This window comes from Neodiprion lecontei, chromosome 6, assembly GCF_021901455.1.
Source record: "Neodiprion lecontei isolate iyNeoLeco1 chromosome 6, iyNeoLeco1.1, whole genome shotgun sequence".
NCBI classification, from domain to species: domain Eukaryota; kingdom Metazoa; phylum Arthropoda; class Insecta; order Hymenoptera; family Diprionidae; genus Neodiprion; species Neodiprion lecontei.
In genome coordinates this window covers 14,645,195-14,717,283 of record NC_060265.1, presented here as the reverse complement: position 1 = coordinate 14,717,283, position 72,089 = coordinate 14,645,195, and the positions used below count along the sequence as shown (strand labels likewise).

The window sequence follows — 72,089 nt, the reverse complement described above, 5'->3', positions numbered from 1 at the left end:
AAAAATTAAAACGACGAATTAAGGAATTAATTTTGGAAAGAAAACTCCCAAATAAGTGGGCCGACCAAGTATTTGCGTATCTAGACGATTGGATAGTAGTCAGTCAAAATCTAGACGAACACCTTGCGCTTTTGTCACTATTATTCGAGGTATTACGGGAAGCGAAATTGATAATTAACCGCGAAAAGAGTAGTTTTGCTTGTAAAGAAGTCAAATTCCTCGGTTATATGGTGCACGAACATGGCATGAGGCCCAACCCGGAAAAAATTCAACCAATCCTCGACTTCCCAGTGCCGAAAAACAGGACACAACTACGACAATTTAATGGACTTGTACACTGGTACCATCGAGATTTAAAAAACATCGGTAGGGTGCAAGGACCCCTGAATAAACTAACTAGCCCGAAAGTTCCGTGGAAATGGACAGAGAACAAACAAAATTCTTTCGACGAAATTAAATCTGCGCTGACCAACGCCCCGAGGTTATACACGCCGATACCAGGACAACCATTCACTCTGTATACGGACGCCAGTGATTTTGGCCGAGGTGCGATTCTAGTTCAACAAGACCCCGACGGAGATCAGAAACATCTGTTGGAAGCTCTAAGTCACCCCCTGAGAGGCGCAGAATTACACTATACAACCACTGAGAAAGAATGCCTAGCAGTAATATGGGCTGTCGAAAAATTGCGGTGCTACCTAGAAGGTATGTCCTTCAAGGTCGTTACAGATCACCAAGCTCTCCAATGGCTTTACGGATTAAAAAACCTCTAGGCTGACTTGCGAGATGGGCAATATACTTTTTGCAACATGCAATGACGGTCGAATACCGGCGCGGCACAACGAACGAAGCACCGGATGCGCTATCGCGCATGTACGACATCGATGTTGATCCTCTCGATTGGGAAAAGGTTATCGAACAAACCATTCAAGGACGTATCAAGCTCACAACTATTTGTGACAAAGACTGGTACGATACAAAACGAGAACTCGTGAGTAAATACCCAGACAGATTCTCGGAGCGGAAAATCGACAACGACGAATTGTACTGTCACAGACCAGATTACGCTAAACTGTTGATTGACGACGGAAATCCGTGGAAAAAAGTTGTCAAAGCAGACGAAGTTCCGTCCGTCTTGCGAGAGAACCACGAAACCCCGCAAGCAGGTCACTTAGGCAGGGATAACACGTACGAGCGCATCAGGCAAAATTATTATTGGCCAGGTATGACACGAGATGTGAAAACTTATGTTGAAACTTGCGAAATATGCATGAAAGTCAAATTTGATCGAAACCCCTCAAAAGGACCGTTAATGACGGGACCCCTGCTCAAATCGTGGGCACAACTGTCGATAGATACAATAGGACTCTTTACACGTTCGAAAAAACGCAACGCGTATATAATCGTAGTACAAGATCTGTATACTAAATTTGTCGAATTATTTCCCGTACACCAACAAACCGGGAAAGCAGTAGTTGAAATTCTAGAAATTGTATTTGACAAATAGGGAACGATTCCGGAATCAATCATTTCAGACAACGGTACGGAATACGTAAACAAACAGGTTAAAGCACTATTAACAGCGAGGAAAATAAATCGTATAACTACCGCGTTAGCGCACCCGCAGGCTAACCCAGTAGAGCGCGTGAATAGAACGATAAAACCTATGGACGCGGCTTTCATAACCAAAAATCAAAATGAGTGGGATACAAATTTGACAAAGCTCCAACTCGCGTATAATACCGTGCCGCATTCTGGCAGTAGAGTCACCCCGTTTTATCTGAATAACGCGAGAGAAGCCAATATCGGACCGCGAGGACGTTTTATTGACGACAGTCAAATGATAACAGACGAACTGGTAGCCGATTGGGTGAAGAGAAAGCTAAGTTTGACGAGTTACGATACGAAGTCGAAAGCCGGATAAAATCACAAACTGACAAGCGACTTGCCAAAGCTAATTCAGATGGACCACAGCAATTTAATTTAAAAATCGGAACCGAAGTTTATTACCCCAACAAAAAACTAAGCAACAAAGCCGAAGGTTATTCCGCCAAGTTAGCACCTCGATACCTTGGCCTTGCCATAGTAAAACAAATAATTTTTGAGAAATAAAGTTTTCGTACTCTCGCGTTCTTTCCTTTGATTCGTCGAGCGCCTGAGAGCACTCCCAATGGCGTGGCCAGTAGGGCAGCCAATGAACGCGAAAAAGAACGTTCGAGAGTGGCTTGTGCCGAAAGCGCGGTCAGTTGTTGTCTAACATCCGTGTAACGCAGCTATTATATTTTGTCTAATAAATCATACTCTCTTAATCCTCATTCATCCTCGTGTTCGTGTTTAATTGAAACCCGAAGGAACAAAAATCAAGGTCTTTGTTCCAAGAATAATCGGACCAATGGTTGTCAAACCAGTTGACAAGAATGATAAGGTCATAGGGAAATATTATGTAACCGATCTGAAAATACCACGACGAAGTTTGCGTAACTGTTGAAATTTATTCCTGACAGCCAAATCAACATTCGACAAGAACTTGACAGCCGAGTTCGAGTACTGACTGAAAACTTAGTCAACAATCTCGACGAAATGAGTGATGCAGGAAAGCCAAGCCCGGCATCTACATCCATGGACGACGAATTAGAACTGGAGGAATTGCTGAAGAAAAAGCTAGAGATCGAAGATCGTTTTAATATGCTCCGAGTCAGGATCCAAATTCGACATGACTACATAGAATCAGAAACTGGAACCTCGGTCGAATCAGAAGATTCAAACGATTTCGGAGAAACCGTTGTCAACGTGATCCCTGGGGCATTGGCAATCATTCGTGAAATATGAAGCCGCCCACCACCAAAATTGAAGCAAACTAAACCTACAAGAGTTTCAGCGGCTGAAATACATGCCGAAAACATAAAACGAAACCGCATTCCGACGAAAGATCACCCAACTCACATGTCAATAAGCCTGGGACGAGCTTTAAAGACTACTGATGATCCGAAGGCTGTGATTGCACCATCAGTAATGGTACAGCCACTGCCTCTGAAGAAGCTGTCATCCTTCGACGAGATGTTGAAGGAACTGAACGTCTCGGAACTGGCAAATCCCACAGGTGAAAGACAATCCCTCTATCTGGCTGATTGTTGAATCGTTAGTCAAAAGTTATTAAAAGATCTGATCATCAAACGAGCCCAGAGCCTCGTCGCGCGAGTTGAATCCGCCAAGGTTGACAGAGGCACACAAACATTTGTGACGACCGTCAGGAAACCACACGTTGCTGGATGCGTGAACTGCCGCTCCAGAGAATATCATTACAAAGACTGTCACCTACCTTTCAGGCCAGGTTTTTGCCTAATTTGTGGAGCTGATGGATTCGATACAGTCGACTGTATTTATCCTCATGGGGTCGAACACGAAGACGCGAGATCGGCGCAGACTAGCTGCGTAGAATAAACACACTTTAGTTGTGAATAATCCTTGAGGAGTCTCGGCCGTATTAGGGTCAATCCCGTCAAATTCCATATTATATATAACTGTTGTGTGTAATAGTTACTTCGAGCGTCTGTTGTCGATTTAACCAAGTACGCCAATTAAGAAGGTTAACTTGATCCAGGATATCGTGAAGTAGTAAGTGGATAAATTAATATATCTTTGCCTATACGCTTTTCTATTGTTTTGCAATTACTTTTGGTCCTCCCCGTATCCTCCTTGTGTTGTCTCTTCTATTTTAATAATCGAGCTAGCCGAATTCGTCATTTAATTATTTATTCATTGATGGTGAATTTATAAAAAGGAATTTAGTTATTGGTTCCTCAAACCAACTGGCGGCCAAGGAATTTATAGAATAATCAACTAATTAGCATAGAGCCCTGTCAGCCGACGGATCACGGCCGCCGCAGGTGGTGTTTATTTTTATTCAATATTCGTTAAATTGTCTTTGCAAAACGTACGCTGTCTCAACGCATCCAAAGTTACAGCCGAAAAACGACGAAATTTGCTCGTTATCTCTCTCCTCTTGATCCATCGCTCATTGCGCTGCGTTTTCTGAGTTCCTGGGGGTTCAATCGGTCAGTAAATGGTCATTTAAATCGAATCTGAGACCAAATCTTTTCAGCTTGCGAACTGAAAAAATAGTAAGGCTGACCCCGTCGCATTTTTGCCGAAAATAATAGCGATGTTTACATGTGCTGCAATAGGTTCTTTTATGCACTATTTCAAAGTAATTTTGCGAGCGAAATCGATTGGGCGCAGTTTTAATACGCTGCGATCAACGCATCAAAAGTTACAGCCAAAAAACGAAGAATTTTGCTCGCTGTTTCTCTTCCGTTGATCCAACGCTCTTTTCGCTGCATTTTCTGAGTACCTGGAGGTTCAGTTAGTCAGGAAAGGGTCACCTAAATCAAATCTAAGACCAATATTTTTCGGCGCGAGAACTGATGAAATAGTAAGGTTAACCCCGTCGTATTTTTGGGGAAAATTATGGCGATTCTGACAAGTGCTGGAATAGATTTTTTCATGCACTATTCCGACGTCATTTTACTAGGGAAATCGATTGGGCGCAGTCCTAATACGCTGCGATCACCGCATCGAAATTTACAGCCGAAAAACGACGAATTTTGCTCGCTATTTCTCTCTTGTTGATCCCACGCTCTTTTCGCTGCATTTTCTGAGTTCCTGGGGGTCCAATTAGTCAGGAAAGAGTCATTTAAATCAAATCTAAGACAAAAAATTCTCGGCTTCAAAACTGAAGATATGGTATATAGATATCCTTCACAGGTCTATGAGAGTTGTTTTGAGTGATTGGTGCTAATTTATAATAATGACAATAGGAAAAGGTCGTCGTTTAAAATAAATGGTTCGAAATGACTTAACTGTTAAAAGATAAAGTATATTTTGTAACAATGAATGAGGATAATGACTTAGAACCCGAAAGTGACAATTTATAAAGTGTTTGAGTTTATACGACAATCCACGCCGACGAACGAATATATATATTCAAATGCAGAGAAGCTGCGGAATCACTAAATTTGACCGTTTGCTTGTATGACCAAATCGTGTGTTATTCTGTTCTAAATGATATTATTATTTGATACCAAGAACATTCATCCTGAACGATTCTTATATCTAGCTGGTCGGTGATTATTATATGGTACCTCTTTTTTTAGATTAATTGTAACTTATGTTAACAATCCAATCCTACGATTCGGATCAGTCGATCCGTGGAATTATATGCGTTTCTTGGCTCTAATTTGAGCTCGCAAAAAATTGATTCGGGGGCCGAGCAGTAGACAGGAGAGTATCTCTCTGAATAGCGAAGGTTATTATCTACAGCTAGGCGCCAATTCTATCTTGCTGTATTTTGCTGTGGAACTCTATGAGAAAATTTATATTGATATTCTCAGAAAACAACACTGAATGTTCGACAGTAGCTAGTGAAGCTTGCCACTTGGTTTTGTTTAATACGACGTTATGCAAAATTTTCAATGATGTTGAAGAGCACTACTCAAATTAACTTATCTTCAGATGCGAAGTTCAGCGAGATTGAGAGCCGTCGGTCATGTAGGTCGGTGTTCGTAGAATTCTGGAGCAGAGCCTCACCTCGAGATCGGAAGGGTTGATGAATCCGGACGATGATGAACGTCGGGGACTTAGTCTTTGTGAATTTAGAATGATAGTCTACTATCAAAAGCTATGGTTTGAAAATGTCAATTTGATTCACTGACTGTTTGTATATATATATTAAAAATGATTCTAACGATTATTAATTAAAGATGATAATGTAGCTGGTTATTATTATAAGCACTTAATATTACCTAATTCAGTTTGAATCAGGGCCGAACTTGATTTAATTAAGGAAAATAGAATGGCATAAGAAATGCCTATTCGCGAAATAATGAGAAATAGTAAAGAACAGTAAAGATGTAAACGTAGAAGATAGTGAGTCTTTTGCGGCTAACAGAATAACGGAATGCTCGAATTTGACGAATTAGCGGGAGACCTTAGGCCGGTCACAATCAAGATTTTCCGTCGCTACTCTTGCTCGAGAGGGCTAATCTGGGTAGACGTCCACGCACTTCGCGACTTGACAGACGAAAGACATCGCTGCTTGGGCTTGAGGGTAATAATAACGAAAATGGAATGGTATCTGCAGTTGCAATAAGTTGCAACGGTAATTAGCCAATGAAGTGCGAGGGCGACCTCCCGGTGCTCAAATCTAGGTCAGCGTTGGTTCGCGTATTTTGACGGTGTTTCGACGATTCTCAATCTCGTCACTTACACGTATAAGATGTTGACAAAAGGTATCTTAAGATAATTCTCACGCATTCATCCACACATCTCAAGCGATAATCTATATTAATTTGGTGGTTCCAAAGGTAATGGTTTATCCTAATTAATTATCATAATTTTGACTTAAAATGCAAGATATTCCCGGGCTGAGCGCCGCTGTTACTAGCTCAGCAATTCTATAGCGCAATTCCTGGTGTCGGCAAACAAGATACAATGTCAGCGGATGCCGAGGACTGTACATGACCTTATTATAATATGAGATTGTGATGAGATAATTGAAGAAATTGGAGAAATGAAATGAAATGGAATTTCGAAATGGTACGCCAAGGCGGTACGTCGGGGCGTAACAGTACACTGGAATTCTGCTAAAAGCGTTTTCCATCTAACCAGTCTAGCACATGAATTTTTATTTTTATGAAACCACGAGAGTGCCTTCTGGTCTGAAATTACAGTGAATTCCCTGCCGTTGTAGGGTCTCAAATAGCTTATGCACCAGACTACAGCTAGAAGTTCTTTCTCAAATACCGAATAATTTTTCTCTGCAGATGTCAAAACTCTGGAGATGTAAGCGATGGGAAAATCTTTACCTATTTCTCCTTCGCTCAATACTCCTCCGATCGCGTATCCTGAGGCGTCGGTAGAGACTCAAAATGCTTTTTCGAAATCTGGATATGGTAATATTGGTTTTACGCATAATTTATCGCGTAAGGTTTCAAAAGCTTCTTGGTATTGGTCTTCCGATTTGAATTTCTGATCCTTCTTTAATAGGTTAGTGAGAGGCTTTGCTATTTTGGAGAATCCGGGTATGAAACGTCGATAATACCCTGCTAAGCCGAAAAATTGTTCAACATTTCTCGGATTTTTAGGTACCAGAATTTTTTTCACTGATTCTATCTTCTTGGGGTCTGGTTCGACTCCCCTGTCGCTAATTATATGTCCTCAATATGTTACTTTATGACATAGAAATTCGCACTCATCTGGTTGTATTAATAATTTGGCATTTCGTAATTTGTTCATCAATCGGTTCACTTTTCTCTCATGTTATTCTAAGGTAGAAGCATAAATGACAATGTGGTGCAAATACACGAACAGTTTTACTTCCTGAAGTCCCAAAAGTACCTGATTCATTAGTCTTTGGAATGTTGCTGAGACGTTTTTCACGCCAAAGGGCATGCGCGTAAATTCATAATGCCCGTAAGGTGTTGAAAAAGCTGTTTTACTTGCGTCTTCTTTTGCCATTGGGATTTGATCAGACCCTGACGCAAGATCGAATACTGAAAAATAACTTGCGTGTCCTAGCCGATCTAGAATTTCCGTTTTATTTGGGAGCGGGTACGCATTGCAAATATTTTTTTTATTCAGACCTCATAATCAATAACAAATCGCCATCTTTTGTTACCTTTCGAGCCGGGTTTTTTGGGGACAATCCATGAAGGAGAATTGTCTGGCGATACGGATGGTCTGATCACGTCGTTTTCCTGCATTTCCTGCACTTGTCGAGATATTTCTTTCTTATGTATACGTTGTAACCAATATTTTTAGTTTGTGTGTGCGAGGGTTAAGGGATAAGTGAAATAAGATTGGTTACCCTACGGCGCAGTTACTAACCTGGATAATTAGATATTGAGAGATAATAAAAGAGAAAGATATGATTGTTGGGCGCCAGACGCACATGCGTCAGAAAATAGATAATTGGAGAAAAAAAAAAATGAGCCGTCACGGGACGCCTGGCAGATGTGAAACATCGACATTATTTTGTAAAATTAAAATTAATTATAATTAATAATCAATTTAAAAAAATTAAAATTAATTAAAATTAATATTCAATTAAAAAAAAAAAATGAGCCGTCACGGGACGCCTGGCAGATGTGAAACATCGACATTATTTTGTAAAATTAAAATTAATTATAATTAATAATCAATTTAAAAAAATTAAAATTAATTAAAATTAATAATCAATTAAAATATAAAAATATAATTAACTTACTGATGACTTGATAGTGTGTCATCGGGTGATTTTGCTTTTTTTGCAGGAGGCTGATCACTTTCACTCTCTAAATTATTACTGTCAGACATTTTATTATCAGAATAATTTGTTTTCAAGTAAAACACAGGTTATGTGTACTGTAGTAAACAAAAACAAAAACAAAACACTGTATACACTCCGGGAGTATACAATGCACAGTCGATTGCGCACGGCGACGCGTCGCCACACCGTACTACCATCATATAGCGTGGCGACGCGTCGCCACGGCTTGCGTCGCCACGGCTTGCGTCGCCACGCCAGAAATCGGTTTTACGTGCGGCTATAGATGTTTCACATCAAAAGATATGGATAAGGACAAGATAAGGTTCTACGACGGTTTTGCACAGCTTGGTCAGTATAGACAAGGTAATGGTAGAGGGGAGGGGTTGAATCCAATAGATAAAATAAGAAACAGGTGAAGCAGAAATAATATCGAATATATTGGCTAAGAAGAGATAAATTTTAATAACAAGCAAACAACTGAAGAGGTTGAGATACAATTAAGATAGGTGCGATAATTAATTTACAGCCAGAAAAAAGTTGAGCGAGAGATTTAACAAATGACAGAACGTTTTCATAATAAACAAGAGATATGCGTAGGCTCGCGATACTATCATTCGAGGTAATAATTAACACGGTTTTATAATGAATAGGCAAAACAGAAAAAGATATACGGTACTTAAATCAAGCATTGATCAAGCAAACCATAAAATATGACAAGCGATTGTAAGAAAAATGCGAAATACAAAAATTGTAATAATTATCACATTACCAGAATTATCAGAGATATAACAGAGGCAGGGAATTATGAATTACGAGGTAAATTCAAGGAAACAGGTCAAGTAGAGAATTATTATGAAATATAGATACTCACAGATAATACGTAGTCTCTAGTTTGCGATACGTGCGAGAAGAAAGAAAGATAATATTCGGTACGGTAAAAGATAATTTCAGGATTAAGACAAATAATACTCAAGAGAATTAATACGCAACATACAACAAACTAAAGAGACTACGGACAACTACGATCAGCGGTATTAGCGAAGAAAATAATGAAAAATATGTTATTCGATACGGTGCAATACTCCAAAGTCAGAAAAACGACTAACCGGACCACGCGGTACACTGACTAAGATAAATTGATCAAAGATAATAGGTAAAGAAACAGTTACGAATTAATGAGAGAAAGTATAGCGAAATAGTAATGCTCAATAGCTAAGATAAGAATTGATCAGTTAACAGAACACGCTGCTATACAGCGATATTAGATATTTAGGTATTCTAGAAGAGAGAGATAACAAAATAAAGCAATAGTCACTAACAATGCGTAAGTAAGAGTCAACCAGTTGCGAAGTTACTTGCAATAAGAAATAGAAAGGGACAAGATAAAAAATAGTAGAGAATAAGGTACGAGCCCAGGTCGCTCACGCAGACCAACTGCAAATTAGAAAGAGAGAGAGAGAGAGAGAGAGAGAGAGAGAGGGAGAGGGAGAGGGAGAGGGAGAGGGAGAGGGAGAGGGAGAGGGAGAGGGAGAGGGAGAGGGAGAGGGAGAGGGAGAGGGAGAGGGAGAGGGAGAGGGAGAGGGAGAGGGAGAGGGAGAGGGAGAGGGAGAGGGAGAGGGAGAGGGAGAGGGAGAGGGAGAGGGAGAGGGAGAGGGAGAGGGAGAGGGAGAGGGAGAGGGAGAGGGAGAGGGAGAGGGAGAGGGAGAGGGAGAGGGAGAGGGAGAGGGAGAGGGAGAGGGAGAGGGAGAGGGAGAGGGAGAGGGAGAGGGAGAGGGAGAGGGAGAGGGAGAGGGAGAGGGAGAGGGAGAGGGAGAGGGAGAGGGAGAGGGAGAGGGAGAGGGAGAGGGAGAGAGAGAGAGAGAGGGAGAGAGAGGTAAGAAAGCGATAAACTGAACCTGTTGATAGCGGTAATAATAATAGATACTGCGAGAGCACGTCTTTATTTTTATTTTTCGAGAACTATATTTTATTACTCGAGAACTGAACGTAGAGTGTCGAGATGAGCGATGATCCTGATTTTCCTCGTGCTGCTATCACGTGATTCTTTTTGCCTTATCTAAATCTCTATCTAAATCTAAATCTAAGAAATCTCAAATTTGCGTTATTCTAATTCGACCAGCAGGTCGCGTAGGTCTGGTCTACAGATAGGCGGCGATAATCCCTCGTCGCTTGTTTTTCTTCTTCCTGGCTGACAGGTATCGAGGTATCGGGACGTCGGAAGGTGGTCGGAGATGTTTACCCTCAGCTGTGCTGTATCGTTGGTGAGAGGGGAGGTCGTACCGCTCATGTGTTGCGATATTGAGGTGTGCGATAATATTGCGTCACCGATTTCTTGGACTTGCGACCGATTGTACTTCACTCCTTGCTTTACTAGTTCTTCCCGTTGTACCTATTGCGTTGGCGCTGCATCCCGGTCCTCGCTTATCGGAGCCCTCATGCCGGAACGATCTGGTGGTGATGACCCTCGACCCGGATCCCCATACTATATCCACCAGATCCACGTGGTCAGCATAGTCTAGCCTATTCCACGCCACAGCCCTTCGATAGGACGGTTCATTAAGAGAAAACCGTCCTCTATTTGATAGACAACGACTTAGTAGGTGTCATGGTCGGTTCACCTCCAGGCTCATAAGTATCGTCGACGGGAGGCTTTTTTGTGTTTTTGACGCACAGCCGTGTACGCCATCTGGCGATGCATCCGAGCGGTAGAAGCATTGATTCGTGGTTCAGCTCCTGGCCGATAAGTCTGAAATAGTTCGAGGTACTGTTTGTGCATTACGTACGACCCTGTTCACAACTTAGATAGGCATCCATCGGAAGTGGTTTCAGCGGTATTCGTTCGTCTGTTGTCGGTGGTGGTCGGTGTTGAGCTGGTACGTGACCCCTGTCAGGCAGTGTCCTGGTATCGTGAAGCGGAAGTCTCGTAGATGGTTCTCGTAGAACGTTACAAAATTAGAAAATAGAATAGAATTAGCTTGTTCACAACAACATTGTGAACGCAACTCGTTGGTCGCGCGCCTTCCAACCCACGCGAGGCAACCGGCCTTTCACACTTTCCAATCACGCGACCCAGAAGAAAGTGTGACGTCACGCGCGCCGCTCACGCCACCCACGCAGCCGAGCGCGTTGCGTAATCAACCAACGTGGTCTCCCGCTGCCAAAGACCAACCGAGGCTGCAATAAGAGACGACCGATCAGACCGATCGGCAGGACACTTCGGGTTCACCTCGTCTTGACCAACCCTACTGACGCTGACGCTACAACGCTACGCCTTACCTACGCTTTAACGCTACGCCGACGTTACGCCACTACGACAATTGACTGACGCTACAACGACACGTTCGAAGACAGACCGGACAGCAGACTGATTGCATGACGGATCCTGTTTATCTGGCTGCGGCCAGCCCACATACAAACAAAGCAGCTTTGAACCCTCCAGCTCCTTGGGTACTGCACTCTATCGATATCCCGTCACGGCCTCTCACCAGACCTCCAGCTGTCCTACTTTCCTTGTGGGATGTACGGAGAGCTCGACTAACATCACCTAGCTACTACAGACGCATCCCGGCTCCAGTTTCCCCGTTTCCCGAGCCGCAGCGCTCGTTCGTGTTGACTGCCACCCAGACAACCGACAGTGAGTGGGAGTCTCCAGTAAAGACGACTGAGAACCGCCATCCCCCGACACCACTAAGCTCTCCAGAGAGCCGGTACACGCCACCACCAAGGACTGAGACTGACCCCCCTCGACGCCCGACATCCTCGCTGCAGCCTCCACCACAATTCAAAAGGACAAAAACCTCTCCTATTATCACGTGGCAACCATTATTCTAACTTGTACATATGTAAATAAAATAAATAAGATGTAAAATAAACTCAAAAACAAAAAACTCATCTTTGACTTCAGCGACTCACACCTTCCACGCGGTTCGGTCGAACTACTAGCTATCAAATAGCGAACAAGCTAAATAAAGAGAGTTTCACTTAAAGATGACTAGTCGTTGGTTTTGGAGTATTGGCCTCAGACGTGCTTTCGTTATTCTTAGCGATATTCCGTACGTAGGGAAGTGCGATAATTAAGTCATGTGACGGGGTACGAAATACCACGTCACAACGTGGAAACTTACATTGTTCAGTCTGAACTAGCCTGTCATCTGTGGTAACTATTTTGTGCTCTATGGCGCTTGTCATGCTCAGGGGTTCCTCGGGAATATGAAATATATCCGAGTTTTGTTCTACTATGCTCGCGACACTTTCCTTCTCTTCTGGATTTAGATAATCTAATCCTCAAAGTTTGTTTATTGTTTCATATCTGTTTTCAAAGCTACATGTTGATATCAATATTTCATCGTCTGATTCCAAGGGTGTCGCGTCACGTGCATCCCATAATTCGAATGTATGTATTATGACTTCCTTGTCCTCGTCAGTGGTACCAATTAAAAAAAAAATCTGATTTTGATTGTTTCGTAAAAATTGTGCAATATGAAAGTGAATTACAGCATCCAATTCGAATTTATAATTGTTATTATTGTTAAAAACGAAGTTAAATATGACGAAATTTGTGGCGGGAAGGAACGCGCTGTGATTGGGCGGCCTGTCACGTGACGTCATAATTGAGTAGATTGGAACGAGCCCGATAAGAAATATATTAGCTTGTTATATCTTGTGCTCCACACGTGGTATTGTGATCCAAAATGAATCTAGGCTTTGTTAAAGCACAATCAGACAATCTCCCGAAAGTAACGATACTAATGGTTATCGACTTTTTCTCGGATGATTGACTGGGTGACCTGTGAGGATTGTGCTGCATCAGCAGGTAAGGTATTATTGAATTCGAACGTAAATTACCAATTACTAATATAGCTTTTGTTTCAAGGTGGTTGTAAACACACTATCGCTTTTTCAATGTGGGTCCACCGGCGTAGCGAAGAACCTGAGCCGACAGCTACTGTATGCTACTGAAAGAAGCCCCGCTCAGCTCAAGTTGTAGTGAATGTTCGATCGTTGAAAGCCAAAGGTTTTCGGCCACGCAGAGCTAATATAGATTTACCGGATAATACAGACTTTTCAAAAACTGTGCTAGACGAACTGCAGAAAAGGCAATTCAACTGTTCGATCTCATGGCATCTTATAAACAACGATTCACCGAAGGTTTTATCGTTGCATAATATTATGCTCCAATTCTGTAGCTGTTCAGATAACACCGACGCACAACGTTTTTTAAGCTTCGCAAGCAACACGATGACTGTGGATCAATGCATCCGAGCTAGGAGAGAAACCCAAACTCAAAGTGAATCAAAATTATGGAATGAGTTACGATATGGACGAATCACGGCATCTCGGATATATGATATGGCTCGTTGCAGGACGAAAAACGTGTCCTTGGTAGAGCAGGTCATCGGAAGTTCAAAAATCAGAGATACCGAAGCAATAGAAGGAGGACGAAGATTAGAGAAAGAAGTTATCAAATTACTGGAAGAGATGTTGAAAACAAACATAGAAGATTGTGGATTGCTGGTCGGATCGAGGTTCCTTGTTATTGGTGCGTCACCTCATGGAGTAGGAAATGATTTCGTAATCGAGATAAAGTGTCCACTGACTCATAAAGCGGAATCTAGATACATCACAGCGAATCACCAAATTGCAAAAAAGTTTTTGGCCCAAATTCAGCTTCAGATGTTCATGAAACAGGTTGAAAAGGGTTTTTTCTGCGTAGCCAATCATGACTTCGAAACGAGTCATAAAATTAGATTGATCTGTGTAGACTATGACGAAGACTTTGTACTTGATCTCATAGAAAAGGCCATGGCTTTTTGGAAGAAGAATATATACCCTCTTATTCTCAGAGCTGCAAAAGAAAAGCAATGAGGAAAAAATAAGAACAAAGAGTTCTTTGATATTATACAAATTATATTTGGTATTATAAAAATGTGTTATGAAATAGATAAAGTTGGAATATGAAATCTAGAACACATATTATTTTCATTATTGTTCCAAAAATAAGTTATGTCCTTGGAAATATATCACAGAGTGTATAATTATTGTTTGATAATAGGTGTTTGTAAATTTATTAATCTTGCAGTAATGGTTACAATTTCATCCAATATATCAAAGGTTGAGTAATGAACTACTGCATGTGGTTTTAGTATGGCGTGTTCTCTAATTCTACGGATAACTCTTTCAATGTGAATTCTGAGGCTAGGGATACGTCTAGTTTCCATAACTTCTGCCTTGGTTGGCTTTGCAGTACTTGCAACACTTGGTGGCCGGATTAGAGGGCATCCACTTTTCTGTAAGTGTGATTCTATGTGTTTGGAACCTCGATCAGCCATAACTGCACAATTTGGTGGTAGTATATTCAGGTATTCACTTTCTTGTACAATCACAGCGTCTGTCGTTCTGCCTCCAAAGTCTTGGGATAAAAAATTGATTGTTCCACCCGGTGTGGAGGATACAATATATTTCAGAGTATGAGATTTTTTATACTCTGACTAAGTGACTCTCTGGTGAATTGCGTTGCCAGGTTTCTGGATTTCGATTTCAAAACAATCAATTATAGATTGGACATGACTATATCTAGCGCGAAATGGTAATGGTAAATTCAACTTTATTGAAGCTGCTGAAGGCCAAACGATTAACTGTTTTAGAAAGCGTGCCAGCAAAGGGATCGTCTGTCTAAATATTGTGTTGGTGTTGCCACTACTAATACCGAACTCGTCGCCAAGCCTCGCAAACGTGTCATTCAGTTTGATTTTAGATAGCGTCAAACAAATATCCTCAAATTTGATTCCTATTGCATTGTGAAGCAATTCTGTAATAAAAAAGCCATTATCTGGAATTCCCAAGTACATCTTCGGTTTACTAGCAATAATCAAAAGTTTCATTCTTCGGATCTCTTGTTTTCGCGCAGAAACACTTTGTTTCACAGCCTCTTCACTGGTCTCATCAGAAGGCAAGTACTCTGTACAATTTTCCAATGTATCGTCCAAGTTGCATGTGGTACTGCTGGATGTCGTCACTGAAGATTCTTGTTGAATTTTTAGAAGGCGTACACTTGTTTTTATCTATATGGGCGAACAACTCGCAGCTTGCATGAGAGGGACGCAGCTAGAAGCTTTACTTCTAAACTTTGGCTTCGGCTTAGGTAAAAGGCACACTTGCACACAAACATCTTTTTGTACAGGTAAAATTTCAGCTACGCACTCGTAGAAGGTGAAATGGGGTCTGCGAACACATATCCACATTCTACAGCTTAGTCATGACCGATGTTCACAATGTCCTCTTCGACCGAGTTGAGATTCACAAGATTTGAAGCGACCGAGTCCCCAGCTGTTTGTGTTGAATCAATGTTTCCTATCTTCGAAAGCGCTTCTGATTCTATTTCTTGAAGAACCTTTCTCGTCTCACGTTTACGCACACCAGGTCGCACAGGTTTCGAAAACGCGGTTTGTCTATCAGGCTGACAGTCAACTATAACTTTCGTCAAAACTTTATGGTGCATCCGATGCTAACCGCGTGTTTAAGACCTAGCCTATGGTCCATGAATGGCTGTGCTACGCCTATGTAACGAGTTGACAGAAATACATGATTGTCATAGTAATAAATGTACATATATATATATGTATATCATGATTAGTCTATAGTCCTATCCCAGTGCAATAATAGTTCTAATAAAATTATCTCCGAGCGAAATAGCGTCGCATAGAAAACCTGAGGGGAAGATTGACCAGCTAGACCACATGAATGTTCATAAATTTTTCGAATTCTACTTGTAAAAAATGAGGCTATTGAAGGGAAAGTTGCCTGCTTTTCTGAAGAAGTCGACTGCTTCGTAATTTTTTTAATAACTGAGAGAAGTTTTATCAAATGGTATTTTCTCCAATCATTAAGAATCCTACGAATCTCTATACAGCAAAACTGTAGGAGCAAAGTACCTTTCGCAGTTTACAGGCTGTGAATAGACTGGGTCAATTTATGAAGGTTGCGAGAGATTGCGAGACATTTCGCAATTTTTGTTTATAAGATGACTTATATGTTAAGGTTATCAAACTTGATGTACTGTAGTGATAATACAATTGGCTTTTTTTCAATAAGCTAGGCTCTTACACCCGGCTGCGTGACTCATATTAGGAGACAAAAAAATGGATAAGAAGAATAAGAAGTTTTCCGACCTCAGCCTAAGACACAAGAGAAGACGCTTATCTATACTTAATAACAGGAGGCATCATACTGTGGACGCTACACAAGGTCTCGATGACTGGATCCAACTCAGATGTGAGTTCAGAGAATAAAGCCTTCTGAATTGATGCTTCTGGTTCGGATGTCAGCTCACAAAATTCCAGTGAAGAAGGGTCTTCCGAAGATGAAGCTTCTATGAGTTCGCACGAGGAGAGCGAAAACGACGGTGGAGAAGATAGTGAAGAAGACCGTGAAGAAGATAACGAAGAAAACGAAGAACAATATAATACAAGACCATGGTGATATTCCTAAGGAGAATGTACATGATGAGAGCTCAGAAGAAGAGAACATGGATGTACAGTTACCAAGAAACCATGAAAATTTGAACAAAAGAGCTTTAATAAATGCTTTCTTATCAGCAAATATATTACTAAAAACACTAAGAACGTTCTCCTTTAATTTGGGTTTTCTTCCGAAAGATACGAGAACACTACTGCATACTCCGACTGTTGTTGCCACTAGATTCGTTCAGCAGTTTGCAGGTGGAGAATATGTTCACATCGGCTTCAAATCTACCATCAATCAAAAGTTACGGACTCTTCCAGTCAATATATTACCGGAACACATAGACATTGACTTCAGTACGGATGGTGCTCAGGTGAATAAGGGTACAGATCAATATTGGCCACTCCGATATCGAATTGTGAATATACCCGATAAAAGACCAATTATAGTGGATGTTTTCACAGGCAAGCATGGGCCATCTAACCCCTTTGACTTTTTTGAGCCATTTATTCAAGAAGTTCTTGAGGTACGTGACCAAGGTGGAATATCGATAGAAAACAGATGGTTTCCTTTAACAATTCGATGCTTTATTGCTGATGCACCTGCACGAGCATTTGCTCTTAATCATTACGGACACACATCGTCAACTGCATGTTCGAAATGCAAAGTTCAAGGCCATCGTCGCACTGTCCCGGGCTTCACAAGAACAATGGTATTTGAAGGAATCAGGCACCCATTACGAACTGATGAAGAGTACCGCAATATCACAGACGAGGATCATCATAAAGGCAAAAGTCTGTTGGTTCCATTACTCGGATTAGTCACACGTGTTCTGTTCAAAATTATGCATTTAGGCTGGCTTGGAAATGGTAAGAAAATAGTGGCAGCTGACGTTGATGGAAAGTTTGGTTTTCACCGATGGCAGAAAACTGAACATTCTTAATGCAAGAATGGTACTGCTAAAAAATTTCTGTCCCTCAGAATTTAATCGTCGCCCGAATGAAATAACTATGTTCCACAGTTTCAAAGCTAGTGAATACAGACAATTACTGCTATATACTGTTCCGGCTGTTTTCAAAGATGTTTTTCCTGGTGAATATTATAATCACTACTTGATTCTTCAGTGCGTTTTTCGCCTCTTCGCTTCGGAGGAAATACCGCAGAAATATACGCTTTCTGCCAAGAAGCTCTTGAGACGTATGTCACTTTATGTGAAGAACTGTATGGGCAGCAATTCCTCTCTTATAATGTTCATGCTCTATTGCACGTAGTAGCGGATGTTCAACAACTCGGTAGTTTCGACACGTATAGTGCATTTTGCTACGAAAACAACATTCCTGAATTTAAAAAACATATTCGAAAACCACACCTTCCTCTTCAACAATTCTACAAACGATTAGTCGAGCTAAATGATTTCAATCTTACACCAATAAAAAACAGTATTCGGATTCGTGTATCGCAAGCTCACACAGATGGGCCTCTTCCAGATAATATGCCTCCTCATTGTCAACAGTTTCATAAACTAGAAATTAGTGAAACAAAATTTTCAAATGCATTGCGTGAGAGTTGCTGTATTCTAAAAAATTCGCAGATCTGTCTTATCAAAAATATTGTCAAAGTGGAAGAAAGGATTTTTCTCATTGTCCAACAGTTTCGAACTGCGTCTGAAGCATATGATGTTGGGGTATCATCTGGCTTTGTTGGAGTACATCATTGTGGAAATATATCAAACATAATTCAAGCAGTCGATTTGAATCATGTGGCAAACAAGTGCTACAGAATGCCGAAGTGGAGCAGTGTGGAAGAGAAGAAGAAAATGAAATAGAAAATGAATGGATTTGCGTCACATTAACACCACTGGTGATACCTCAACATTAAATACCGATCAATAAAAAAATCACAACACCAGATAGGATGGATTTAGGAAATTGAACTAAAAAAAGTCAGGTGTGTATATGGTCCGTAGAAACATAAGCTGTTTTTTTTTTAACATCCACTAATGACATATTACAACATACGTAAATGGTGCCAATGTGAAAGCTCTTATGCGTTCGAAGTATTTCCACAGAAAATGCCGTAAACAAAATACGATTGAATTCACATTAGACATTTACCGAATTTCGTTTTGCATTTGCGAAAATTATATCACCCACCTTTGTAATTATCTAGTAGTTATCGTATAAAGGGCCTCACATGTTTTTAGATGAATGAGGTTGCTGCGTCAACCAGTATTATTGCAAAACATAGTCTTGTTCTATACGGTAACTCGAAAGCATATAAATTTAGCATTAAATGCATATTCAAAGCATTTGATTCTGCCTTTTAATTGATTATAATTAAGCTTTGAAACACGCATTCATCAGTAACGTCTGAAACGTTAAAATATATCAATTGGTTATGTGCCTTATACCTAGAAATTAAGCTGGAGAATTAACGCAATCTCCAAGTGGATCGTTTAAACACATTTTTTGCTCATTTCCTGGTTCTGATCTTTGTTATGAAGTCTCGCTCTCAACTTTCGCCATTGTGCAAAATAATAATGTAAAAGATACACATTCAAAGACGTAACTACTTAAATTTCTTCCAGGGAACGTTCGATGAGGGGAAAACGATAATTTCAATATACTATGGTACGTTAAAGAATTTCGCCAGATATGATGTGAAATTTTAATATATTCATGACCGATGTGAATTTCTTAAGCAATATTCAAGTTCTATAAAATTCTAGAAAAGTTCTAAACTTTCATATATGATGCACGATATTTTTAACTGGTTTAATAAACTTTCAGAAACATGATGCAGATCGATAAGAAGCCTCATTGAAAAAAAATAGAGAAGGTCTCGAAAAATGGCAGAGTAATTAAAACTCCAAAGGCCATACTAACTACATCTTCTGATGAAGCCCCGCGGCAAAGGTCATCCAAGAAACGAGTTCATGTCTCAACCGAACTGCAGCGGCTGCAGGACATTGCAAAAAAAGTACTACAAAGACCTCCGTAAGTGAGCACGAAAAAACGGCGTCAACAGCAATAAGTGAATTATTTCAAGATACTTTAACAGAAAACCCAACTATTTCTACGAACATCGAACAAGCTGATCCGTAAGTATTATATGTCAAATAATATTGGCCTATAAATTGATGTATGTTCAAAAACGTTTCATTAGTATAGTGGCTTCTTGTTCGATTGGTTGGTAAAAGCGATCAAGATATTACCACCACCATGTTTATTATTCACATATGTATTTTTTTTTTTAACCATCATACATGTATTTCACGAACTGTTTCAAAATAGAATCAACTACAACAGTAATAATTGTTTTTCCAATTCTTGTTTAGAAAAGAAACAAGGAAACCTCGTAACAAATTTAAATCGCCTACACGTGAGTACTCTGGAATAAAAACAGCAAAGCTAATAAAGATCTCATTAAACACAGGATCTTTAATTCTCAAATCCAACTGCCGTAGAATATCTCCTTTGCCATCGAGAAATGAATTGCTCAATGTGGAAGTGCAGAATATAGAGCATGATAATCCAATTGCAGGTCTTGAAGAAAGTAGGCAAAAAGTTCTAATAGTCGATTTCAATCTAGTATTGGAAAGTTTGATGAGGTACCTGGTATTCGAAAGTATCTTTTTCTTATGATTTTCTACTCGCCATGAACAGTATTTCTTTTGTTTGTCAGTCAGCTTGTGTTTCTTTTATTGCCCTATGATTAGATGTCTATTGTCCACCTTCTGTCCCATAAAATAGGCTTCTTTGAAGTTTCATTTACTAATGGCTAATGCGTTCTTGACAAATTATATTTGCAGACGAATTGTAGGACAAAACCAAGAAATAATACAACTGTTTGAAACCGTAGAAGATCAAAACTTGTAAATTATTGAGCAACAAAAACAGATTCGTGACGGAATAGGCCAACGAAATATCGGCGACGAAGTAAGCGCCAATTTATATGAACCGCTTGAAGGCTTCCCACTCAAAACCATCGAACAATTTCATGAGATTGAGGATGACTCTAAGAAAAGCGTTCAAAAGAAACTGGTAAGAGTAGATTTGTTAATTCTGTAACACAAATCTGGCAATAAGTTTATATTTTTGTCAGCAGATCTCTTTTCTCCATATCCAATTTTGGTTTTTTTTCAGTATTTACATCTATTTAATTTAGGAGGATCAAGGACGCGAGAGTTTTTGAACTCTGCTTTAAAGGAGGTGATGACCGATGAATTGGTCAAGTCATTCACGTGGCCAAGGGGGAACAAGAGCGCACAGCTTGGCGATACGAAAGTTGCCAATATGTTATACCGTAAGATCCTCATAATTTATTTCACTGTTCAATTATTCTCGGTGACTCGTGAAAATATCGATATATTTACAGTCACTTTTTCTTCTAGAGGCGGCAAAAAAGTATCCCCTGTTCAGAGGCCCTGATACTAAAGCAGAATTTAAAACTGATATGCTAGAAGTTTTGCGTACAACAAAACAGAGGTATCGCAATCTTCTGAAGAAATCACTGGCAACTGATGATCAAGTAGATGAAACCGATGACGAGGAGTTAGATGAGTTAGACGAGTTGGATCACAAACAGCTTATAAAAAAAAATCGACAATTAGAGGGAAGGCTAAATATTCGTTCAGAGGTTGAAGAAGTCAACATAGAGTTCGAGAAAGATTTTAATGCTGACTACGATACCAATGATCATTAGTGAAGTGTTTTATGAACGTACCCATTTGTTTTTTTCTTCTACATCGGGTGCAGATCAAGTCTCCGAAGCACCAAAACTCAAAATTATGACGATACAAACTATAAAATGTTGAGGAAAGATCAGTGAAGTGGCAATTTTACTTTCGATAAATCGCCAAGGGTATCATTCAGAAGGTCTTTTATTGGTGCCTGTAAAAAGTCGGAAAAAAGTTGTCAACCCCTAAATTTTTTCGATGTTTTGCAGTGGAAAACCGTAATATTCATCATCACCTACCCTAAAACCGGTACTCACTTTTTTCTGGTGGTTATGCTAATGTGAAAAAAATTTGGAACATTGTCCACCGACATTTGTTGTTCAAACAATTTTTGAGGTTTTTCTAACTCTCAAAAAAAAAAATACCAGAAATTTTAGGAGCGACAACTGGTTTTTCTACTTTTTCATGTTACCGGTACGTGGAATAATCGCCTGCGTTGTATTCTTTAATGATCACAGATCTCGGACCTTCCCTTGAGCATAAGGAATCAATGACGTAAATCGTAGTATATTTTCTTTGACGTTATTTTTTTTTAATTTTTATTTTCTATACCCTACTTTTATCACTCATCGTACTAGAGCAAAATTTTCTTTATATTTTTTAATTATATCGTCAGGTGATATATAATACTCTATAATATATATATTGAAACGTTTCGAGTTTGTTCGCGGGCTGAATTTCGTCAGAATTTCATACGTTATATGTGAGGTGGCGTGGAGATTTCGCGCAAGCTCGAATGTTCTATTAATTTTAAGAATTTCCTGTCTCTTGGATAGAGCTGCACGATTCGGTCTCTGGACTCGGAAGGAAGGTGGAGAATGATTACTTGTCGATTATTTGATGAACTCCTGGAAGAGCTTGAACAGTTTGACCGTTTCAACTTGGTTTTCGAGATAGCCTCAGAAGTTGTTTCCTCACCCTCATGTGCAATGGCACGAGTGGAATAAACCCATCATCACAGGCCGTGTAAACGGTTGAAGGTCAAACTTGATCTGTGTGTGTGAAGCACGCACAGATCGATCGCTATGAGAGGTCGACTCGTGATGCGAAAGATTTGCTTCCGGAAAGGAAGTATTTGAATTATAAGTGAATGTTTCGTTTCCGGGAGGCGGGATGAGAGACAGGATGGGAGGTTTTGAATTTATTTTGCTTGTGATCTTTAAGAAATTTGTGATAGTTTGGGAAGCAATAGCTCTTTCTTATTTAATTTGATAATAATTAGGTTTACTTACGGCAAGACTGAATATTATTTGCGTGATAGCATGGTGGTCAGAAGGACGGTATTCGACAATGCGGGATCGTCGTTGACAAGTCGGTTTCGATATTGATGATGATTCGTTTAGTTAGTACTAAGACAGAATACTATTTACGTGATAGCATAGTTGTCAGAAGGACTTGGATAGTAGTTCAGCTTACGTATGGCAAGACTGAATGTTATTTGCGTGGTAGTCAAATGAAAGGGAATTCTACGCAAACATACCGTCACCTGTATCAAGACATCCAGTCGCAATGACGGAGACTCTCTACAGGTTCAAGTGCCTATGGGTCAGAGGATTGTGAGACGATCATCGTATCTGAGCTATGAGGTCAGACACAATGCTGTTCTTCACTCAGACACGGCTCCCTAATACCTAAGGACTTTTTATTGAAAACAAATAAAATGTTAATCCGTTGAATTCCCTCCTTTGATGGGGAGTTGTGTTTGAGGAGTCCTGGAAAGACGACTCCACGTCTCCTGATGGTGAGTCGTGTCGATATCTGGTTCCTCGTGGACGTGGGATGCTCCGTCAATATAAGCACGGATAGGTCCTCGCATTGGACGATTCGTTGATCTACCTTGGTGTATGATACAGCAGATGATAGATCTCGAGCCACATTTGCGCTCGTCTTTTGTACTTTCTTACTGTCTACTTTCGCAGTTTTCGGGGATAGAGATTGGCCGTGTCCCATGAAGAAGGGGCACGGTAAATCGTGTGATTTGGTTGAATTACCAGTATGTGGTGGGGTTATCGAGTGTGTAGTGGGATTTGGGCTTGTCACCACCAAGCACAATATTTGGGGGCACGCGTTGAACGTCAGGTGCCAGCACGCCAGCCAGGCGTCCCGTCACAATATATATATATATATATATATATATATATATATATATATATATATATGTCAAGGATAATGAAATGAAGAACAAAGAGGATTATCACCGCCTTCTTCTATTCGGTCTCCAGAGAAACGACGGCAAAATCAATAACCGAACAAACATTGAACATTTTATCTCGTTATAAACGTTTCGTTATAAAAAGTTTTGTTAGATAAGTTAAGTTCGGATTCATCTTGTTAAATAAAACGGTGGTTCAACATGCGTCCCACACGCAAAACTCTAAGTTCGCGAGTGATATCTGGCCATTCTCCGACATCAGAAGTGGGATACCAAAGGGACGCGGAACCACCCATTTCAGAATTACCGTCTGAGACTCCTCAACGCAATTCTAATACTTCAGAAGATCGTTGGCAAATTTTGTTTGAGAATCAAAATAAAAAAATGATGGAGTTAATTCGAAAAATGCGAAGTCCAACTGCTGATTCTCATCATGAAGTTACTTTTCCGCAATTCAATCCAGATGAGCGAAATATCGATGCACAAGCTTGGTGCTCGATAGCTAGCTCGTGTATGCAAGAACAGGAACTTCAAGGGAGCAAGTTAGTGAATGCGTTAAGTGAAGCTATGAAAGGATCAGCTGCATCTTGGTTTCCTCAAATCAGCTTTAACGGAATGACTTGGGAACAATTTAAAAACATTTTTCTCGCGCGATATGAAATTATTGAAACTCCCGCGGCGACGTTACTTTCGTTATATTCTGAACAGCCAAATGGAGATGAAAATATTGCTGCATATTCAAGTCGAGTTTCGAGTGTTTTTATTCCACGACTACAACTGATGAATTCCGAAGAAATTGCTGTTTCGATTGTTCTTTCTCATGTGGCTCAGTTGGATCCACGTTTAAAACGTTTGGCTCTTACTACGGAAATAAGTTCTCGAAAGAAGTTACAACAAGAACTTATGGCAGTTGATTACCGAAGAAGAGCTCTTCCTATTTCTCAAGCCAGAGAGGGCTCATCGTTCGATGCCAAACAACTGAGATCTTATGTATCTCCATTAAAATGTTTTCACTGTGGAAAATTTGGACACAAAATATCGGAGTGTCGAAGTCGTTCATGAAGTACCATCCCGGACAACTTTGGAAATCTTTCAAAGAAAATACCCTCCACCGCTGTGAAATCTTCTGTGACGTGCTTCAAATGTGGAGAAGTTGGACATGTTTCTACGAGCTGCAAGAAGTCTTCTGGATCTGGACAAAATACCCTTGCTCAAGGTCAAATGGAGCGTCGTGTTAATTTGTGTTCTATTCAACCGACTTTTGGCGAGTTACTACATTCCGGTGAAAAGTTTTCATTTTGTTTCGATTTCGGTGCTGAATGCTCTCTGATTAAAGAAAGCATTGCTAAAAAATTTCAGGAAAACGTCAGAACTTTGTAGTCATTCTTTCCGGTATCGGTCCTTCCAGTATTCAAAGTGTCATTCAAATTTTGGCACAAGTGACTATGAATGATCATTGCCTGGAAATTTTATTTCATGTGATTCATGATGATTTTCTTAGTACTGAAATTCTTGTTGGAAGAGAAATATTATCTCTTGGTTACTCAATAGAAATGACAGTTGACAGTTTAGTTCTAAAAAGAATTCCGAGGGTCAATGTTTGTGAAGTAGACTATCATTCATTTAATTTCGACGAAATAAAAACAGACGTTTCTGAGCTTGACAAACGTCTCTTGGTTGATGTTTTAAACAAATTTCGTTCAACTTTCGTCATAGGAACACCTAAATCTAGAGTAACGACCGGACAACTTGAAATTCGTTTGCTAGATCCTAACCGAACCGTGCAAAGACGACCTTATCGTCTTTCGACTGTTGAACGTCAAATAGTGCGAGATAAAATCAAAGAATTACAAGAGGAAAATGTCATCAGACCCAGTTGTTCTCCTTTTGCTAGTCCCATTATTTCAGTTAAAAAAAAAGATGGATCTGATTGAATGTGTTTTGATTGTTGGGAGCTTAACAATAATACGGTGGCTGATAAATATCCGTTACCGCTTATTGCTGATCAGATAGATAGACTAGGAGGTGCTCATTATTTTACATCTCTTGATATGGCTAGCGGTTTTCACCAAATTCCTATTCACCCAGATTCTATTGAACGGACTGCTTTTGTTACTCCTGACGGGCAGTATGAATATTTAGCAATGCCTTTTGGTTCGAAAAATGCACCTTCTTTTTTTCAGCGAGCAATTAACAAAGCTTTGGGAGATCTAGTCTATTATTTGTCATATGGATGGTATTCTCATCCCGTCAGAAACAGTTATTGAGGGTATTCGAAAATTAGAAGTTGTTTTAAGGGCTTTGACTAAATCTTTTTAGTCGATCTGAAGAAATGTTCATTTTTGAAAACGAAAATAGAATTTCTTGATTATCAAGCTTCGGCAGGAGAAATTCGACCAAATCCTCGCAAGGTTATTAGTCTAGTCAACAAGATCCATTTTTAGAAAATTTTGACAGAGCTCACCGAAAATTATAAGTTTGGTGTCATTCGATTCGTATTGACGTCTAGAAACTTTTTGAGAAAATTGAAATGGCGCTGATAAAAATTGCAAAAGTTATAAACAATATAGTGAAAGAAAAAAAAACTGCTTTCGTTTTTTTGAAAAATCTCAAAAACTATAAAAGATGTCTAAAATTTGAAAAAAGATCCTTAAAGAGGAGAATATTTCCTAAAAAAAACTCCGTACTCCCGGAACTCCATCTCCAATATTAATAATTTTTACAGAGCCCTAAAGTTAGTACTAAAACGGGCAGTCTGGCGTTCACGCGCGCCGCGTCATTCAGGCACGGTAAACAAAAAAATTATTTAAAGATATTAAATATGAATATTAAGGAATGAAAAAATTCACATACCTTAAGAATAGGTTGATAAATAATAATCCGCGCAAAAAAAATTTTTATTTGCATTTTTTTCATATTTTATCCATTAGTTAAGTAACAAAATTTTTGAACTGGAAAGTTAACATAAAAACCTTCGTAATTGTTAAACTAAAAAGCTCAATTTTTTTTTGCTTTGTACAGTTATTATCAAGAGGTGAAAAAATAGACTTCCGTTGGAAAAATCAAAAAATTTTAATTTTCCACTTAATTATCAATAATCTACTGCACTGAAAAATTAATAATAGCAATAAAGCGTTTGTAAAATTTTTTTTTTCCAAAAATTTCAATCACTTCGTTTTTAAATCATTAAGCGCCACCTGAAATTATTTTTTTTCAATTTTATACTCCCATTGTTTAAAAAATTGTTATAAACAAATGCATTATTTTGGAGATAATTGAAAATTTTTTTTTTTTCATTCGAAGCATTAAAAAATATTATGATTTTTAGAAAAAAAACCATTTCTCCAAAAAATGTTTTTATTGGTTAAAAAGCATTTGTTAATTAACTATTTTTTTTTGTAATTCATTATCAATATTAAGGAATCGTTTTTTTTTTTTTAAATCATTACTTTTGTTGTTCTTTTATATTCTGCAAAAAAAACAATTTTTTATTCACATTTCATTTGTTTATTTGATAAACAATTTGTTATAAACAAATGAAATTTTTATTTTCTATTTCATTTTCGTAACTATAAATTAAAATAAAAACAACTATGTATCGCATGTTTTATGAAAAAATTTTTTTCTATCTTTTAGAAAATTTTTAATATTTTACTATTCGTAAGTTCCATATTTTCTTTCAGCTGACGATCACTATTATTTAAATAACTTTTAAACCATTACAGATACGAAAAAAATACTTCAAGTCATCTTCAACTATTTTAAAGTAATTAACGATATGGACCGACAGTCGAAGCTCTAACTCAATTATTTATTTACTTTTTTCTTATTATTTAATAAAAATTTGAAAGAAAACATTTTTTCACTTAAAAATCTATCTGTTTGTAATGATTTTTGGTTATTTCTGCATTGAAATTCACTTGATCTTAAAGTAATTTCGAATACAGTTGGGTTTGCCCGTTTTCAAACGCTTTAAAAGGTTTATGCTGTCATTAATTGATTGCTGAGTTCTTCGGTTCTCATTAAGAGCCCATTAAGGTGTAAATTGCATTAATATCTGCAGTAACTATCGTCTTACATTGTGAGATAATGTTTTCTTTCAAATTTTTATTAAATAATAAGAAAAAAGTAAATAAATAATTGAGTTAGAGCTTCGACTGTCGGTCCATATCGTTAATTACTTTAAAATAGTTCTAGATGACTTGAAGTATTTTTTTCGTATCTGTAATGGTTCAAAAGTTATTTAAATAATAGTGATCGTCAGCCGAAAGAAAATATGGAACTTACGAATAGTAAAATATTAAAAATTTTCTAAAAGAATGAAAAAAAATTTTTCATAAAACATGCGATACATAGTTGTTTTTATTTTAATTTATAGTTACGAAAATGAAATAGAAAATAAAAATTTCATTTGTTTATAACAAATTGTTTATCAAATAAACAAATGAAATGTGAATAAAAAATTGTTTTTTTTGCAGGATATAAAAGAACAACAAAAGAAATGATTTAAAAAAAAAAAACGATTCCTTAATATTGATAATGAATTACAAAAAAAAATAGTTAATTAACAAATGCTTTTTAACCCACACGGCACGAAATATGTCAGAAATATTTCCGAAATGTTACAACATTTCAGATTCATTACATAATTTTAGGAATATTTCTGAAATGTTTCTGAAATATGTCAATTGCAATATAACATTCCCAATATTTCGGAAACCTTTCAGAAATATTTCAAATGCAATATAACATTTTCGATATTATAAATATATTTCAGAAATATTTCAAATGTAATACAACATTTTCGATATTATAAATATACTTCAGAAATATTTCAAATGCAATATAACATCACCGGTACCTTCGAAACGTTTCAGAAATATTTCCGTTTATGTGTGTATACATAAGTATTTTTCATAAAATTTGTCATTTTTCAAATTTTCCATAATGGACACGTGCATAAAATTTTTCAATATTTATACCTTTCATAAAGTTATGGATCTTTAATAATTATATGCATACTGAGCTACGGCCAGTCAAAAAGACCGAAGTGAAGACTTTTTGACTGAATACGAATTGGGCGTTATAATTCTCATTTGTCTTGTTGAATCTACCAATTTTCTCGAACAATATCTCTTAAAGGGACAACACCACTGTGACGGCTTCAAAAAATCGATTTTTTGAAAACCATCTAGAAAAATCTAGATTATGTTTATTAAAATTACCGTCGTACTTATATTAATTCAAATTAACGCGCCTTATTTATTCGCGTTTTATCCGCGAGAAAGCGCTGAGAAACCCTATAAAAATATGGCATCACGTCGCATACTCGAGCGCGAGTGCTCGAGCGTTGCGCGCCAATTTTTCGCGCATCACCGTCGCGCAGCGTCGTGCACTCTTCCATCCTTTATTCTCGAGCTTTCTTGTTTTTTCGCACCGCGTTTCACAGGTCGTTAGATACCACGGATCTCTTTAGAAAATTACAGGAACCCACGTGGCAAGAAAAGTGGATATTTGGTAAGTAAATGTTTAATTTCCAATAAATGTGTAGAGAATTAGACCAAAAAATATCCTTAGCTACTTGGCATAATTACATATTTACGTGCATATTTGCTATGTACGCGGTTCTGCAGTTTGCTTGCTAAATCGGCTATCCTTGGCCACCACGTGTTGAATGGTATGCAATTGAAATACCGGCTTATGTGTGAACAGAAAGTACTATACTGCTTATAATTTTTTGGCAAGCTGTGAATTAAATAAAATAATTACGATCGTTTACTTCCCAACTATGAAACATCTATAATATTAAATCTTTTTATAGTTTACTCAACAAGGTTATTTCCTAACCGCAGTTGACCTCTCACGAGTGAGTACTCGGTTGCTTTTCCATAGAATTGAAAAAATCATGCTACGTATTTGAAGGATAACTTTTTGTCAGAATAACTTTTCCTTTGGAGAATCATTGTGATCTGGATGAACTAAGAGTGTTTGACCAAATATTTAGAGAAAGTCAGAAATAGTGGAAATTGTGGGTGGAAATTTCTGGTTTTTTTATCATATTTTTTGGTTAACAGATCTTCGTTTATCCAAATCAGAATGATTCACCAAAGAAAAATTCGTCCTGATAATTATCCTTCAAATTGCATAATGATTTTCCCCCTTGATGGAAAATCACACGATACGGCATAAGGGCTATTCCGCGTCAACCGGATTAGTCATCTCTCAGATATTTTTTTAATTTGGCATGTGGATGTGTGGGGGGAGTTAGATTTTTGTGCCAAAGCGCGAATCTCAATGCAAAATTCGATTTTTTATTAACAATAACAAATTAGACTCCCATTTTTTTCAAAAATTCATAACTTCGGCAAAAAATTAGATACAATATATTTTTTTTTTTCGAATTACGCGGAAAACTCCATAGAATTTAAAAAAAAATACGAAATGGTAAAAACAAGTTGTTATCAATTGTTTATTTAACAATTAATTTTTCAAAGATTTTTAAAACAGTGACTGACACGATCAAAAATTTTTTTTAAAATTCTGACATGTTCCTTGAACTGTACTACAACCTGTGAATTAATTCCAGAGGGGTGTTTTTCTTCGTTTTCGAGTAAAAAATCATTAAAGGTGTCGATGCGCATGAAATTGCGGCGCGCCGAGTCTCTACGTAACGGCGGGCGGCCGGTTGCCGTCCACCGCTACCCCGCGGTGGCGTCGCAGCGTTATTTTAGAGTCATTTTCACGATGTAGGACATGATTGAAGAATCTGAAAAAAATACTGTACCTTCACAAGGCCTGCTCAAAGCGATAAGTGAAGTTTCAAGAATGTGTTTTTATTTTAAAATAAGTAGCAAGTTATGTAATTATTATCATTTATGTACACTCTCATGGTGTGTAACCGTTATTTTGAATCTCTGTAATAAAAAAACGGTGAAAAACACATTCCTGAAACTTCACTTATCGCTTTGAGCAGGCCTTGTGAAGGTACAGTATTTTTTTCAGATTCTTCAATCATGTCCTACATCGTGAAAATGACTCTAAAATAACGCTGCGACGCCACCGCGGGGTAGCGGTGGACGGCAACCGGCCGCCCGCCGTTACGTAGAGACTCGGCGCGCCGCAATTTCATGCGCATCGACACCTTTAATGATTTTTTACTCGAAAACGAAGAAAAACACCCCTCTGGAATCAATTCACAGGTTGTAGTACAGTTCAAGGAACATGTCAGAATTTTATTAAAAATTTTTTATCGTGTCAGTCACTGTTTTAAAAATCTTTGAAAAGTTAATTGTTAAATAAACAATTGATAACAACTTGTTTTTACCATTTCGTATTTTTTTTTAAATTCTATGGAGCTTTCCGCGTAATTTGAAAAAAAAAATATATTGTATCTAATTTTTTGGCAAAGTTATGAATTTTTGAAAACAATGGGAGTCCAATTCGTTATTGTTAATAAAAAATCGAATTTTGCATTATGAGATTCGCGCTCTGGCACAAAAATCTAACTCCCCCTACACAATCCACATGCCAAATTAAAGAAATATCTGACAGATGACTGATCCGGTTGACGCGGAATAGCCCATATTCCGATATTCGTATAGTGTCGCGATTTATTAATAAAGGCTAATTTTAATTTATACTAAATTGTTGATCAATTGAAACTTGAAGATACGCCGAACGTTATCAAACTTCGGTTTACTTTTCACTAGTTAATTACTGATTGAGGCCTGTATATTCAAAACTGTACGTTTTTAACATTTTAACTATAATTATTATAGGATATTATTATGCATTATAATTATTTTTCACGCTATACATATAGACGTGCCCTAATGAAACACTTAGTGTATCTCACTGGCCCAAATAGAACAAGGCTATTTCATAAAAAGCTGTATAAGGCATGTACAGAGCTCTGTATATACGTCCTATGTCAGCTTCAGTTTTATGCACATTCCTATCATTGTTGATTATAAAATAGCAGAATATACTCTCACAAAACATTCTGCTTATACGTTATTTCAATCTGGCGTATACCACCTTGAGCCTCGTGTAATCTAGCTTTAGTTAGAAAGATATCAGACTAGCGTGGAGACCGCCGATCAGTAATTACATGTTATTTGCTTTGAATCACACTCATGTATTTACGACTAAATCTTGAAACCTCTGTAATAATTGCAGGAAAAGGTTGAGCAGCTGACAGTCAACTGTGTATTCGAAATACACAACATACGTTTTAGGTAAGACTATTATTAACCAATCATTTAGTTTATGTTTGATCAAATGATTGGGTAACCAGCTACCATTCAATTGGCAATCACACTAATCTAATATCAATCGTGGCATTACGTCCATATTTTCGGTGTATATTTTATGTTAAACAATTTAACTTTGCAGTCAACTGTATAGTAGACCCTGACAAACATTAGTTCTCAGACTGTTTTCAGAATAAACTTTTATTTTCCTGCACATCAAATGAGAAATTATTGACTGACCTTTTGTTATTCAAAGTTTTATGTTCGCAACATTGAATATTATACTTTATTATACTTGTATTATTTATGATATTTGATTTCAGAAAATGACACGTAAAAGAAAAAGTAACGACTGCTATTCAGATAGACATAAACGTCGACTCGTTGAACAACAAACTAAATTAAGTATTATTAGAATGAAGCAAGCTATGTCATTCGAAAAGACAAACTTATCCGGTCAAGACAATGAAAATACACTTGAGCATTCAGAAACCCAGTCAGGCTCTCAAAATTTTGATGTTACTATTGATGGACCAAATTTTGAAAGTGTACCATCAAGATCAGAAATACATGATAATGTACATAGTAGCCAAGATAGTGAATATAATTCTGTAATAGGTAGCGACGTTGAAACGAATGTAGATGAGCATGTCGATAAAAATACACCTAGTATTGCAAATATTACAGAAGCCCATGATTTAAATCATTCGGATGATTCAAATCTTACAAATTGTTCAGGAAGTTCTCAGGAATTATCAAATAACAATAATTCACTGGTTGGCGATTTCCGCCAATGGATAGCAGTTCATAGACCTTCGAGAGATTCTGTTAACGCGTTGTTAGGTATCTTGAGAAAACATACAAACGCAAAATTGCCAAAAGATTACAGAGCACTTCTCAAAACTCCTCGATCTACAGATGTTCACTGTATCGCTGGTGGCCAATATTGGCATAATGGACTGGAAAAAGCAGTCAAATCTATTGTCAAGCATCGAAAGCAAGCTGTACACAATATTGGGAATATTAACTTGATGATAAACGTTGATGGCGCTCCGGTTGGCAAATCGTCACAATATAGTCTTTGGCCAATTTTGTGTTCGGATGATATTTTGAAAAAAGTTTACGTTGTTGGGGCCTTTTTCGGAGAAGGAAAGCCTAACAATGCTAACGAGTTTCTTGACATGTTCATTAACGAAGCAGTGACTTTAATCAATAATGGTCTTCTATTTGATAATCAACAGTTTGATGTCAGAATTCAAGCCTTGATATGCGACGCACCTGCTAAAGCATTTATTTTACAAGTCAAAAATTTTAATGGGTACAACAGTTGTACAAAATGCAATATTGAAGGAGAATATTTAGAGCATACCATGTGTTTTCCATCAGCAGGTGAAAATATAACTCTAAGAACCGATAAAAATTTTAGAAATTATATTTATCAGGACGACTATCAAATTGGAACGACAAATCTTTCTAGAATACCTCACTTAGGATTGGTTACAAATGTTCCACTAGACTACATGCACCTAATATGCTTAGGGATTGTCAAAAAATTGCTTTTGCTCTGGATATGTGGGCCTCTTAGCGTGAGGCTATCCGCCTACGACATAAAAAAAATCTCTCGTGCATTAATTAGGCTGAGAAAGTGGGTTCCATCGGATTTTGTGCGAAAACCAAGGTCATTAAAATTTGTCAAGTTGTGGAAGGCGACAGAGTACCGTCAATTTCTTCTGTACTTAGGTCCCATAGTTTTAAAAAATGTATTGAAGAAAAACTTATACGAGCATTTTTTAGTTCTGCATGTGGCGATAACAATTCTGATCAGTCCGATTCTGGCAAAAAATATTTCAAATATAAAGTATGCAGAAGAACTTTTACAATATTTTGTTGAGTCTTTTGGAAATATATATGGACTTAAGCATATGTCCCATAATGTTCATAATTTACTACATCTTGCTGAGGACGTCAGAAAATTTGGTCCCTTAGATGAGTTCAGCGCTTTTAGATTCGAAAATCATATGTCTACGATTATAAAAATGACTCGGAAAGGCGAGAGACCGCTTCAGCAGATAGCTCGGAGACTTGCTGAATACGATTATATATCTACCACTGATACGACGGACGAAGACGTGCATATAAATGTTGGTTTTCACAAACGTCACTTCGAAGGTCCTTTAATTGGTGATTTAAAAACATGCAAACAGTACCAGGTTCTGCGTCAGAATTCTTATTCCATTAATTGTAATAATTCTACAAATGATTGTTGCATGCTTAAAGACGGAACAATGGTAAAATATCTAAATTTCGTAAAGTACAAAAACACATCATATGTTATCGGTTACGAACTGGTTCGATTTGAAAATGTATATTCACTACCTTGTGAATCCAAGACATTTGACATCCAAACTGTAAAGAAAGATGCTAACCTTAAGTCATGGCCATGCGCTAATATATGTCTCAAGCTGATGAAGATACCTTTGGATTGTGTAACATCTCGCAATGAAGAAATAGCTATGTTTCCAGTACTTCACACAGCTAGTAATCTCTGAGCAGAACAAACTGCACATTTTGTAAGCAACATGCATTCTCATGCATTTTTATGTACATGAAATTTCAGTTGGTTTAGAAATTATTGATTTCTTGAAATGAATGCACCAGCTTTTCTTATTAACCACGATCTTCAGTTGAATTTTCTAAGACCAGCTAATACTAAACAATATTAATTTGCTTTGTATATTCTCTGTACAAAATATTTTAATATATTTCTGGCCGTGTGGCTAGAGATGTTCTAAATTCATATCAATTTATATCCTGCAAACTGTATATCTATATCGTGACTTCACTGCAACAATTTCTTATTTTAGATCGTTTTCAATACCCCGAAGAATCATGAATTTCAATATAGTCCAGTTTCATGATGGTCTGCACGTGATTCCGTTTAGCTGGTTGACCGATGATAATAAGACAGCTTATTGGCCTCCTTATGAGGATCCGATAAAAATGTGTAGAGCGGTGGTGAATATGGAGACCCCGGTCAAGGACAAGTGGGAGCTGTTCAAGGTGTTGGCCATACTCGGAAGTGCAGGTATTTACTATTCTGATCAAAGGTAACGTTAGGAACAACTGTTGTCTACAAGCATATTTTTTAGTGCATGTCCGTCATCACACTAATTTTAGCATGCAAAGTAAACGATAATAAAAAATAATCATTTACTAAAAATAATTTGTACATTGTGATCCTTTTTACATATTGGTTGATCTGAAATTATAAATCTGATAATTTTGTCTTTGATTATGTGTTTGCCCAGCTGTTAAGTATGAACTACATTAAGGGGAGACTTCGGTAAAATAAGAAAGTCTCACATTTTTTGATCAATTTGATTGAAATTTGGACCATTTATTTACATAGCAATCCTAAAACTGGAATCTGGTCTAAGTTTCTGCTCAATATAGGTGAAGTAATTTGACAGTTATGCATTTCTTCCAAGATTCCTCGAAACATTCCTTGCTCATTAGACTTCATCGTAGAAGGTTGAAGTTGGTTGTCGATACACTTTCTACCATAGACTAAAAATTGGTTGAAGAAATTTTTGATTAGAGTTTTTCAAGTCATTTAGGCTATTACTTAAACAGTTTGAATTTTTATTTACTACAATTGTTGGTGCACGGTAAGCTGGGAAATGAGTTATATTCACCGGAGCTCAAATTCCTTTCACCAATTTCAGGACAATATACCTAATTGTGAAAATATTTCTGCTAAAGGGCAAAATGATTCGATGAAATCTAATGCGCAAGGAATTTTTTGCAGCGGTGGGCAAAATCTTCGAACGGTTTCTTGCGTATATATTTTCATCGCAGGAGGTTGGAATTTTATTTCAAGGCTTATACTAACATTATCTAAAAATTTGTCGACGGATTTTTTTGTACGACTTTTTTCAATCGTGTAAAAATTAAAAAACCGATTTTTGTCCAAAATTTGACTGAAGTCTCCCCTAATTAGATTTGTGACACAAAAAGTAATTGTACAGCAGCTGCTTAGTCAAAACGGTATACTACTGGAATCACTCTTAGGTTTCCTATCCTGGAATCAACATAATGAATTGTCAGTTTCATAAATTATCCAGTATCAGATTTTTGGTTCTAGATTTCCTTATAGTAAATTCAAAGACGTTCTCATCGTATATATAATTCATAGTTTGATTATACAATGATGGTTACGCAATCTATTTTGTGTTAATGGTGATGTATGTAGATATGATGTGAATAATGTATTAATTATATCAATTGTCTATTATTTGGTTTCATACAGATAATTATCCTGACGCAACACAAAAACTGAAGCTCATGCAGGATGCTTCCGATTTAGAGAATTTTGCAACGGAAGAGAGTTTGAAAAAGTCGAGATCTAAGCGCCATCGAATATTGCCTATCTCTCCGGAGACATCTGAGGATGAGGAAGTGGCTGTGCCTAAGCCGACAGAAGACGCAGCCAACAACAATAAGAAAAAAGCTACATGTGGAAATGGGGAAAAAACGATGAACTTGCCAATAAAACCGGTTGATTTTGTTACTATCACAGAAGCAAGAAGAATTGATAATGTTGAGGCGCAGGTTACAAATCATTTGCCATCCAAGAGTGTGAATTCACAAGTTGGTAAGGATGTATGACTGTGAACGATGGTTTTATTTCATCCATCGCTTTTACATTTTTGTGTAAAAAATTGTGTAAATACTTTTTCCTAAACATCTAATACTTGTAGGAAGGGGATTGGCGAGTAACAAAGGCATGCAGCGTTCAGCCAAAGAAAACAAAGAAACTATTATTCTAGAAGGTAAATGTATATCTACTAATAAATAGTTGACGTAGCAATTGCAGGTGGATGGTCATTGAATTAAGATTATGTTACGAATTAAATAGCTTCTTCAATTAAATTTGTTTTGTAAAGAGCATGCCCTGTATTCCAGGTACCCTATATTATTGAACAGGTTAGATTAGTTTTGTGTAGATTCGATTTTCCACAGTCTCTCTGTAGTTTCTTAGTTGCAAAAGGTTTCCTACGTATATCTATATTTCCATTACAGACCATAAATATCTTTTCTAAGACTTAAACTATCATAATCTATAAACTTGTGGAGTCCCCTGTCAAAGATTTATATTTTATTTGCAGATATTGTCCAGTCGAATATATGTTCACCTAAATTTATATAAATACGATTTGTTCGTTTCAGACTTCCATAGAGAGCTACTAATCACTATTAGCAAAATTTACCACACGACCCAAGAGGTCGAAAAACGACTCAAGGTCATCGAAGATTCACTAAAAGCAAAGGAGTTACACCTTCCAGGGGCTCAAAATAATGGTCATGGTGCGGACGGAGACGCACTTGAAGCTATGTTGCCATTGGGGACTCTTCTAGAATTCGATGAATTCGATAATAAATTGCGAGAAAAGGAATTTGCATCACGAGTGGTAAGAGAATCTGTTATCATTTGGAAATTGTACTCGTTTTACAAAATTAGTCCTGCACAAATAATTGTGTTTCAGGAACGAAAATGCCCAAATAGTTTGAAAAATTGCCAGCAATACCTGCTTTGACGGGTTTCATTCCTTATCAAATTCAGTACACCACTTCGTTCATCTTTTGTCAATTTTAGAAAACCCTCAAAACCTTTTTAAATCCAGTGAAATCTCCTGAAATTATTTGAGATCATTTGAGGGCCGTTGAAATCTCTTTGTATCTTCAAAAATCTTTTTTTGCAACCTTCTGAAATCTGATGTTTCTTGAAATTTGTTGAAATCTTTTTTAATCGTAAAATTCCAAAATTGATGAGTTGATACAACCCATTGTCTTGCACATTATTGGCTCTAGAATTTCGCTAATTTGAAATCAAAGTGACAAATGCAAAATGTATGCAATTAAATTCATGGTATATATGATCAAATATGTAGCATACAGTGTTGATTTAATATACAATAATCTTCCACTAATGATGGAGAATTTTAAACTATCATAACCATTCTCCATCTGAGTGCAATGAAGAATATACGTATAAATATAAATACGGTAAATTCTAGTGCTTGGCGTTCCCTAGCTAACATCCAGCAGGTACAACAGTCAACAACTAAACAAACTATTTCATATTTCAGGTTAAGGTAGATAATGGCGTTTCAAAAGAAAAATTGTGTGCAACAGTAAGCGATTTTATAATTATGATACATCGTCTGTGCACGGCTTGTATGTATTGTAACGTTTCGCGGTTATGGGGTCCGAAGGACTAAAGCCCCTCACTATATAAACCTGTATTCAATATTCCAGACCTATAATTCTATAGTATAGATTATATCATTTATTGGATTGTTCTATATTCAATGAAAAGATTTAGAAGGCACGAAGACTTTCATTTGAGAAGTATTACAGATTAGGAGTATAAAGAATATTTGATTGAACAAGAATATTGATTAAATCCTGAATCCTAATTAATCCAATTAATTCGGTCATTTGCATCGGATATACAGATACAGGGTTTCTACTTAACCCGAAAATCAATGAAATCGGGGTAGTCAGGGAATTTAACCGAAACATATACCTACATTGTGAAAAACAGCAACTATGCTGCACATTTTGTACAGTGCGCGAGTAATAATCATTTGTACACAGCAATAATTGTTGATACATACTGAGGCTCACATGAATAAAAATTTGTAACGAAGTAAATTGGGATTAAAATATTTTTGAACAAAGTTTTACGGCTATAATCATCAAACAAATTAGAGAAGTTTTTTATACTTCTGAAAATTTCAGGAAATTTCTGTTTTAGGTTAGACTAGACACCCTGTATAATCGGCAAGAGCTTTATTCTGGTTAATCACATACTGATCAAAATAATGATTACATATATTGCCCCTCGACAAACTAAATTCTCCACTTATATTATACTAAATTAATAGCACGCAATTATAACTCTTATTATGTTCTATTTTGTCCTGGATTACCTATCTGCACGCATTAATACAATTCATTTCAAAACATTTTAACTGTATAAATTTATATACTGGTTGCTAATCTAAATGGTGAGGGAATCCTATAGTGAAAATGTAAGGTGACAATGGGAATTGTTGTGATTTTTCTATTTGGCTTGCAATATTTTTTTGACTAGTGCATAATTTACAATCACTATAATATGTGGTATGAAATAATTTACTGTATTTTCTCAATATATGTTTTTAGGTACACTTTATGAAAACTCTTGGCGGAAAAGACACCCATGATTTTTTATTCAATGCCTTGAAACGCTGCCTCAGTAATTCCGTTGCCAAAGAGTACAGTATGGATGGCAAAAAAAAAAGAAACCGCTGAGACCGACATATTTTTTGAGAACCATCCTCAGTGAGAATTTGCGCTATATGTTGGAATAATATAATTGTTTCAAAAAAATATAGCTCTTAACTGAAAATTATTATTTTCTCCAGAAGCTGCAAAGATGCATAGGGCTGTGTTAAAGCGAGTAACAATAGAGGAATTCGGGATCTGGTCTGATACAGTTTGTCACAATAAAAAGAGAAAAATAAAAAAAAACTGCGCGCACTGAATTTGGCAAAAAACAAAAAAATTATAATGATATTTATTGTACACTATATACAGTTAGCGAATTACCCGAATAAATGCAATGCCAAGAGTAACACGTGGCAGCGAATGCACCCAAAACACAATTAATTAAATAATTGATTTAAAGCGAATTTACACACAGTAATTTTGGTTAACAGAAGCCAAGCAATTAGAAAAATTAGCTGAGAGAAGAACACGAGGTGATCTTGAGGTAGCCGAAAGAAGAATAATGGCGGAAACCGTTAGAAAACGAATCTTCTTCCCCGTGAGGAAGACTAAGCATGTCCCATAGCTAAGAGCCAATCAGAAAATTCATAGCGAATGACGTCAGAGAATAGCGAAATGCGCAAGTGTCAGTGAATTTGAACTAGAGATTCATTGATTGGCTATCGATTGTCGGGTGATCTGTGCTCTGCTTAGTGCTGCCTTCTTGCTGCGGGTAAGCCGAACTTCGCTTCGCCCGGGCAGTTTGGGTGTTGACTGAACATTCTCCCCCGGGTTGACGGCTGAGACGTCAAGATCTTCAATGGGCAGAACACATAGTTTCGCAATTGGTCGGGTCAATTCCGTGGTAGCTGTCTTCAGTGTCACTACGCGGGTATGTCCGTCCTTCCCTGGGTGGATAGCGATTACCCTAGCGAGTGGCCATTTGGTAGGTGGGAACCGCTCATCTGTGAGGAGCACCAGAGAGCCAACTTTGATGTCGTTGGACGCCCGATGCCATTTGGAGATGCCCTGATGACGTTGAAGCACTTCGTTGCTCCAACGTCTCCAAAACTGTTGCAACAGTTGCTGTAGCAACTTGTACCCAGTTAGCGTCGATTCCGTTGTTGAAGGTAGCGAAGGTTCCGGAACAGCGGTGAGTGGTTCTCCAATGAGGAAGTGACCTGGAGTTAGTGGTTCCAGGTCGGCAGGATCTTCCGAGAGTGGGGCGAGAGGCCGAGAATTTACCACGGCTTCGATCTGTGTCAACACCGTAGTGAGCTGCTCGTAAGTCATCAGATGCTCTCCGATAGTTCTTGTGAGATGGAATTTGATAGACTTGACGGCAGCTTCCCATTTACCTCCAAAGTGCGGAGCTCCAGGCGGATTGAACTTCCAGGTTGTGCCATCTGTAGCCAGTAAATGTGAAAGTTCTCCCAGTGATTTTGATCCTGATGCGAATTCAGCCCTTAGAGTTGCATCTGCACCCACAAAGTTTGTACCACAGTCCGAATAAATGGTGTGGCAGACGCCCCGGCGACTTGCGAACCTCCGATACGCTGCGATGAATGCGCCTGTAGAGTAGTCCGTGACGAGTTCCAGATGTATAGCGGAGGTCGTGAAGCACACGAAAACTGCAATCCACCCCTTGTAAGTTTTCGCTCCACGACCCTGGAAGGTTTTCAGAGTGACTGGCCCAGCGTAGTCTAATCCTGTATGTAGAAACGCTCGTGCGGGAGTCACTCTAGAGGGGGGCAGTTGTCCCATCAATTGCTGTGCTCGAACACCTCGGTGTCTAGCACAGACTACGCAGCGTAAGATGTGAGATCTGACTGGTACGCGGCCACCAATAATCCAGTAGGATTGGCGTAACGCAGCCAGAGTCAATTGCGTTCCCCCGTGAAAGTTCCGTTTGTGTGCATGATCGATGAGGAGTGACGTCAGCAGTGAGTATCTAGGCAGAATCGCTGGATTTTTCTGCTGACTGTCCAATAGCGAATTTTTCAAGCGGCCACCGACTCTCAAAATTCCGTGATAGTCGACAAAGGGGGTCAGCTTGGCGAGTGGGTGATTTTTTGGTAGGAATCCCCCGTCAGAAAGCAGCTTGAGTTCCGATGAGAAGTACTGGCCTTGTGTATATTTGACCAGTAGCCATTTTGCGGGTTCCAGGTCTCCAGCAGATAGCGGGGTGGCTAGTGAGGACTGTGGCACCTTTTTCATTCGGCTGATGGCACGTAGACAGATTCCAAGCGTTCGAACCAGCGAAACCCAGCGAGAAAAGCGTTCTAAGAGAATTTGCAGAGGATGTGAATCTGTTTTAGCGAATGTCATGAAGGTTAGACCTGGTCTCTCTTCCTGATGAGTTGCGGTCGTAGCAGGTGGTTCAATAGTTGGCCAGTTTTCTTGGGACAAACTGAGCCATTTTGGACCCGACCACCAAAGCGGGTGTTTCAGCAGTTTGCCAACTGACAGTCCTCGCGAAGCACAGTCAGCTGGATTACTTTTCCCAGCGATAAAGGTCCAGCGGCTTCCAGGAAGAGTGTCTTGTATTTTCGCAACCCTGTTGCGTACGTAAGTTTTCCAGCGAGAGGGTTGACTTTGTATCCAAGCGAGGGTTACTGCAGAGTCAGTCCACAAATAGATTGGTATTTGCTCCAAGTTAAGTGTTTTTCGCACGTAGAGAGTAAGTCTGGTGAGAAGTACGGCAGCGTTCAACTCCAAACGTGGAATTGTGAGTGGTTTCAGAGGGGCTACTTGAGTTTTGGAGCATAAAAGTGCAACTGACGAATTCCCCTGAAGATCCGTCACCTTCAGGTAGACCACCGCAGCCATAGCGAGTTGGGATGCGTCTGAGAACCCGTGGAGCTCTGCAGACACATTCTCCTTGAGATTAATCCATCTGTTTACCCGGAGGTTAGCAAGGTTGGTGAGGTCCGCTCGAAATACCGTCCACTTGTGGAGTTGTGTCGGAGCCAATTGATCATCCCAGCCCAGTTTTTCAAGCCAGAGTTCTTGCATGATCACCTTGGCTTTGATGATGATCGGAGCGAGGAAACCGAGAGGATCATACAGACGAGCAATTTCAGACAAGATTGCCCGTTTTGTTGCTGGAGGATCTTCAGCCAAGTGATAGTTGAACTGGAATACATCGTGGTGAGGATTCCAGCCAACTCCGAGGACCTTCACCGTAGTATCTCCGATTTCCCGTAGCGAGTTCACTGGTTGATCGTTTGGTGACATTGTAGCGAGTAACCGAGCGCTGTTACTTGACCATTTTGTTAATGGGAAGCATCCAGCTGCACAGAGTTCCCTGGTTTGTTTAGCGATTGCAATCGCTTCCGTCTCTGTGTCAGCTCCCCCGTAGATGTCATCTACGTAGCGGGTTTCAGTCATTGGAGCTACTGCCAGCGGGTATTTGGATCCTTCGTCCTCTACTAGTTGCAGTAGAGTCCTGACAGAAAGATAAGGAGCACAAGTTGTGCCGTATGTGACCGTAGTGAGGGTGTACGCTTGCTGAGAATTGTCCTTGGTCTTCCAGAGGATGGACTGTAACGGCCAGTCCTTCGGATCTATGTCAATTTGCCGAAACATCTTTGTGATGTCGGATCCAAAAAGTATTGGAAACCGACGAATGCGGAGTAGTACATCGCAGATGTCTACTTGTATTTTTGGCCCAACGTGTAAGATCCCATTCAGCGAAACTCCTGATGAGGTGTTGCATGATCCATTGAACACTACTCTGAGCTTTGTAGTAGTGCTCTGTTCCTTGAGGACACCGTGATGAGGTAGGAAGCAATGTTGTTCCGGTAGATCTGCCATAGAAATGTGTTTCATGTGACCCATGTTCTCGTACTCAGACATAAAGTTGTGGTAGAGGTCACTGTAAGTAGTGTCCGTGCTCATCCGTTTCAAAACCCGACGCAGTGAAAATTGTGCGGATCTCAGTGAATTCCCAAGTGCTTCTACCTTGTCCTTGAGTGGCAAGTGCACCACGTAACGCCCATTTGGGTGACGATAATGTGTGGATCTAAAGTGAGCTTCACATTCGTCCTCCTGCTCACTATAGCGAATGTGCTGCTCATCATGCGGTTCTTCCTGGTCCCAGAATCTGGAGATCAGATCCGGTAGCTGATCGTCGGCTGACACGTGCAGAGAATTGGCCGAATATTTCGTAGCAGTTGGATTGACTGAGCCGTAGACAATCCAGCCCAAGAGGGTTGACTGAGCAATTGGCGAATCAACAGGCCCTTTGCGAATCTTCTCATTCATGATGAAAGCTGCAGGTGCTGCTCCCAAAATGATGTCAATTGGTCTGGACTGCAGAAATTGCGGGTCAGCCAATTGCAGTCCCAGTAGATGCGACCATTTCTTGTCGATAAGGGTGTATGACGGCAAGTCTACCGCCAACACAGAGAGAATGTGGGCCTGTATTTTTAGCGAATTCTTCCCATATAGCGAATGTAGCTCAACAGTGCATGAGCCCAATGTGCGGCCAGCAGATGTGTTGCCGATGGCCCGTAGGCCCACGTTTGCGGATTTCAGAGGAAGTCCCAGTTTCTTGTGCAGCGAATTCGTCATGAATGACAGCTCAGAACCTTGATCTATCAGAAGTCTGGCTGTCAGAGGAGCTCCCGTTGTCGAATATACCCTGCAAGTTGCTGTAGCAAGTAAGGCTATTGTTTCCAGAGAATTGAGCCCTGAAAACAATTGCAGTTAGCGAATTCTGTCCATAGCGAATGACCTAATAGGACTATTCTGTACCTGAGCTGCCCGAAGCAGCGGTCGGTTGAGGATTAGCCCGAGATTCTTCATGGATGGCCGTGTGGTGCTTGTTGCCACAGTGGCGACATCTTGTAGTGGTGCGGCAGTCCTGTGAGCGGTGGCGTCCCAAACAATTCCAGCACAGTCGATGATCTTGAACCATAGTACGGCGCTGTGCGACAGAGGCAACCTTAAATTGCTGACAGTACAAAATAAAGTGCTTTTGCCTACACAGTTGGCAGATGCCTGGTTCATCTGTAGCCTCTTTAGGTGTATAGTATACTTGAGCGGTGGAACCAGAGGGGGTACTTGCAGTCTTGCTGGAATGTGAGGGTGACCGTGTGTTTGGGGGCTTGCTAGAGGTTTTTAGCAGCTTGGAGGTTGAAGCCTTGTCCTCCTTGGGTGAGGTTGGTCGTGAGGTGACTCCGATGGCGCTGATCTCCCAGGCGCGTACCTTCCCGATGAGGAAGTCTTGTAATTTCTGGTACGCCGGCAGCTCATTCGAGATGCCCAGGGTACTCTCCCACTCCTCCCTAAGTTCTGGTACCAGACGTCTGAGGGTGACGAAAACCAGGATAGGGTCCCAGTCCGCAATGGAGACTCGTAAGGTTCCCATCGCATCGATAATTTTCTGTGTCTGTAATACAAGTGCGTTTAGCTGAGGTGCCGAGTGATTAGGCACTGGCTCTGTGGTGAGGAGTTCCTCCAAGTAGGTGTTGAGAAGCCGACGAGGGTTATCATAACGCGCGACGAGGAGATCCCAAGCAGCAGGGAATGCCTCGTCTGTAAGAGGCACGTTTGCGATGAGTGCCAGTGCATCGTCCTTGAGTTGCGTCTTGAGGTAGGACATGCGCTGTGCCCCAGTGAGTTGCTCGGCATCAATTATGAGGGTGGTGAATAAGTCCCTAAACCCACGCCATTTCGTATAATCCCCGTCGAATGTCGGTAGTTTTATGTGAGGCAATTTAGTAGAGGATGGCCCAGTCGCGAAAAATTGTGTAGCATCTGCATGCCTAGGTGTCGCCTCTGCCTTCAGGGAGTTCACCTTGGCTTCCAAGCGGGTCTGCAGGCTCCCGTACAGCGTTGCACCACGTTGATAGACCTGAGCGGTGTGGTACTCATGTTCGAGCACTTCTTCGTGCTCCTCGTAAATGCGTTCGTGCAAGGCCTCAATACGGTCGACGGTTCTATTGACTAAAGCCAACTGGGCCATGGCTTGCTCGAGAGACATCGCCTGAAGTGCCTCAGGCGTGAGTCTTTGATCAATGTTGGCCAGAGAATCAACCCGGTCCTGCTGCAGCGCAGCCTTGTTGTTGAGAGACATGATGCGAATAACAGTGCTGGTGACCCGGAACTAAGTTTTCGGTCAAATGATACGGAAAAGTTCTATGTACCGGTGTACACTGACCGCCAAAGGCGACACCCGATGTGTCCAGCGATGCCTTTGACACTTAGCTTTTCACCAGATTGGCACTGCACAGCGAATACACCAAATGCTGAACACGAATTGTTAACGTGAGAAATAACCCAGAGAATAAGCCAAGCACAATTCTATTGTGACCAAACCAGCACCGATCCGGCTCGAAGGACCAAATGTTAAAGCGAGTAACAATAGAGGAATTCGGGATCTGGTCTGATACAGTTTGTCACAATAAAAAGAGAAAAATAAAAAAAAACTGCGCGCACTGAATTTGGCAAAAAACAAAAAAATTATAATGATATTTATTGTACACTATATACAGTTAGCGAATTACCCGAATAAATGCAATGCCAAGAGTAACACGTGGCAGCGAATGCACCCAAAACACAATTAATTAAATAATTGATTTAAAGCGAATTTACACACAGTAATTTTGGTTAACAGAAGCCAAGCAATTAGAAAAATTAGCTGAGAGAAGAACACGAGGTGATCTTGAGGTAGCCGAAAGAAGAATAATGGCGGAAACCGTTAGAAAACGAATCTTCTTCCCCGTGAGGAAGACTAAGCATGTCCCATAGCTAAGAGCCAATCAGAAAATTCATAGCGAATGACGTCAGAGAATAGCGAAATGCGCAAGTGTCAGTGAATTTGAACTAGAGATTCATTGATTGGCTATCGATTGTCGGGTGATCTGTGCTCTGCTTAGTGCTGCCTTCTTGCTGCGGGTAAGCCGAACTTCGCTTCGCCCGGGCAGTTTGGGTGTTGACTGAACATTCTCCCCCGGGTTGACGGCTGAGACGTCAAGATCTTCAATGGGCAGAACACATAGTTTCGCAATTGGTCGGGTCAATTCCGTGGTAGCTGTCTTCAGTGTCACTACGCGGGTATGTCCGTCCTTCCCTGGGTGGATAGCGATTACCCTAGCGAGTGGCCATTTGGTAGGTGGGAACCGCTCATCTGTGAGGAGCACCAGAGAGCCAACTTTGATGTCGTTGGACGCCCGATGCCATTTGGAGATGCCCTGATGACGTTGAAGCACTTCGTTGCTCCAACGTCTCCAAAACTGTTGCAACAGTTGCTGTAGCAACTTGTACCCAGTTAGCGTCGATTCCGTTGTTGAAGGTAGCGAAGGTTCCGGAACAGCGGTGAGTGGTTCTCCAATGAGGAAGTGACCTGGAGTTAGTGGTTCCAGGTCGGCAGGATCTTCCGAGAGTGGGGCGAGAGGCCGAGAATTTACCACGGCTTCGATCTGTGTCAACACCGTAGTGAGCTGCTCGTAAGTCATCAGATGCTCTCCGATAGTTCTTGTGAGATGGAATTTGATAGACTTGACGGCAGCTTCCCATTTACCTCCAAAGTGCGGAGCTCCAGGCGGATTGAACTTCCAGGTTGTGCCATCTGTAGCCAGTAAATGTGAAAGTTCTCCCAGTGATTTTGATCCTGATGCGAATTCAGCCCTTAGAGTTGCATCTGCACCCACAAAGTTTGTACCACAGTCCGAATAAATGGTGTGGCAGACGCCCCGGCGACTTGCGAACCTCCGATACGCTGCGATGAATGCGCCTGTAGAGTAGTCCGTGACGAGTTCCAGATGTATAGCGGAGGTCGTGAAGCACACGAAAACTGCAATCCACCCCTTGTAAGTTTTCGCTCCACGACCCTGGAAGGTTTTCAGAGTGACTGGCCCAGCGTAGTCTAATCCTGTATGTAGAAACGCTCGTGCGGGAGTCACTCTAGAGGGGGGCAGTTGTCCCATCAATTGCTGTGCTCGAACACCTCGGTGTCTAGCACAGACTACGCAGCGTAAGATGTGAGATCTGACTGGTACGCGGCCACCAATAATCCAGTAGGATTGGCGTAACGCAGCCAGAGTCAATTGCGTTCCCCCGTGAAAGTTCCGTTTGTGTGCATGATCGATGAGGAGTGACGTCAGCAGTGAGTATCTAGGCAGAATCGCTGGATTTTTCTGCTGACTGTCCAATAGCGAATTTTTCAAGCGGCCACCGACTCTCAAAATTCCGTGATAGTCGACAAAGGGGGTCAGCTTGGCGAGTGGGTGATTTTTTGGTAGGAATCCCCCGTCAGAAAGCAGCTTGAGTTCCGATGAGAAGTACTGGCCTTGTGTATATTTGACCAGTAGCCATTTTGCGGGTTCCAGGTCTCCAGCAGATAGCGGGGTGGCTAGTGAGGACTGTGGCACCTTTTTCATTCGGCTGATGGCACGTAGACAGATTCCAAGCGTTCGAACCAGCGAAACCCAGCGAGAAAAGCGTTCTAAGAGAATTTGCAGAGGATGTGAATCTGTTTTAGCGAATGTCATGAAGGTTAGACCTGGTCTCTCTTCCTGATGAGTTGCGGTCGTAGCAGGTGGTTCAATAGTTGGCCAGTTTTCTTGGGACAAACTGAGCCATTTTGGACCCGACCACCAAAGCGGGTGTTTCAGCAGTTTGCCAACTGACAGTCCTCGCGAAGCACAGTCAGCTGGATTACTTTTCCCAGCGATAAAGGTCCAGCGGCTTCCAGGAAGAGTGTCTTGTATTTTCGCAACCCTGTTGCGTACGTAAGTTTTCCAGCGAGAGGGTTGACTTTGTATCCAAGCGAGGGTTACTGCAGAGTCAGTCCACAAATAGATTGGTATTTGCTCCAAGTTAAGTGTTTTTCGCACGTAGAGAGTAAGTCTGGTGAGAAGTACGGCAGCGTTCAACTCCAAACGTGGAATTGTGAGTGGTTTCAGAGGGGCTACTTGAGTTTTGGAGCATAAAAGTGCAACTGACGAATTCCCCTGAAGATCCGTCACCTTCAGGTAGACCACCGCAGCCATAGCGAGTTGGGATGCGTCTGAGAACCCGTGGAGCTCTGCAGACACATTCTCCTTGAGATTAATCCATCTGTTTACCCGGAGGTTAGCAAGGTTGGTGAGGTCCGCTCGAAATACCGTCCACTTGTGGAGTTGTGTCGGAGCCAATTGATCATCCCAGCCCAGTTTTTCAAGCCAGAGTTCTTGCATGATCACCTTGGCTTTGATGATGATCGGAGCGAGGAAACCGAGAGGATCATACAGACGAGCAATTTCAGACAAGATTGCCCGTTTTGTTGCTGGAGGATCTTCAGCCAAGTGATAGTTGAACTGGAATACATCGTGGTGAGGATTCCAGCCAACTCCGAGGACCTTCACCGTAGTATCTCCGATTTCCCGTAGCGAGTTCACTGGTTGATCGTTTGGTGACATTGTAGCGAGTAACCGAGCGCTGTTACTTGACCATTTTGTTAATGGGAAGCATCCAGCTGCACAGAGTTCCCTGGTTTGTTTAGCGATTGCAATCGCTTCCGTCTCTGTGTCAGCTCCCCCGTAGATGTCATCTACGTAGCGGGTTTCAGTCATTGGAGCTACTGCCAGCGGGTATTTGGATCCTTCGTCCTCTACTAGTTGCAGTAGAGTCCTGACAGAAAGATAAGGAGCACAAGTTGTGCCGTATGTGACCGTAGTGAGGGTGTACGCTTGCTGAGAATTGTCCTTGGTCTTCCAGAGGATGGACTGTAACGGCCAGTCCTTCGGATCTATGTCAATTTGCCGAAACATCTTTGTGATGTCGGATCCAAAAAGTATTGGAAACCGACGAATGCGGAGTAGTACATCGCAGATGTCTACTTGTATTTTTGGCCCAACGTGTAAGATCCCATTCAGCGAAACTCCTGATGAGGTGTTGCATGATCCATTGAACACTACTCTGAGCTTTGTAGTAGTGCTCTGTTCCTTGAGGACACCGTGATGAGGTAGGAAGCAATGTTGTTCCGGTAGATCTGCCATAGAAATGTGTTTCATGTGACCCATGTTCTCGTACTCAGACATAAAGTTGTGGTAGAGGTCACTGTAAGTAGTGTCCGTGCTCATCCGTTTCAAAACCCGACGCAGTGAAAATTGTGCGGATCTCAGTGAATTCCCAAGTGCTTCTACCTTGTCCTTGAGTGGCAAGTGCACCACGTAACGCCCATTTGGGTGACGATAATGTGTGGATCTAAAGTGAGCTTCACATTCGTCCTCCTGCTCACTATAGCGAATGTGCTGCTCATCATGCGGTTCTTCCTGGTCCCAGAATCTGGAGATCAGATCCGGTAGCTGATCGTCGGCTGACACGTGCAGAGAATTGGCCGAATATTTCGTAGCAGTTGGATTGACTGAGCCGTAGACAATCCAGCCCAAGAGGGTTGACTGAGCAATTGGCGAATCAACAGGCCCTTTGCGAATCTTCTCATTCATGATGAAAGCTGCAGGTGCTGCTCCCAAAATGATGTCAATTGGTCTGGACTGCAGAAATTGCGGGTCAGCCAATTGCAGTCCCAGTAGATGCGACCATTTCTTGTCGATAAGGGTGTATGACGGCAAGTCTACCGCCAACACAGAGAGAATGTGGGCCTGTATTTTTAGCGAATTCTTCCCATATAGCGAATGTAGCTCAACAGTGCATGAGCCCAATGTGCGGCCAGCAGATGTGTTGCCGATGGCCCGTAGGCCCACGTTTGCGGATTTCAGAGGAAGTCCCAGTTTCTTGTGCAGCGAATTCGTCATGAATGACAGCTCAGAACCTTGATCTATCAGAAGTCTGGCTGTCAGAGGAGCTCCCGTTGTCGAATATACCCTGCAAGTTGCTGTAGCAAGTAAGGCTATTGTTTCCAGAGAATTGAGCCCTGAAAACAATTGCAGTTAGCGAATTCTGTCCATAGCGAATGACCTAATAGGACTATTCTGTACCTGAGCTGCCCGAAGCAGCGGTCGGTTGAGGATTAGCCCGAGATTCTTCATGGATGGCCGTGTGGTGCTTGTTGCCACAGTGGCGACATCTTGTAGTGGTGCGGCAGTCCTGTGAGCGGTGGCGTCCCAAACAATTCCAGCACAGTCGATGATCTTGAACCATAGTACGGCGCTGTGCGACAGAGGCAACCTTAAATTGCTGACAGTACAAAATAAAGTGCTTTTGCCTACACAGTTGGCAGATGCCTGGTTCATCTGTAGCCTCTTTAGGTGTATAGTATACTTGAGCGGTGGAACCAGAGGGGGTACTTGCAGTCTTGCTGGAATGTGAGGGTGACCGTGTGTTTGGGGGCTTGCTAGAGGTTTTTAGCAGCTTGGAGGTTGAAGCCTTGTCCTCCTTGGGTGAGGTTGGTCGTGAGGTGACTCCGATGGCGCTGATCTCCCAGGCGCGTACCTTCCCGATGAGGAAGTCTTGTAATTTCTGGTACGCCGGCAGCTCATTCGAGATGCCCAGGGTACTCTCCCACTCCTCCCTAAGTTCTGGTACCAGACGTCTGAGGGTGACGAAAACCAGGATAGGGTCCCAGTCCGCAATGGAGACTCGTAAGGTTCCCATCGCATCGATAATTTTCTGTGTCTGTAATACAAGTGCGTTTAGCTGAGGTGCCGAGTGATTAGGCACTGGCTCTGTGGTGAGGAGTTCCTCCAAGTAGGTGTTGAGAAGCCGACGAGGGTTATCATAACGCGCGACGAGGAGATCCCAAGCAGCAGGGAATGCCTCGTCTGTAAGAGGCACGTTTGCGATGAGTGCCAGTGCATCGTCCTTGAGTTGCGTCTTGAGGTAGGACATGCGCTGTGCCCCAGTGAGTTGCTCGGCATCAATTATGAGGGTGGTGAATAAGTCCCTAAACCCACGCCATTTCGTATAATCCCCGTCGAATGTCGGTAGTTTTATGTGAGGCAATTTAGTAGAGGATGGCCCAGTCGCGAAAAATTGTGTAGCATCTGCATGCCTAGGTGTCGCCTCTGCCTTCAGGGAGTTCACCTTGGCTTCCAAGCGGGTCTGCAGGCTCCCGTACAGCGTTGCACCACGTTGATAGACCTGAGCGGTGTGGTACTCATGTTCGAGCACTTCTTCGTGCTCCTCGTAAATGCGTTCGTGCAAGGCCTCAATACGGTCGACGGTTCTATTGACTAAAGCCAACTGGGCCATGGCTTGCTCGAGAGACATCGCCTGAAGTGCCTCAGGCGTGAGTCTTTGATCAATGTTGGCCAGAGAATCAACCCGGTCCTGCTGCAGCGCAGCCTTGTTGTTGAGAGACATGATGCGAATAACAGTGCTGGTGACCCGGAACTAAGTTTTCGGTCAAATGATACGGAAAAGTTCTATGTACCGGTGTACACTGACCGCCAAAGGCGACACCCGATGTGTCCAGCGATGCCTTTGACACTTAGCTTTTCACCAGATTGGCACTGCACAGCGAATACACCAAATGCTGAACACGAATTGTTAACGTGAGAAATAACCCAGAGAATAAGCCAAGCACAATTCTATTGTGACCAAACCAGCACCGATCCGGCTCGAAGGACCAAATGTTAAAGCGAGTAACAATAGAGGAATTCGGGATCTGGTCTGATACAGTTTGTCACAATAAAAAGAGAAAAATAAAAAAAAACTGCGCGCACTGAATTTGGCAAAAAACAAAAAAATTATAATGATATTTATTGTACACTATATACAGTTAGCGAATTACCCGAATAAATGCAATGCCAAGAGTAACACGTGGCAGCGAATGCACCCAAAACACAATTAATTAAATAATTGATTTAAAGCGAATTTACACACAGTAATTTTGGTTAACAGAAGCCAAGCAATTAGAAAAATTAGCTGAGAGAAGAACACGAGGTGATCTTGAGGTAGCCGAAAGAAGAATAATGGCGGAAACCGTTAGAAAACGAATCTTCTTCCCCGTGAGGAAGACTAAGCATGTCCCATAGCTAAGAGCCAATCAGAAAATTCATAGCGAATGACGTCAGAGAATAGCGAAATGCGCAAGTGTCAGTGAATTTGAACTAGAGATTCATTGATTGGCTATCGATTGTCGGGTGATCTGTGCTCTGCTTAGTGCTGCCTTCTTGCTGCGGGTAAGCCGAACTTCGCTTCGCCCGGGCAGTTTGGGTGTTGACTGAACAGGCTGAATGTGATGAAGATCTCGCCATAAAAATTATAAGCTCCTGGCTCGCTGGAGCCAAATTGAGATTCGACAGAGAAACGTACGACAAATAAAAAATCTTCTTTACTGTGAACGACTACCTAAGCATATGTTGAAGGGTATAATTCAAACCTGGGATTTTTTTTTTTTGCACAGCGCCAAACTGGGAGTGATTGAACCAGAACAAGAACAACGTGCGGATTGAGAGTATATGACAAAACGTAACATTTCTTCGTAAATATGGTGTATAGCAAAAGACTGCCCTGTATCAGCTTAATTATTATAACTTATATTTTCATATGCATTATTGATTTAAAAATAATTTAATTATTATAATATTATAATAATAAGTTTAAATCGAGAAAAAACTATACTTATTTTCAAGTATATTTCAAAAAAAGCGTTCGGTTCACGACTTTACATTTCGTACTATACGTGCTTAACGTATATTCTTCTATAATAATTAAGCTGATACAGGGCAGTCTTTTGCTATACACCATATTTACTAGTATAGTGGTAACTATACGTAGTAACATTTACTATTACGTAACATTTCTTCGTAAATATTGTGTAGAGCAAAAGACTGCCCTATATCAGCTTAATTATTATAGCCTATATTTTCATATGCATTATTGTTTCCAAAATAATATAAACATAATAATATAATAATAAGTTTATATTGAGAAAAAGACTATACTTACTTTCATGTATATTTCAAAAGAAGCCTTCGATTCACGACTTAATATGGACATGAGTCTGTACGATTTTATAATGTATTTGAAAATAAATAACTTTGTAAGATACCTATATAATTAATCATTTTACGCAGATTCAGGACTTTCTTTATTACCTGAAAGATTTTTGAAACGTATTGTGGAATATATCAGAAATATTTTCACTATATCTTTCGGAAATGTTTCAGCAATATATCAGTCACCATTTTCAGATATATCGCTGAAAAATTTCTGAAATATATCGCGGAAATATTTCTGACATATGACCGAAATGTTTCTGACATATTTTTGACATATGTCAGCTATAAAACATTAGTTATATATGCGGACATGGACATATTTCTGACATATTTCTGAAATGTTGCAATAGAATATAAAATGTTTCTGATGAGACATTTCTGAAACATTTCTGAAATATATCGCGGAAATATTTCTGACATATTACCGAAATGTTCCTGACATATTTCTGACATATGTCAGCTATAAAACGTTAGTTATATACGCGGACATGGACATATTTCTGACATATTTCTGAAATGTTGCAATGGAATATAACATGTTTCTGATGAGACATTTCTGAAACATTTCTGAAACATATTGTGCTGTGTGGGAACCAATAAAAACATTTTTTGGAGAAATGGTTTTTTTTTTAAAAATCATAATATTTTTTAATGCTTCGAATGAAAAAAAAAAATTTTTAATTATCTCCAAAATAATGCATTTGTTTATAACAATTTTTTAAACAATGGGAGTATAAAATTGAAAAAAAATAATTTCAGGTGGCGCTTAATGATTTAAAAACGAAGTGATTGAAATTTTTGGAAAAAAAAAATTTTACAAACGCTTTATTGCTATTATTAATTTTTCAGTGCAGTAGATTATTGATAATTAAGTGGAAAATTAAAATTTTTTGATTTTTCCAACGGAAGTCTATTTTTTCACCTCTTAATAATAACTGTACAAAGCAAAAAAAAATTGAGCTTTTTAGTTTAACAATTACGAAGGTTTTTATGTTAACTTTCCAGTTCAAAAATTTTGTTACTTAACTAATGGATAAAATATGAAAAAAATGCAAATAAAAATTTTTTTTGCGCGGATTATTATTTATCAACCTATTCTTAAGGTATGTGAATTTTTTCATCCCTTAATATTCATATTTAATATCTTTAAATAATTTTTTTGTTTACCGTGCCTGAATGACGCGGCGCGCGTGAACGCCAGACTGCCCGTTTTAGTACTAACTTTAGGGCTCTGTAAAAATTATTAATATTGGAGATAGAGTTCCGGGAGTACGGAGTTTTTTTTAGGAAATATTCTCCTCTTTAAGGATCTTTTTTCAAATTTTAGACATCTTTTATAGTTTTTGAGATTTTTCAAAAAAACGAAAGCAGTTTTTTTTTCTTTCACTATATTGTTCATAACTTTTGCAATTGTTATCAGCGCCATTTCAATTTTCTCAAAAAGTTTCTAGACGTCAATACGAATCGAATGACACCAAAATTATAATTTTCGGTGAGCTCTGTCAAAATTTTCTAAAAATGGATCTTGTTGACTAGACTATATCGCGTTAACTGCACTCCCACCTCCTCAAACTCGTATTTTCGGCAGTTCATGAAAGGGGTTTCTAAACTTGTTTCTCCTTTGTATAAACTTACTAATGGAAAGGGTAAAATTGATTGGAAACCTGAATTTGAGGAAATTCGAACAAAAATTGTTTCTCACTTGACGAGTTCTCCTCTTTTAATGATTTTTGATCCAAATTTTACTATAGAATTACATACAGATGCTAGCTCAGTTGGTTACGGTGCAATTTTCATCCAAAAAGTTGGTGAAAAGGCTCATGTTGTAGTTTATTTTAGCAAAGGAACTACAGAAATAGAGTCGCGATATCATTCGTATGAATTGGAAACACTTGCTGTTGTGAATGCTATTAGGCATTTTCGTCATCATTTACATGGAAGAAAATTTACAGTAGTTACAGATTGTAATTCTCTTGAGGCATCTCGTGCAAAACTTGACTTATCCCCAAGAGTTTATAGATGGTGGGCATTTTTGCAGTCATTCGACTTTGATATTGTTTATAGAGAAGGAAAAAATCTGTCACATACAGATCTCTTTTCTCGAAATCCTTTACCTGAGAATGACAAACCGAATGTTGAAACTATTGAGCAAAAACGTATAAATTTTTCAAAAATTTCTCACGGTTGGTTACAAGTGGAGCAGCAGAAGGATGCCGAAATTCGTGATCTTATTTCTAAATTAGAAAACGATGAATTTGACACAAATGTTTCTAACACATACGAATTTAAATCTGGAATTTTGTCGAGAAAAATACAGCGAAATAATGATACTCGTATTTCACCAATAATCCCTAAAGCTTTTCAGTGGTCTATAATAAATCATGTTCATGAATCGATTATTCATCTAGGATGACATAAAACTTCAGAGAAGGCTTACCAACATTATTGGTTTTCTAATATGTCCAAATATGTCCGAAAATTTGTTGAAAATTGTACTACTTGCCGAATTTTCAAATCTACTTCTGGTAAAATTCAAGCCGAATTACATCCAATCCCAAAGAGTATTCTTTGGCATACTCTTCATATTGATGTTACTGGAAAGCTTAGTGGCAAATGTAATATTTGGGAATATGTTTTTGTGTTTATTGATGCCTTCACTAAGTTTGTTTTTCTTTACCATACTCTTTCTATTGATGCTGTAAGTGCTATAAAAGCTTTGAAATCAATCGTCACATTATTTGGAGCACCGGTTCGTGTGATTGCTGATCAGGGGAGATGTTTTGCAAACAAAAATTTTAGAGATTTTTGTGGTTCCTATTACATTAATCTTCATTTGATTGCTACTGGTATTAGTCGAGGCAATGGTCAAGTCGAACACTTAAAAATATGCTCACTTCTGTTAAGGTTGATAATAATAGATCTTGGCAGGATTCTCTTGGAGATATTCAACTGGCACTGAATTGTTCCGTCAGTAGTGTGACTACAGCTACTCCTCTGGAATTGATGATCGGTCGCGTAGCCAGACCGTTGAATCTGTTACCGATTACTGATTGTCAAAAAGAAATTGACTTATCCAAAATCGGAGAGCGAGCAGCCAATATGATTGAGATTAACTCGCAAATTGAAAAATCGCGATTTGATGCCTGAAAGGCAAAATTTTTTAAATTTTCTGTTGGGTATTATGTTTTAATTGAAAATTACGAAAGAAATCAAACAAAATCAAATTCAAAATTTGAAGGGCCATTTTGTTTTATTGAAGTATTAGACGGAGATCGGTACATATTACAATCTCTTAATTGTAATCGATCGTATAAATACGCTCATGACCGTCTTCGAGCAATGCCTGACTGTTCTGTACCTTCAGAATTGGATATTGATTTTGATGAATCTTCTGAAGAGTCATTGAGTATTCAAGGTGTTAAATTACAAATTTAATGTGTTATTTTTGGATTAATAACCTGTGACATCCTTGTTGGCGCACCTGTTATAAGAAATTCATCAGAATATTGGAGTAGGAAATGATTGTCATTCCCTTTGGTTTGAGCTTGATCCTAGTGCACACGTTCATTACACTTACTAGTTGCAAGTCAAAAAAAAAAGATCTTACTCATTTCGGTGAGCGGAGATGGCGCAATGTAACGGCTAATGGTGTGGTGCTGTCGCATGAGGCGACAGTGTAAGGAAATGTTGATGTATGGACGGCTTGATGTTGTCATACGGTCACATATGTGAAGCCCAATTGTTAATTGGCAATGTGTGTGGAAATTACATGTCTTTGGATAAAAATATAAGTCTCATGAGAGGAATGCAAGTCTTTTGAGAAGATTGTAGTTCTTGCTCTTGTGGAAAGAAGATGATTTCTATGAAATGGGGTGTTGTCGACGGTTTGTCACCGGACTTGTTATTTAGTACGGAATTTGTTAGGACTTATGGGTTTGTTAAAGCACATCGTCTCTGATTTTTGGAATGGTAATATGATCAGGTTGACCGAACGGTCTAAATATCTTACAATTTTTGTATTACAGCACACGAGGACGTGTGATAGTTAGGATTAGCCGTGTCAAGGATAATGAAATGAACAACGAAGTGGATTATTACCGCCTTCTTCTATTCGGTCTTCAGAGAAACGACGGCAAAATCAATAACTGAACAAACATTGAACATTTTATCTCGTTATAAACGTTTTGTTATAAAAAGTTTTGTTAGATAAGTTAAGTTCAGTTTCATCTTGTTAAATAAAACGGTGGTTCAACATGCGTCCCACACGCAAAACTCAAAGTTCGCGAGTGATATCTGGACATTCTCTGACATATACAGGGTGTCCCTAAATTGCCTCCCACGGACTAGCCAGCATAATACCTCGTTAAAATCAAACCGAGAATTTCTTTTCCGGAAGATCGTCCGACGTATAGTTTTTGAACTATAAGCGATAGCGCTAGGCCAATCAGAGTGCACCATTTCATCTAGATTTGCCGCCACGGAAATTGCTGTTTTGTTCGTCTGGGTGAATTATTATTATTTGTTTACGAATTAAATATCGGCACCTCCCCTCTTTCGCTGCTGTACCCCTTATGCTTGAGGATGCGCTTCTGTTTACACACACAAGTGTGCGCCCATGGATGTGCGGCCGGCAGCGTATGCCGCGGCAACAATACCGAGGTCAGCGCTCGAGAAGGGGTACAACAGGGAGAGAGGGGAGGTGCCGATATTTAATTTGTAAACGAATAATAATAATTCACCCAGACGAACAAAACAGCAATATCCGTGGCGGCAAATCTAGATGAAATGGTGCACTCTGATTGGCCTAGCGCTATCGCTTATAATTCAAAAACTACGCGTCGGACGAGCTTCCGGAAAAAAAATTCTCGGTTGGATTTTAACGAGGTATCATGCTGGCTAGTCCGTGGGAGGCAATTTAGGGACACCCTGTATATATACAATATATCAACAGCAGTATCGCCTGTTTGATATCGTGATATTATTTATAAGATTATATACATATTATAAGGATATAGTTGAAACTTTTAATATTGGATCCAAGTTTTAAAGCAATATTATATTTTCTGTCCATTAAGATCTGAGCCATGTTCTGTTGGAAAATTATTCAACAATATTAAGATATAACTGTGCTTCGGAATCTCTACTCGTTTTTTCTCAATATTTAATAATTTTTTAACTGAACATACAATGGATCAGAATATAAACTATACGTGTCGCTAGAAATTATTGAATTGTTAATTTTGTAAGTCGATCTTTTTGACGGTAGTGGTGGCCTAAGCCCGCCTTAAGTGCGCCGTTTTCGTATTATAATATACTGAAATATTTTTATAGAAAAAAGTTTTTGTAACATAAATTTTTTCATCTATTTGGCGAAATATAACCCTATTTTTCAAATCCTTATTTTACCGGCATGACATGCGGGCGATATTTGCGTGATGCTATGAGCTCACGACGTGCAGGTAAATCCGCATGCATGAGAGCGCATATGCACGCGCTGTGTGGACAATTTGTTATCTAGGAGTCGACAAAGCTATTCTAGACGGAACCGATTCCCCGAATTCTCCAGACGTAGATAAGCCGGTAGACAGAGTAGAAAATGCGCGAATTACGCAAGTGATCATGCGTCTATCCGTTCGCTAACATCTATTCCGACAGACAACGAGGGCTTGAACCTCAAAGTGGTAATTTTGGCTGACGAAACACTGTTCGCGAAAACCGAAAATGAATACCTGAATAAATTAAAAATAAAACGCGAAAACGCTAGTCGCCCCAACTTGGAGCTTCACGAGTTGGAAACAGTTGCTAGAAATACGCCATCAATGTTACCGGTAGACGAGTATTTGAATCTTCGACAGCGCGAATCAGAACTCAGAGAACGCGAACTAGAACAAGAGGAGAAAAAACCAGAAGCCGAAAGAATTAGGTGAGACCCGCGAAGACAAACAGAAGTAGCATAGCAAGACCGGTTTTACACGCCGATTCCTGTTACCGACACTTACCGACATCCTCCGCAGACTCAAACCCTTTTCCGCAATGACGTCAACGTCTGCTGTACCGACTGAAGATCAAGAACGTGCAACCTTACCGACAGTTGTGTCGGTCGACGGCAAAAATCACACTGCTTCACCGACAATTCTTATCGCTAGAAGGTGAAAATCCTGCTGCCTTACCGACAATCTTACCGACCGAAGGTCGAAGTCTCTATGTAGTGCTCGCCAGCCAACGGTAAAGTGCGCAGTGAAGGGCGTGAACTTTTTTACCGACCTGGATGTCGGTAACCGTTCCGCATTCTTTACCCATAATAGGACTGTTGATGTGTAACATTAACCACCTCAAATTCTTTTTCGACGGTAGGACTGCTGATGTGTAACATCAACCACCTCACATTCTTTTCCCACGTTATCAACCACGCAACATTCCAAAATCACTGATTCCGAGAATTGTTTTTTATCCACTGGATATCGCTAATGTGTAACATCAACAACCTTACATTCCTTTCCCACGTTATCAATCACGCGACATTTCATAATTAATGGTTCTAAGAATTGTTTTTCACTTACTCGGATGCCGGTTTGTTATCAACCAAGTAATATTCTTTTTGGCTTGTAACTGTCATGTGAACTCTACGATAAATTTTGAACGGGTTCAGTCAAGGTCAGAGTGCAAGGTCGACCGATAGCTGCGGTAGATACATTCAGAGCTAAGGATCTGTGGTGTTGGGTTACTATCGCTCTGGGAATGCTAAACAGCGCGCGCGCACACACAAACATACGTACAGCTGTCCTATAAAAAGTACACGTGAGGAAAAAGCCAAAGATGGAATGCACGAAGTGTTTGAGATTGATCGATATTATGGAATCGGCGTACAAAATCTTGGACAAATCATCATCAACAGCAGAAATTCAAAAATGGATGAAATTCGGAAGTCAAAATATTCGGCTTCTCAGCAAAATTTTGCGAAAGGCTTCATCGATTGGAGAAAAGATGAGAATTTTCACAACGATCGGACTCTTGAAAGTGCTCGCAGAATAATTCAAACGTCTTAAGAAAGCGGGTGGAGGTACGCGGAAAGTAAGAAGAAGTGATCGAGTTCATTGGGACGATTTGGAATCAGCTTTCGAGGGGAGAATTTGAACTGGATCCATCGTCAATTTGAAGCATAAAGATGTGGAGAGATTTCTGGAAGACGCAAAGGTACTAGCTGTGACAAGACTAAAAAACTCTTTAAAGAAAGACAGGAGATTGAAGGCCAACGTTATCCTGGCTTGTAAATTTGAAGTTCGAAAAAATGATCACACAGTGGAAGAGATCAAATTTTTTAATACGAGAAATGAAATCATCCTCCAGACAACGGATATTAACGAATGGTTCATCAAAAACGCGACGGAGCATTTGTTGAAAAAGGTGGAAGATTTTCAGGAAAAGGATTCAGGCTGGTCGCTGACTGAAATAATCAATTTGACTGTGAATATCAACAAGTACGTGCCACTACGAGGCGGTGTGTTCACACAAACCCCGTTACCTAAGCATATCAGTGATAAGAAGGCTGTCGTCAACATCCGCAACAGCGACTCATATTGCTAGCCTACTAGTTTACCTAATTCCGCATTTTTCCTCTTCAATTTATTCTTCTGATTAATGATCTCTGCTTCTAATCGTGTCTCTTTATTACATTGAATTATTACCAATGGTGGCTCTACCGATGTGGCTTCCATAGACTTATAAGACAGACTGAGCGCTCTAATGATCCGCTTGAAGCAAACATTTAAAGGACAGAAATATTCCGGGAGTATTCCTTTCTCTCTCTACGATATTTGTGGCGGGGCTCGAAGCGATAGTGAAGAATGAGACGAAATTATGCGCCTATAGCTATTCCACTTCCACTGCGCCCTTGTCTCCGGCTATTAAACCGATTGAAAAGAGAGAGCAGTACTCCCGGCATATCTCTGTCCTTTATATGTAAGCTTCAGTACCTTTTATAGGAGCGCTCAGTCTATTTTTATAAATCTATGGTGGCTTCTGTGGTTCTTATTCGTGACTCGGCCGCCATTTTGTCGGTTGATTCTAGACTTTTCGCGATGAGTAGTTTCAACTTTTGATCGATCTCTACATTCTTTTGACGTGGTTTGCAAATTTTTGTTTGATCTATTTGATTTTTTGACGTCTTCCACAGGGTTCCTTTGTGTACCCTGCTGCGTTTCTAATTTGACCGTTATCGATTTGTTTCTTTTCTCTGTCTGAACTCCGAGCGCTTCAGACCACATGTGATTTTCTCAATTGCTAGCTTCCCTTGCTTCTAGTTTGGCTAACCTGGCTAATTTTTCTTAAATACTCTCGTCTAGAACTGCTTGCCTGCTTAATTCTAGTTCTTGTTGTTTTCCTTCTATCTCCACTTCTTGTCAACGGAGTTTTTCGCCTAATTCTATTGACTCCCTTTCCATTTCTGTCCGTCGTAACTCTTACGCGTCTTGTTCCTGTCTTAACCTTTTTTCTTTATTCTTAATTTCTTGACGCATCATTGCTACGTCTGTTTCGGTATGTTATGGTTTACTGCTATTTTCGCTAGATGATGTTGAGGGAATCATCCCCTAGCTATCTTTCTTGTTGGCGTTTCTAGTTTCCATCATCATTTCGAATTTTTTCTGAATTTTTACTTAATTGTCACTGAGATTGCTCGATCCGTGCGTTTGTCACGTGTAAATAACGATCTCCGTGGAAATCCGCTCACGATAATTTGAAAATGCGATTTTTCGCGAAATTTTAATAATCAAATTAGAATAATTTTTAATATTTTTTGGTCAGTTTTAAACGGATCCCACCAGGCTGACACCATAAATCGGTACGCGTTGTGACGTCCCCGATTTATTTCAGTCTACAAAAATAACCAACTGAGGGTATTCTTTTTGCAGATGGTAGAAATCGGCTGGTCAACAACGTTTCCTGGAGCCCTGCTTTTTCGTAGAAGATCCGGGCCCGCACATCGGGCGAACGCGGAAGAGAGGATGAACAAGCTATCTAGTGACGTGGACGGAAAGTAGGTTAAGTTGTGTAATGGACTTACCTCTTTTGATCCAATGTAATGTTTTCCGGTCGTGGTCTGGTTTTGCGGTCTGGCTCTTCGGGCACCTCCCAGATAACTGGGACGGGAATCAGCTGACGCCGGACGTCGAATTGTTCCAGAAGCCACCCTTTGAGAATGTCGATGATCCGTCGGATAACCTCTCTGGATACGCCCTCTGTTGTAAACGGCTCGTTATTCGGTTCCGGCTCCGGCGGTGGAGAGTATTTGCTCGCGAGGACGGGGTGTACGGGTGATGAACTGCTATTTGGTTCCTTATTCCTCGTATGAGAGCAGCGAGAGCCGCTTCTCTATTCAACCGAACACAAATACCAGCGCGATTACGTCACTTGATTGACTTGGCAGACCCGTTTCGCATCTATTGTGTGGACAAGGTGAAGGAAATTATTTGCTGGACCAGGTTTCCCTTGGCCCATTTAAACGAGGCGATCTTCCGCTCGGTACCAATAGAAAGATATTGGGAAATTTGGATTGCGAAATATCTGTATTTACCGTGAATTTAAATGAAGTCACACGAAGAGATTTTATATTTTCGGATTATTGTTAAATCCCGTATATTGTTACAGCTTTGGTAAAAAAAGTATAATTTGCGGATAAAGTTGATTATGAAGACTTACAAAAGTTGGTTATTATAAAATAATGTATTCAGAATTATTATATGTGTCTGTTATATGCGATGGAACCAAGCCTTGAATCTTATAAGTTATTTTAATACTCCTAGTTGAGAACGATTTCTGAATACGACTAGTCAGCTCGAGAACTGGAAAAGAAGTGTTTTAAAGCTCTTTGGTTGAGAGCGAATTCAGAAGACCACCGTACTAGGCGAGAAACGGACTGGAAGTAATTTTGGTGCGCGCCGCGAGTCAGGGTCTTCAACTGCGTGGTGTGGGTGCGCATGCACGTGTTCCCTCTCTATGACGCTGCCTTGCGGCAGCTGACTCGAATATTGCGTCAGTTGGCCTTGGTTCTCACGCTGGCGCACGCGGTTATCTATGGTGCCAGCGCGGGGTCGCGCCTTATCTTAAGCCGGCCTTCGGTGCTCGAATCATATTTCTGTAGCGCGATATTCCTCTCGGTCACCGAAATACGTCGCTGGAATGCGTCGCAGTTTTTGATTATTATATTATTGTTGCATGATGTTCTTTTCGAGAGCCCAAGTGCGTCGCGGGCTTAGATTATCTTAGTTTATTACGTGGTAACAAAGCCTGAATACCCGTGGCATCGGTCAACGCATATTATGAGAGAATGTTCTGGAATTTTCACATGCGTTAGCCGTTTTCTTTAATATAATACAATATTATTTTATACGTTGGCGTGTAATTAAGGGAATATGTTGATTTAATATTATGTTTGAATTATTTGATAAATTCAGTGATAGAATTTCCGTATATAAATGAAATTAAAATTATTATTTCTTTGTTGATATTTCCTCTGATTTATACCATATATTCAACTTATTTTCTTCTATAAAATATTTTATATTCCACCATTATATAAGTGTATATAACTAAGGCATACTATTTGCCTGTATGTTATATGCGTTTATATTTTATATGTGTATATACATACTTATGTGTTATACAGTGGAGGCGGGCGAAATGAAAATGGCGGCCTCCATGAGCTGGTTGTGCTTGAAATTTTTTTTTGTACTCTGAATCCCGACTCGTGCCTCGTGGTCAACGGGTTGCCTATTGCCTGGATTTAAAGCGTGGTCCTTGTACCTGGCGGGTTGCCTGACGTCTCGAGGTTAGGCATAGCCTCCTTGATTTTTTCGTCTTATGATTGAAGGGTATGTTTCTTATATTTGTGATTACATATATCTTATGAAGTAAAGTATATCATATTCATGCGTAATGTAAGCATATGTATGTACTTATTAAATACTTTCGCCATTAGTATGATATACATAAGGCTATATTGATGATATATATTGAGTGGTTGATCACGAAGAAGGGGAACTGCAAATGTTCTAATAGCCAATGGCAATGAATAATGAATTTTATATAGGCAGACGTCACATCCTGGGGACCTCACACCCCCCTCCTTATTTTGAAGAAATAAGGTTTATTTCCGAGAAAGATCTCATTCAGACTGAGTCAAGGTCTTTCGCTGGCTGCTGTACGCGTTCTTCTAATGTCCTGTGTTCTATATCTGCATCTATCATTTCGAGGAATCGTTTGGACTGTGACGGTGCGGAGGCGAACATGTGTTTCATTTGTGTTCCTTCGTCTGCCGTCGTCGTCGTAGATTATCGGTTCTGTTTGCTCAGGTGCATTAATAGATGCGTTATTGAATCCCACTGTGCGGCAACAAAGTGAATGCTGCATCCGTATGCAGTGTGTAAAGTATATCCATGCACACAGGTGTCAATAAGAAGCTAGATCATTTGCCAAATTACCAGAATACGCATGAATCCTCCCACCATGCTACCAAAGGTCATGAATCCGGCGTAGAGTTTTTTTGCTGTTGATTCAGCGATTCTTGAGAGTGCCTCTTCGTGCAAGAGATTATACATGTCTATTGTACCTGAAGTGATGGTTTCTCCACGGACTCCTCGCGAGATGACGTCCAAGAGTGCAAGTTTTTCGGCTGGAAACATTATATCATCCCCTAGTTCATCTGATTCTTGGTTTGTGTAGATACCACTCAGTAGTATGGCTATGAGAGTTCTGAGTACAAACACCTTCTTTACCGACAGAGCCGCTCCGCGCAGCCCACCGAGCCGCTCCGCGCAGCTCAGACGCAAACCCTTGAAGGTTACCCCCACTCTCCTTAAATGAAACCATGCAACCTTACCGGCAGTTGTATCGGTCGACGGTGAAAATCACACTGCTTTGCCGGCAATTCTTATCGATCGAGGGTCAAAATCGTGCTGTTTTACCGACAATATTACCGACCGAAGGTCTGTAGTGCTCGCCTGCCGACGGTAGAGGGCGTAGCGGGGGGCGAGAACTTTTTCACCGTCCCGCATTCTTTTCCCACGATATGACTGCTGATGTGTAACATCAACCACCCCCACATTCCTTTCACACCTTATCAACCACGTGACATTCCAAAATTAATAGTTTGAAGAATTGTTTTTCATCCACTCGGATATCGCTGACGTGTAACATCAACCACCTCACATTCCTTTCCCACGTTATCAACCACGTGACATTCCAAAATTAATGGTTCCGAGAATTGTTTTTCACTTACTCAGATGTCGGTTTGATATCCAAGGTCGACCGATAGTCGCGGTACATTCAAAGCCATGGATCTGCGGTGTTGGGTTACTATCGCCCTGGAAATGCTGAAAGGTGCGCGCGCATACACAAACATACGTACAGCTGCCCTATAAAAAGGACGCTCATCACTGCAAACGATCATTACGTCACAACTTGTCAAGTATACGTGAGGAAAAAGCTCAAGATGGAATCCGCGAAGTGTTTGAGATTGATCGATATTATGGAAACGGCGTTCAAGATTATGGACGAATCATCATCAACGGCAGAGATTCAGAAATGGTTAAAATTTGGAAGTCAAAATATTCGGCTTCTGAAAAAAATTTTGCGAAAGGCTTCATCGATTGGAGAAAAGATGAGAATTATTACAACGATCGGACTCTTGGAAGCGCTCACGGAAAAATTCAAACGTCCTCAGAAAACGGGTGGAGGTACGCGGAAAGTAAGAAGAAGCGATCGAGTTCACTGGGACGATTTGGAATCAGCTTTCGAGGAGAGAATTCGAACTGGATTCATCGTCAATTTAAAGCATAAAGATGTGGAGAGATTTCTAGAAGACGCAAAGGTACTAGCTGTGACGAGACTAAAAAACGCTCTAAAGGAAGACAGGAGCTTAAGAGCCAACGTTATCCTGGCTTGTAAATTTGAAGTTAGAAAAGACAATCGCACGGTGAAAGAGATCAAATTTTTTAATACGAGAAATGAAATCATCCTCCATACAACGGATATTAACGAATGGTTCATCAAAAACGCGACGGAGCGTTTGTTGAAAAAGGTGGAAGATTTTCAGAAAAAGGATTCAGGCTGGTCGCTGACTGAAATAATCAATTTGACTGTGAATATCAACAAGTACGTGCCACTACGAGGCGGTGTCTTCACATACACACCACTACCCAAAGATATTCAAGATAAGAAGGCTGTCGTCAACATCCGTAACAGCGACTCGTATTGCTTCCTCTGGTCGGTCACTGCAGCTCTGTTCCCAGCCGACAACAACAATCCCAGTAAAATTACTTCGTATCCACATTTCAGCTCAGTGCTACAATACGACGGTTTGCATTTTCCAATGTCTTTAGACCAGATTCCAAAATTTGAGAAACTTAACAAACTTTCAATTAACGTTTATAGTATAGATAGTGCGGGAAAACAGAAGCGCAGTGAAATCGTACCCATTTATTTGACTCGAAACAAGTCTGATAAACCTGTAATTCATCTTTTGGTGATAGAAACTGAAATCACTGACGATAACGATGACGATGATAGGATGGAAAATATTGAAAAGAATGTAACACATCATTTTGCACGGATTTGAAATCTGTCTCGATTAACAAGTTCTCAAATTTCTGAACGTAATGGTCGTTCTTGGTTGTGCGATGGATGTTTGACTTACTTTCATTCTGAAGAGTGTTTAACAAAGCACAATGTAGATCGCATGAATTTAAACAAAACCAAAGTTATTCTACCTACAGAGGAGGAAGAAATTCTAAAATTTAAAAATTTCAAGCACAAAGAAACCGTTCCCTTCTGCGTTTACGCAGATCTAGAATGTTTACTGCAACCCACACATGAAAGTTTTGGGAAAAATAGAACAATTTATCGGAAGCATCTCCCGTATAGTATAGCTTACTATCTACATTGTGCGTTTGACGATTCGCTTTCAAAATTCAAAATTAATTGTGGAGAGACTTGCGTTCAATGGTTTGTGAACGAGTTAGCCGAATTGGCACATTCGTTAGAAGGATACTACAAGACTGTTGTACCGATGGAACCACTAAATTTCAATCATATTAACGAATTTCACTCAACAAAAGTGTGTCACATTTGTGAAAAACCGTTTACACTCGCAGACGTGAAACATCGTGATCACTGCCATTTCACGGGAAAGTACCGTGGTGCTGCTCACCGAGGTTGCAATCTAAATTACCAAAATTCGCACACCATCCCAGTGATATTCCACAATCTGTCGGGTTACGATTTACATTTACTGATCAAAGCACTGGCTACATCGTTCGAGGGCAGAATTAAGCTTCCACCCGTAAAGAAAGAGAAGTACATTTCTTTTACAAAATATGTCGAGGGGACAGATATAAAGTTTATATTCGTAGATTCGTACCGTTTCATGCCCAGTAGTCTTGAGAAATTAGCAACGTATCTCGGTGATGATCAGAAATCAATCACACAAAAATTTTATCGGAGCTCAGATAAATTTCAGTTATTGACCAGAAAAGGAGTGTTCCCGTACGAATACATAGACAGATGGGAGAAGCTCGAGGACGCACGGCTACCATCCAAACAACAATTTTACTCAAAATTAAATTATCGGGATATATCAGACGACGACTATGCACATGCATGTAAAGTTTGGCAAACTTTTAACGTTGAAACTTTGGAAGAGTATTCGGACTTGTATTTACAGACGGACGTGTTTTTACTAGCCGACGTTTTTCAAGATTTTCGACAGAGCTGTTGGACGACGTACAAACTGGACCCGTTACATTACCACACAGCGCCCGGTCCGTCGTTTGATGCAATGTTAAAATGTACAGGCATCGAACTCGAGCTTCTCACCGACATAGACATGGTTATGTTTATCGAAAAGGGTATTCGAGGTGGTGTGTCACAGTGTTCGAACAGATACGCAAAGGCCAACAATAGATATATGGGAGAGGAATTCGATCCTGAGGTCGAAGAATCTTATCTCATGTACTTTGACGTTGATAATTTGTACGGTGCTGCTATGAGCTCTGCTCTGCCATACAGTTCCTTAGAATGGTTATGAGACTTCGGACAATGCGACGTTCTTACCATCTCAGACGATGCGGAGTTTGGTTACATACTGGAGGTGGATTTGGAATATCCTGAGGAACTGTATGAAATTCATAAGGATTTACCACTGTGTCCGGAGCACTACATACCTCCGATCTCGAATGGTAAGCAACCGAAATTGACGCCCACGCTACTTTCCAAGAAAAACTACGTTGTTCACTATGGGGTTTTGAAACAATGCTCACAATTAGGCTTAAAACTACTCAAAATACACAGAGTTCTCAAATTCAGACAAACCCCGTGGCTCAAGAAATACATAGATTTGAATACCGATTTGCGCAAAAAATCTCACAACGAATTCGAGAAAAATTTGTACAAACTGATGAACAACGCAGTTTTTGGCAAAACAATGGAAAATGTTAGGAAGTATAGAGATGTCAGACTGATCACGAAATGGGATGGAAGATACGGTGCTAGAGCTACCATAGCCAAACCCAATTTTCACAGCTGCACTGTTTTCACATGAAGGAGGACTTGCACAAATTCGATACGTCTGATTATCCGCTTGACAACGTTTACGGAATACCTCGAGCAAACAAAAAAGTTCTCGGCTTGATGAAAGATGAGAATAATGGAAAAATAATGCTGGAATTTGTAGGATTAAGAGCTAAACTGTACGCACTCCGAGTCTTGGTAGATGAGAAAGACAATGAACGTGCCAAAGGTGTCAAAGGATCAGCGTTAAGAAAAATAACTTTCAACGATTATTTGGAATGTGTTTTGAACCGTGAAAATCTATCCCCAAATCAGCATTTGATATTAAGTCAAAAGCACGAGGTATACACCGTAGAACAGCAGAAAGTAGCACTGAGCTGGAATGACGACAAGCGGATCGTGTTTCAAAATACAACCGACACGCTTCCGTGGGGCTACAAGCCTACATCTTAGCTTTGTAATTTATAACTGTACCATGTCTGTCGATTGTCTAAAAAATAAAGACGCATACTTGTTGTGTATCCGATATAAAATGAAGAGGAACATACATTTTCACAAGAAAATTCATTTATTCAAATGTTACGTATCCGATTCGTTTATCCAACTGTTGTGTGTATTGTCAAAACCTGACCATTTAACGTATATTTTTCTTTCACGCTTCTTGAGCACCTTCTCCATCAGATAGATATCCGGATGTTTAACCTTAAGGAGCTCTTGTTCGTAGAAACCACCAGCGATGGGTTGATCTCGGTAGTCTTTGAGCTTGTACGTACGATACGGTAGGTATCGCTCGAAGCCCTCCGTACGCCTGACATAATAACAGCCTCTCTTTTGCACCGGTGACATCCGACGGTTTCATTCTTATGGTTCGGTGTTTGGTGTTGTTGTAAGCCGAAACCAAATTAGATAAGATATCGAGCCACTTGAAGCTTCCCTGCATGCTGAACCGTGTCCACATTTTACCTTGCAGCGTCCGATTGAAACGTTCACAGATCGAAGCCTTCAAATTACTGTACGTGGAGTAAATTTGAAGTTGATTCCGTAGCGTGTCATAAGCGATTCGAATTTTGAGTCGTGAAATTCCGTTCCTCTGTCGACGTGTAAATTTTTCGGTACCCGTCCTTGGACAAGCACAGATTCCATTGCCTTCGTAACATCATCTCCAGACTTGCTCTTTATCGGTATAGCCCATGCATACTTTGAAAAGATATCAATGACTGTGAGCATATACTTGTAACCTTTGTTTTGTCCAGCGTGCGACGTCATATCAACAAGATCCGCCTGCCAGGTCTCGTCGATGCCGCGCACGTCTACACGTCGACGCGGGTAATTCCGGCGTGCAGGTTTATGCAGTTCCGTCACCAGTGCTTGCTTTTTCTCGTTCATATTCCAACGCTATTAGTCTGGTGTCCAATTTGGAAATGATTTCCACGTTTCGAATCGACAAGTCTCTGTCTTTTTTTAAGTCTGTGTAGAAGGTATCCAAGGCTTTCTTCGTGGTGATCTCCAAAGCTTTGATCATTTGATCGAGGTTGTCGTTTTGTTTTTGCAGCACGTTGAATTTTCGTCTCGAGGTTTTCGAAGTTACAGCATTGTTCGGCTCTGCGGGATCTGCGACATTGCACAGTCTCTTGTTCCGTATATCGTAATGCCCATCGGCTGTTATTTAAAACCCGACACCCGGAGGAGCGCGAGTGCTCGCGGTCGTGTTTTTATTCAGCTGACGTCCAAACACGTTGACGCTCATCTCGGTAATGAATGCAAAAATGACGGGAGCTGCTTAATAAATGATTCCTGCTTCGCGTAGCTCTTCGATAAAAGAGATTATTTCGTTATTGTGACTCGGATTTCCCGCTGCCTGAGATGCCAGAAGTAAACGAAGACGCTCCACTAACTCGTTTGGATCATCCTAGAAGACATATTCCGTTTCAACACCTTGTCGAGTGATCATAGCTTGCGGAAGTAGACCTTTACCCTTCCGGCGAGGTGATGGGGAATAATCCATCAATTCGGCAATGACATTTCTAAATTTGTAACTGTTATCGTTTTGAACAGTCCGATCAGATGAGTAATACTTCTTATGCGCGTTCGTTGCGAGGATTGTGTTTTCAAAATTTTCCCGATCTCCGGCGCTCACAGAAGAACCGTCAGGCTTCTTTTTTAACAAAAGTTCCAGCAAACCCTTCGTTTTCGGGTAACGCGTGTCGCCAATACGAACGTAGTCACTCTCAAAAGATATCAACGAATCACCAATCATTAGTCCGTTTGAGAGGTTGCGTACACCGTACACGTTGTCCAATTCGCCTTTTGTCTTCGCATCTCTCATCAGTGCAAAATACTCGTCCTCGACCGGTGTTTCTACGACTGTTTCATCCCCCGCCGAAGCAAAGGAATCGTCCATTTTCGAGACAGTTTCATTTTTCTTTTCATTTTTCATCTGCTTTATTTCTTCTTTAATTTCTTCCACCTCTTGTTTGACAGGTTTGGTATCTTTTGTAACATTCGCCAGTTCTTGCAGCGGAGTCACCACTGGTTTGAAAACGTCACTCAATTTTTGAGTCGTAGATTTCCTGCCCGACTTGAGGAATTTGTGTTTTCGGCGGATCGCAGCACTGGCTTGAACGATCTGATGTAGGACATCTTTTTGCTTGGAAATTTCAGAGCTCTGCATGTTGACGCAACTGAGTCTGTAACGCTACTGCGTCTCTCGCTCGAAAACGCTAGATTCTTTTTCTTTTCCAGGCTAACAAAAGAATCGAATCCCCTCCTGTATCGTCCTTTGTTGAGCTCACTGTCTTTGTCGATCACCAGAAACCCATATTTGTCACCGTTCCAGCATGCCGCACACAAGTCTTCAAACTCTGTGTAAGACATATCGGTGTTTACATGGTCGTTGTATACGTGTCTCAGGTTCATGTCGTCTTGTTTGAATAACAGGAGTAAGTTTACGTTGTCGCGCACGAGATGTTTGGGAATACGCGCGTACGTCTGACAGAGATAGAAACAGTCAACGTCGTGATGTCTACCCTTGCGAAAGTAGGCTCTAATATTGTCCTGCTTCTCGCACGCTACATCGTCATATATGATTATTGAGTTGGGCCGTGCTTCTTCCGGTGAAATCACTTGCTCACTCTCGGTAAACGCAAAATACACCGTATTCTCAACATGGTCCAGCAATTGCTGCAACAATTGGTATTCAGGTTGGTTGAGAGATTTCGAGTAGATGTAGATATCTTCAAATGTAAGTCCGTTGGGATGGGTTATAAGTGTGAGCAACGCATCAGTTTTACCACAATTCGACGGTCCACAATGTCGCACGTACACTATTCGGGAGTGATTCACCGTGCCGTTTGTGCCTTTTCAACATTTTGCTCCAAAAGTTTGTCAAAATTCATCACGGGAAGCCTGGTAG

General features: G+C 40.1%; 2 protein-coding genes and 1 long non-coding RNA gene across 4 annotated transcripts; all 3 read right to left on the bottom strand.

Moving 5' to 3' along the window:
• Window positions 1-35,338: 35,338 nt before the first annotated feature.
• LOC124294926 lies at window positions 35,339-63,024 on the bottom strand. The gene is made up of 3 exons (XR_006904819.1): window positions 62,813-63,024; window positions 62,178-62,485; window positions 35,339-35,474 (listed from the first exon to the last, which is right to left on the bottom strand). It is a non-coding gene; the product is annotated as an uncharacterized LOC124294926 (long non-coding RNA).
• Window positions 39,407-45,309, bottom strand: LOC124294924. Of its 2 annotated transcripts, none has more exons than XM_046742507.1 (2): window positions 43,980-44,112; window positions 39,407-43,866 (listed from the first exon to the last, which is right to left on the bottom strand). In XM_046742507.1, the coding sequence occupies exon 2, from the start codon at window positions 43,794-43,796 to the stop codon at window positions 39,891-39,893; it is 3,906 nt and encodes a 1,301-aa protein (XP_046598463.1). In that variant the 5' UTR covers window positions 43,797-43,866; window positions 43,980-44,112; the 3' UTR covers window positions 39,407-39,890. The 2 variants fall into 2 exon arrangements, with proteins under 2 accessions (XP_046598463.1, XP_046598464.1); XM_046742508.1 differs by lacking the exon at window positions 43,980-44,112 and adding an exon at window positions 44,527-45,309 and having other exon boundaries at window positions 39,491-42,398.
• LOC124294925 lies at window positions 46,370-52,337 on the bottom strand. Its single transcript, XM_046742509.1, has 2 exons — window positions 50,056-52,337; window positions 46,370-46,486 (listed from the first exon to the last, which is right to left on the bottom strand). Exon 1 carries the CDS (start codon window positions 51,471-51,473, stop codon window positions 50,139-50,141), a length of 1,335 nt encoding a protein of 444 aa, XP_046598465.1. The 5' UTR covers window positions 51,474-52,337; the 3' UTR covers window positions 46,370-46,486; window positions 50,056-50,138.
• Window positions 63,025-72,089: the final 9,065 nt, after the last annotated feature.

Coding starts and splice junctions, on each gene's coding strand:
- LOC124294924 (XM_046742507.1), bottom strand. CDS start 43,796: ATGACGAATTCGCTGCACAAGAAACTGGGACTTCCTCTGAAATCCGCA.
- LOC124294925 (XM_046742509.1), bottom strand. CDS start 51,473: ATGTCTCTCAACAACAAGGCTGCGCTGCAGCAGGACCGGGTTGATTCT.